Here is a 72089-nt window from a genome sequence, read left to right on the forward strand (position 1 = left end):
TTATTTATTGTGCAGTTAATATAGCGCGAATATAACAATACCTGCACTGTACTCGCGGGGGACCACTGAAAATTAAACACAAAAATATAACTTATTGCAGGGACCTCAAAATTTTCACAATTTGTTTTTTTTTCCTAAATTTATTAGTACCTACGTAATTTTCTCTTTCAAATGAGATCCATGATGATGTGCTTTCAGACTCGTCGTCGGGCAAGTATTTATAAATTGTCATATAAGTATTTATACCTATACTAGCAAGTATTTTTTACATATAGCACTGAAAACATTAATATCTAAGTATTGAAAGTACTAATATCTAATTATTGAGAGTACTTATACTTATACACTGAAGTATTTATACTTGTAAGGTCAACTATTTTTATTAGAGGAAGGTTGACGTGGGAATGATTGGAGAACTCGAAAAGGGATAATCAAAGTAGTAATATCTTATTTTTTAAGTGTTGATATCTTATCTTCTAAGTATTTATAACTACGAATGTATAAATATCTAAGTATTTTTTACATATGACACTGAAAGTATTAATACTTAAGTATTGAAAGTATTTATACCTATGCACTGAAGTATTTAGTTCTATGAGGTCAACTATTTTTGTTAGAGAAAGATTAACGTGGGGACGAGTGCAGAGAATGTAAAAGGTGAACTATATAACTAGTGGGGATCATAGAGAAATAGTGATGCTGAAATTTTAGAATAATAATTAGTGGAGACTGTATAATATATTTTTAAATAATAATTAGTGGAAACCATAATACATTATTTTTCTAAGTGCGAGTACTGTAGCGCGGGTACAATGCGGTACTGTAGCACATATACTATAATAATTATTCTATTAATTATCATGTAAATTTCAGTCATTTTTAGAAGCCCCTGCTCTCCAACAACATCGATTCTATTTTGAAGATTTTTTCTTTGTTGGCTTCAAAGGTCGAATTCGTACCTAGCGCGAGGAATGATTTTTTTTTTATTCGAGTAAAATTATATATGTAAATAAAAAAATATATATTTGATATAGTAAAAATCTCTTTAGTTGGGCTCTCGTTTTATTATACTTTAGAAGTCTAATAATTTAAAATTGACAACTTATGTCGCACAACAATCTCCTTTAAAAGTTTGTTCTAATTTTGCTGAATTTTTTTAGGCACGCTTGAAATGAAATTGTGTAATAGTATTATTAAATTCATAAACTTGCACGATAGTATGCGTGAATGAGGTTCGAACATCGTTTGTTTGATGCATTCAGAACTAATGATTTCTTGCAACTAAATTTGAAGTTAAAACCCGTATCACGTTTCATAATTTTTATACACATTTACTACGCATAATATAAATAATTTATGTAATGTTGGATTTTAAACTAAACTTTACTCTTGAATATATGAAAATTAAAATTGGTATAGAATTAAAATTACATAATGCTATATTAATTGGGAGGAGGGATCCAATTACACCATTTTTTGATGACACCGAATTACATTCTCTATGTTCAAAGTTTTTAAATCCAAAAAAGTCGATCTAAACCGTTCAACATAATGGATATGTTAAAATGTGCTTGTAGATTTAAGTTTACATTTTTTGGAATTTTTTTACTATTTATTAAGTATTTAACAAAATCGTTATATTCAGACCGTTGAATTTTTATACCCATCTTAATAAATAGTAAAAAAAATCAGAAAAATGTAAAATTTGATCTGCAAGCACATTTTAACATATCCATCAAGTTGAATGATTTGGATCAACTGTTTGAACTTTGCAAACATAGAGTGTAATCCGGTATCATCAAAAAATTGTGTAATTGGATCCCTCCTCATTAACTGGATTGAATAAAAGAGCCAGAGGTGCGGCCATTTTTATTAATATCCTTAAAAAAAAACTAAATTTTAAAAATAACCCTACATTTAATTTTTTATTAAAAATGCCCCAACCGCCAGGCCCACGGGCGGCCCAAAACACAAGCGGAGCGCATGTGGCTGGGGCGCTCCATGGTAACTAGCGGGGCGCCCCATGGCCCTTTTTTTTTTAGAGATTTTAGTATTTTGATTTGAATAATTTTGTGAAAAAAAAGTTTTCTTATTTAGAGTGTATGCCAAAAAATAAAATATTTGATATATTTACGAAGTGATGTCGTAAATTTTTATAATTTTTATTTTTTATTTTTATTTTTTTGGTGAACTTTGATTTTATTTGTCAGTTGGATATCACAAGTCTAAATATAATACTAATAAGAACTTGGCCTTTATTATGATTTTTGTAATATATGTATAATATACACATATACATATACATATACATATACATATACATATACATATACATATACATACACATACACATACACATACACATATACACATACACATATACACAGAGACATACACATAGACATACACACATACACACATACACACATACACACATACACACATACACATACACATACACATACACATACACATACACATACACATATATACATACACATACACATATACATATACATATACATATACTAATAAGGACTTGACCTTTATTATGATTTTTATAATATATGTATAATATACACATATACACATACACACATACACACATACACACATACACACATACACACATACACACATACACACATACACACATATACATATACTAGTATTTTGATTTAAATAATTTTGTGAAGAAAAAGTTTTCTTGTTTAGAGTGTATGCCAAAAAATAAAACATTTGGATATATTTATGAAGTGATGTCGTAAATTCATATAATATGCAATTAAATTTTTTTTACGAAATTGATTTTCAGTGGTTCGTATAAAAGTTATATAGATTCAATTAATTTTATGTATAGATATTTTCTTATAATTTTGAACGAAAATTTTAATTGAGAATTTTTATTTTTTATTATGTATGCACATATATGTTGATGAATGTCATTTGGAGATGCAATATGTTGGAGATCTTTAACCAAGAGACATCATGTCATGGATCACATGCATACTCTTTTTTTGATATGTTGGATCTAATGCGCCTTAGTTTGTATGAAATTTCGGTCCAAACTAGATCATAACGAAGCATTTTGGCAATTTGAGCCCAACTTGATCACATGGTCCCAACTTACTGAATTTTGGGCCAAACCTTGATCACATGGTTACTAAGTGGTAAGGACATAACTTTTATACAAACATTGTATTGGATCCAGAGGAGTATATGTTATGTTTTATCACATGGGATTGCATGTGTACAAAAGGCAATATGTATATATGTTGCATGAATTGAAATCTTCTACCTTTTTTTATTACTAACTAATATCAAATTATAATTGTAGTATGGACCAAAGCAAAAATGTATGTGTATATGTATACTAATATTATTTTTTAGTTGGATATCACAAGTCTAAATATAACACTAATTAAGGACTTGGCCTTTATTCAAAATAGTAGTCTAGAGCTACTAAAATAGTATGTGTATATATGTAGCTTTGTATATGTATATGTATATGTATATGTATATATGTATATGTGTACATGTATATGTACGTGTATATGTGTACGTGTATATGTGTATGTACATGTATATGTATATGTCTATGTATATGTGTATATGTGTATGTCTATGTATATGTGTCTGTGTATATGTGTATGTATATGTGTATGTGTATGTATATGTATATGTATATGTGTATGTGTATGTATATGTATATGTATATGTATATGTGTATATTATACATATATTATAAAAATCATAATAAAGGCCAAGTTCTTATTAGTATTATATTTAGACTTGTGATATCCAATTGACAAATAAAATCAAAGTTCACCAAAAAAAAAAAAAAAAAAATCAAAGTTATAAAAATTTACGACATCACTTCGTAAATATATCAAATATTTTATTTTTTGGCATACACTCTAAATAAGAAAAAAAAAATTTCACAAAATTATTCAAATCAAAATACTAAATTCTCTAAAAAAAAAAAAAAAAAAAAAAGGGCCATGGGGCGCCCCAGCCACGGGCGCTCCGCTTGTGTTTTGGGCCGCCCGTGGGCCTGTCAGTTGGGACATTTTTAATAAAAAATTAAATGTAGGGTTATTTTTAAAATTTAGTTTTTTTTAAGGATATTAATAAAAATGGCCGCCAGAGGTGTGTTATAGTTGAATATCATCAAATTAATATACTTTCTGTGGGCCTGCACATAATTATGCCATGAATAAATGGATTAATCGTACGGAAGGCAGTGGGGTATCTCCCCTCGCTTTCTTTGAAAGAAACCCAACATATTGAGTCAAAAAAGAAAAAAAAAACAACAGCGACGCTCATTTTTCCTCTCATGTTCCCACCCAGTGCAACTAAAAGTGAACCGGGTAATCACTAATCAATTAAAGGCTTTTAATTTCACGGAAACTGACCCGCCACGGGTTTAATTGACGAACAGAGAAACAGGATATCTGAAGCAGTCATTATCGGATCCTAATCCACGTGACGTGGCGCCTCGATATCCCGCGCCAGTTATTATATTCCCGTGGCGGTTCACCCCACTCCTCTCCAGTCTCCACCATGTGTCGAGCTTCTCTTCAGTGCAGCCTAACTGGAGTCGGAATTCGTCGAAAGAAAATAAGAAAATAAAAATTGAAGTTCATGTTCAATTTTTACGATTAATTCCGCAACTTTGTACATTCTGATTTTAATTTTCGGTGTGTTATACATATGAAGATAAATATTGTATCTAATATAATACTAATATTATACAGAGTAGAAATATTAAGAACAAGCAGGTCAACCGACTCTTATTTTAATTTTTTAATTTTGTTATTTATATCTAATTTTCTATATAATTTTGATATAAAATGCTATGGGTACTATGTAAAATTTATTTCTATTCACAACATAAAAAGAATTACTTTATTAATTCTCGTTCACATTTGCCTCTATTATTTGAAGGTTTGGTTCCGCCCTTAAATATTACAATATGTAAGTTTTGAAAAGTATTATGTACAATACATTCCTTAATTTATACGTGCTTTATTTTTTCGTAATAAATTTATCGCATATATGTTTCGCTTAGAATAGTAATATAAATATGAAACCTAATCTTGAATACAACCTAAATACCGTCTTTGTATTAGTTGTATTGTAGTTGCTTAATTACAAGTTGTTATCGTATCATTATCAAATTTTAAAAAAAAAATTTTATAAGATTTTGTTCACACGTATCATACGACAATCACACATACATTTGAAAGCTAACTTCGTACTATAATTATCAAAATAATATAGCTTTTGATAATTCGGTAACACATGCATCTGTATTTTCTAATATTTTTTATTTCATTATATCTCATAGTAATAATTTTTAATCGTTCTCTCTCCTTTGGTTTCAATACATTATTTGCATAATAAATCTGTATTAATTTTTTCTTCATCGTCCAACAGTTTACAATTATTGATCATGTTCTGAGTTTAATGGTCCTACATTACAAGGATCACATTATCTAAAACATAATTATAATTATTAATACATCTTTCAACAATTAGCTCTCAAATTATATATAATTAACCTTTTCTTTAAAATACCATCTTATTTATTTTAGCACTAATCACCGGTTGGGAGAAAAAAAAGATGAAAAAAAAAGAAAAAACAATAAAAGAAGGTACTTACCGGTAGGGGTGGCAACGAACCGAACTGAACTTACCTTAGGTTTGAGTTTGGTTTGAATTAATTTCGAACCGAACCTGGTTTGATTCGTTTCGAACCGAACCCATTTCGAATCGAATTAATTGCAAACTACACATTTTTCGAATCGAACCCGAATCGAATCACGAACTAAATTATTTTTTAGCAGCCCTAGTTATACCGGTAGTTTATACATTATTTTTTTCTCGCAGGACAAAATTCACATGGCTTCCTTTTACTGGTATGAACTATGAAATAAGTGTTTTTAAGTTGAAAAATTGTTCATGAAAAATTACATCAGAGACGACTTTTCTGGTATGAACTATGAGAGACGACCGAAGAGAGAGGAGAGACAGTCGTCTAGGCCGGAGAGAGGAGTGACAGCCAGTCGCCGAGAGCGTCGGCTAGATTTTAGAGCTAGAGGGAGAGTGAGTTAGAGAGAGGTGGAGAGAGAACTAGGTTATTGAGATTTGAGAGCGAGAGAGTGTCGGCTAAGTTAAATTATGACTCTCTATCTTGAATTTTAATTTCATCAGGTAAATGGATGGCCGGTGATTTTATGAGATTCGAACCACAAAAAAATCACGAACCTATTTCGATCGAACCAGGCTAGGTTTGAGTTTGGTTTGAATTAATTCCGAACTGAACCTGGTTTGGTTCATTTCAATTCGAACTCATTTTGAATCGAATTAAACTCGAATCAAACACTAATCGAATCACGAACCTCGAATATTTTTGGCAGCCCTACTTACCGGCATCGTAATATATACGCGATAAATTCGTGAATAATTAAAATATTATTAGTTTTTTTTATGTTTTCGAATGGAACTCCGAATAAAACGCAAAAAAATGTATAATACGTTTTATTCGCGAATAAAACTCGAGTCACGATTTATTCGAGAAAAAAATGCGAAATTTTTTCCCTTCTTTTGGGCTTTTTGTGTGTTATTTTATTACTTCCTTGTTACACCAATCATTCCTTAATTATATTCGAATTATGAATTTTAACTTTGCTGAACTGAACTCGAACTATTTGTTTATTTTGGAAAAATAGGCATAAGCCCTTCCATTAGAATAATATGCAAAATACAAATATTCAAAAACATACAAGAGTTTGCAAGTAAAAAGGAAAGTCTAGCCCAAACAAACTCCAGGAACTAACTAAGTGCGTCTATCCTTAGACATTAACAGAGGGCCACTCACAGAAGGGAAGACCCCATTTATTACATAGAATAGCGCATGCTCAAAAAACAAAGGTAAAATGCATAACAGCCAAGAACAGGGGCAGTGATTCATGTATTCATCAGAATGGGTACCGGTGGTACATGTGGCATAGGTGGCATAAGAGCAAGCACAGGGGAGAGGGATTGTAGCGGCACCATATCCAAGTCTTCGGGAATCCACTCATCAGTAAATGGCCTCATAGTCCGTTTTTTGTATCTTGTCCAATAATCCAGCAAAGAGCATATAAGCAAAAGCATATTTCTAATTGTAGGTACATGAGTATTATCAAAACAGATAGCATTTCGTGTTCGCCAAACACCCCAACATATGGCACTAAGCACCATCAACATAGCTTCTTTTTTGTTAGAGTTTAAAGTGTGAGCTAAATGAAGGATTTGTTCTAAAGAAGTCCAATCTCCATAGAAGTTTTGGAATTTGCCCATCCAGAACCAAATTTGTGCGACACATGGACATTTCAGAAAAATGTACAAAGTGGATTCTATTGCACAGTTACAAAAGAGGCATGTGGTATCTCATTGCCATTTTTTTCTAGTACGGACCTCTTTGGTAAAAAATTTATTTTAAAACAGTAACCACATAAAAATTTGTATTTTCAAGGGAACGAACTATTTGTTTATCACTATACTTACCAGCACACAGTGGGAGATCCCATTGAGTAAACAATGGACGGTCTGTTGATTAAATAAATGGAGATGAATTGGCGCCAGCATGTTCACGCGTTAGGAGCACTCGCCCATCAGGCAATCACTACTTTTTTTTTTTTTTTTGAGGAAAAGCCCGTAGGCAGGCAATCACTACTTCACTAGCGCACAGTAGCACCGTAGCCGTAGCCCGTAGGCGTAGCACGGCTCTGGTTAGTGAATGAGACCAATCCTAAGACCATCCAAGATCCAACCCAGCCATACATAAGCAACCATCTAACCCAACCGAAGTACCTAATAATTAAAGACCACGTGTCGAACATTTCTATAAGTCGTATGAATTCATATATCCTAAGATAATAGTTTAGATCCGGAGTATTCGATTAGAATACACACGACACGAATGTTAAAGTTCTGCATTTCATTTTAGATGAATTAGTCCAAATTTTGATCGGACAATCTCGATCTAACAAGATATGGATTTGTAGTGGTATCTCCTGTTGATGTGCTTCGTGACATGTCTAGCTGTTATTAGTTATTACTATGGAACGGATTTGTTTTGGATCAGTGAAAGGGAGCAGAGACATTTTCACGGTATCATATCAAGTTAAAGTTTGATACTCGATCAGTATTAAGATTCGTGTTGATTTAATCCGTCAAAATCTTAATACGGATCAAAAGACTAGAATATAACACTGAACCGAATTTGATCCGATATTTAGTTAACCGACACCAATTTCCAGTGAAAGATTATTTACTGTATAATATATATTACTAGAAGTACACGTACATGACACTTCAGTACTTCACCATTGCTAAATTGCTTTGACCATGGCACGGATATATACAAAATAAAGCCAAACAAGTTGTTACTAGAAAATATCAAATTGGTCTTGAAAGAAACAAAATGTAATATGGCGCAATCATAAGCGGAAGGGACATAACATAAGTAGAGGAACAAGAGGCCATAACTACCTGTCATCATAGTAGGCGTAGCCCCTTGTGCTTGTGACGCGAACATCAAAGCCCCATCCATACCTCCTCTCTTTCTCCTATGCGTGCAGCGTGCATTCGCACAGAACTATAACTGTTTTCTTTTCTGTCTCTTTTCCTTCTTTTTCAAGATCACGCAACCTTTGCATTCAATGGAACTATTATCTGCTGTGATTCTTCAGGAATCACAGGACCCTGCCATTCCAAATTCAACCCTTTATGAAATGTGCAAATTTTAAAATCAGTAGTTTTCTGTGCACGAATCTCGAAAAAGTGGTGCATACGGTCTTTGTCTTTGTTTCCTCGGTACGTACGTATGCATTCAATGGAAGAGGTGGGATTCGCAATGAATTCAGATACTAGGGCAATTCAAACTTTTAACTTTGGATCCGGACCGTCCGATTAGAATCTGTACGGATATTAGAGAGATTTCGTAAGTTCTAACTGGGCTAGATTGGTCCGGTTTTTAGTCGTAAGGTTCGAATTCAAACTCAAAGTTTGAGTTACCTTATCCGGACACATCCGAAATTATTTTACAAGTGTCATTTTTTTGATAAAGATATTACCAATATTATTTTAGCTTTATGTAGTGAATAAATAATAATGTTAAAAAATTCATATAATTCTATTGAACATTTTGTACGGTGAAATGCAAGGCATCCATGCATTCGTACACCTGTCTAGCTTAATTTTTCTATTTGTGTTTTTCATTGTCAGTAAAATATTATTTTAATTTCATGCGCCATACAAACAATAATAATATCAAAATAAATAAAAAACACGTAACTTATAATAGACAGAGCTGTCACTATCTTTAATTGTCTTAAAATAAGAAAAAAAAATATAATTTTTAAGTAGCATGTCGTCATAGCTAGCTAGCCGCTGCATCAATTTTACAAAATTGGAAAAAAAGGTAAACTTTTATTTGACGGTACATAAATTTTACCATGCTGAAAAAGGCTAAATCATTATTAGACGGTACATCCGTACATGACATACTATGGCAATGGGCCAATGAACAATAGCGACAATTCAAATAGCAGTGTTATTCAATTTTTGGTTCCAGAGATAATTGGAGAAAAACTGTCAAGCGGGCCCTAAAGGTTTTGATTTTCTGACCTAATAAGACTTCTTATTTTGTTTTGAAAAAAAAGACTGAATAAATTATTTTGTTTTATTTTAAAATAGCAGGAGGATTCTTGAAAAAAAGAAAACATATACATGTTTAGAGACAGTCAAAAATTAAAGTTGAAAATAGTTATCTCATGTTGAGAATTTTAATTGGAAGTAGAAACAAATTATTTATATTGATAAAAGTTGTATATCTTCATAATTGCAAAATACGGACTTTAGCAATCTTGTTTTTAAAAAAATGTCAAAACCATCTCAATTCTATAAAGAGAAATGTTCTGGTACCTGAGCCATCAAATTCGAGCTCGTCCCCGAATTTGTTTAACTGGGTTTAACTGTCCGCTAATAACGAAAATTTGTTAATTTGCCATTAATTAACGCATCGATGTTTTAACGCATTGCTATTTTACATTGATTGCTTTAATTGTTAGCTTTGCACGGTTTTGTCTTGCGCTTTAATTTCGTGGACAGTCTGTTAGGAGGAGTTGTAATCACTAATCCCCAAGCTAGCCCCCCAGCTTATTAATAGTCATGTAATCATTAATTAACTACTTACTTGAACGTACTTTAAACTACTTTAAAGTATAATTTAAGCCCAGTTAGCTCGGGGACGCGATGGGGATTGTTATAATTTTAATTATGCAAATTAACAGCTTTTGATATTTAATAACTAAAAATGCAGTCTTCATTTTAAACAAGTAATTCATTAAATGAAGATTTTTCAATGTTTGTAAACACATGTTTATATACTTTAAAATGTGTTTGAAGAATAAGCTTTAAAATGTGTTTGTAAACACAGGTTTATATGTTTGTAACACAGATTTTTTATTTTTTGTAAACACAGGTTTATATGGTTTAAAATATGTTTGTAAATGTTAAACTAAGTGCACCTCTAATTGCTCAAAAACTGAAATTAAATTGCAATTGAAAGTAAATAAATGAGTTTAGAGAAATTTGACATGCGGGATATTAACGGAATTCGGCAAAACAAAGGCCTACGTCTCCGGGGCTTCGCAACCTCAAGTGGTGCGCCTTTCTATTACCCAATACGAAAGGATTATAAATTGTGAACCGTTGAGCCCTTACACACCAAGCGGGAAGTCAAACGGCCAACTCAAAGAGATGAGAACAAAGTCTCTTAGTTCAAGCTACTCAAGAGAAACACTTAATAGTTCACTCTATCCTAATCTAATTTGAGATTAGTGAAGTGGGTTTGAGGTTGTTTGAGGGATTTTGAAGTTTTAAGCTCTCACAACAATGGAGTAAGCTAAGCTCTCAGAAAAATGATTTTTAGAAGATTAGGGTCGGCTGAGATGATTAGGGAAGAAAGCCCAATCCCCTATTTATAGAGTCAGCTAAAAAATGAGCTAATTGAGCTAAAACGTTACAACGTTTTTCCTTTGCGATTTTTAGGTTTTCAAATTGTCTGACAGCTCAGCTTAAACGATCCAAAACGTTACATAACATTTTGCTCTGTAAAATCTTGATAAAAAACAGGAATTATTTGAAGCTCAGATATAATTAAAATGTTACAACATTTTGTGAAAATGTTACAACGTTTATAATCTGAATTTTAGCTTTGATACAGCTGTACTTATCATTCTGACAATTTCTAAATCGTTACAACGTTTTAAGTTGTTTCTGTACAGCTGTGCTTCGTTAATTCTGACAATCCTTAAAACGTTATAACGTTTTAGGGTGTTTCCGAGTTTGATCAAGCTGTTACTTTAGCGTTTCTGACAGGTTCAAAACGTTACAACATTTTACAAACGTTACTAATGTTTTACCTCTGTTAAAACAACCTCAAACTTACTTTACCAAGTATCTGATATTACAATTTGTATTCTTGATAAAGGTCTTCATGATTTCTTCATTCCAAGCACTCCATAATGTAATTCCATTTGACTTGAACCTACATATCTTTCAAGAAAATAGAAGAAATCGTAAAATTCAATAATTGTATATTTTTGCAAATTAGTCAGATGGACTAAAAAGATTATTGCTCAAACAACAGTAAACACAGGTTTAAATGTTTGTAACAAATTTTTCAATGTTTGTAAACACAGGTTTATATGCACAAATTTTCATTGCTTTGTTTATATTGTTTTCTTGCCAGTATATATTGGTTTACTTGCTTTACACACATGTTTATATGGTTTAAAATGTGTTTGAATAATAAGCTTTAAAATGTGTTTGTAAACACAGCTTTATATGTTTGTAACAGATATTTTTTAATTTTTGTAAACATAGGTTTATATGCTTTGAAATGTGTTTGTAAACACAGGTTTATATGTTTGTAACAAATTTTTCAATGTTTGTAAACACATGTTTATATGCTTTAAAATGTGTTTGTAAACACAGGTTTATATGCACAAATTTTCATTGCTTTGTTTATGTTGTTTTCTTGCTAGTATATATTGGTTTACTTGCTTTACACATAGGTTTATATGCTTTAAAATGTGTTTGTAAACACAGGTTTATATGTTTGTAACAAATTTTTCAATGTTTGTAAATACATGTTTATATGCTTTAAAATGTGTTTGTAAACACAGGTTTATATGCACAAATTTTCAATGCTTTGTTTATGTTGTTTGCTTGCTAGTACATATTGGTTTACATGCTTTACTTGTTCACATGTACTGTTCCTGGCACATTCTGCACAAATGAAGAAAATTTGTGCTGGGGGACGCCCTCGGGGATTAGTACAAATTTAGAGGTATAAATTTTGTGCTCAGGAACGCGCTTAGGGATTGGTTCCAGTTTAGATCTGTAAATTTTGCTCGGGGACGAATTCGGGGATTCGTTTTTGTTTTTAAAAATGAAAATTTAACTCATTTACAATGAAAGTTAAACACTTGAACGCAGTAGATTAAACGCTTTTCTTTATATGTTTAAATTATACGATTGTTTCGCTGCATTTGGTGGTGTTTTTGTTAAATTTGTTTAACAGAGCGTTTTTCTCTTCATGCAGCGAAATTCTATACAATAAAGAAAGATTGATACTGTTATTGTGCTGTATGAAGTAAAACTTGATATTTTTGTCGCCGATATTCTAAAAGGTTGGGGGACGCACACAGATACTTTGTTTGAGGTACAATTATCAACTTCCTTCTATAAATTCATCTCTAGATTCAATTTATGAGGCCTATTCAATATTTAATATCAATAGTTGCATGGTAATTTTAGTAAGAATGCTAAACAAGCAAACTTATTTACGACCAAATCGATTTACAGTCCTGTAATAGATTTTTGTATCTGCCAAATCATCGTTTGTAATTAGTTTGCAAATATGATGTACAAGGTTTTATACATCTAAAATTAGTTCAAAGATAACAAAAATTATCATATTTTTAGTCGAATTTTAGAAACTTAGATGTCAAACATAGAAGTGATGTGGTCACAAATTTCTTATCTATATTTAATATTTCATAAACAAAGAAACAATAACATATTAATAAAAAAAAATAAGGGGATAATAAAAGCAAAAAGTGAAGAGAATATTTTGAATAAATAAACGACAAGAGTAGATATTAAAATTATGAAATATAAATAACATTAATCATAGATGAAATACGCTAATTATAAATTAACCTGCTTACGTTAACAAAGGTAATAAAATAATATAAAAGTATAGGGTAGGAATGAAAAATAGCCGAAGTGTACTTGTAAATAAAATATCCATCCTGCCTTACGTATCTCCTGCTACATCTGTCTGATAAATCTCGGCAATAAAACCCTAGATTATAACCAATCGCACCCGTCCATTTCCTAATCCAACGATTCTGATCTCCTGTCTCGGTGTGCATATCAAGCCCCCATTCACTTTCTGTGCACTTGCACAATTCTCATTCTCTCTTTCCTTTCTTAGAAATCTCTCCGTATCCTTCGTTAAAGAAAAGAAATCTTTGCATTTAGTTTTTGAACTAGGAAGCCTGAGAAGTTTTGGTTTTTTCTTCGTCTCCAAGCAAAAAAAGTTTCTATCTTGAGCTCAAATTATCGAGCATGGCTATTTTGGCGGCTTTCGACGTCTTGATTATCTATTGCTAAATTTATTTCTACCCATATAGATACGTTGCAATCTCTTATTTTGGGAAAATTTTCCAAATTTAATTGAATCCTTGTTTTTTCTAAATATTCCTGTCTCGGTTTTCTCTCCTGTTTCCTTACTTTTATAAGCGGGACACATGGTAACAGAGTCTCCATTGGCAATGCTTTCTGAGATGGCAAGGAGAGACAGAGACCTTCATCCCTATCGAAGCGACTCGGCCCCTCCTTTGCTTGACAACAATGGTGCCGTTACCCAAAACGGGTCCTACTTGTCAGATGAACTCCGGTCTGACCTGGCATACCATTCCTACTATGCCAATGTGAATCTAAACCCAAGGTTGCCACTGCCACTTCTGTCGAGAGAGGATCGGAGGTCGGCGTACCGGCTTAGTAATGGAGGGAGCTTGAGGGATGTAGGTGGGGGCAGAGAAGGTAGGAGGCTGAACCAGGATTGGCAGGAGGGCAACGGATCGGGTTTTCGTGCTGGTCACGGGTTTGCCGGGGTGCCAGATCGGGATATTGGAATGCATAATGGCTTAGGTGAAATCTTTCAGGTGAGCTTCTTTATTGCATGTATAAACTATTAACACCATGTTTCTGTGTTTTCAAAGTTTTGGGTCTCTTTGCTTTCAGTCGCCTCAAATCATGAGATGATGGGTACTATTAGAGCTAGTTAAGGACAAATTATGATATTGAGGTGTTCAAACAAACCAATATTTAATATTTGGGGATCATGGATAGGGACTATTTGATTGTGACAGTGCATATTAGTTTTAGTTACATGTTGACCGGTATTTAAAAACTTGGATTGACAATTTGACATACTTTTTTTAAGGTTATTGGCAATATGCTGCTAACAAATATATTGATAAGAAAATTATTTACAAAAAAATTGACATACTTTTAGTGTGTAAAAGTCTATTGTTAATTAATATACCATGATAGTGATTTGTTATAGATGGTGGTTAGGATATTTACTGTTTGTTGGAGAAGAGCATGATAGTGATTTGTTAGAGATGGTGTTTAGGGTTTTTTGTGGAGAGAAGCAAAAGAGATTAATTTTCAAAAGTTAGCAACCCTTTTTTAATTTACAATACTGAGTTTGTAATATTGCATAAGGCTCTTTAGGGGACCGAAACCGAGTTGGACCTAAATTCTGAGTAATTCCAGGTCTCAATTTCTTGTTCTCTATAACAATTGTTGCTTCTTATTTCAAGAAAAAAATTAAAGCTATTGAGTTTTTAACTTGCCTATTCTTCCTTTATTAACATAATCAATTATTCAATTGCGAAACAAAATGTGCCTTTAGCAACTTAATTCATATAACCAATCTGTGGAAATTGTTGTTGTGAAAAGCTATTTTGATTAAAGATTTTACTCATCATTATGTAAAAAAGTACTACCTTTATAAGCTTTTTAACGACAATTTTAAATGTAAACAATTGCATTCATTGGTGTACCGTTCCGGCCTATGTATAGCGCTATTCGTTCTTATGTTTACATAAAAACTTTTTGTTTATTTATCTAAATGATTTGTTTGTATCTTTTAGGATGCCTGGTCCTATCCCAACCCTAACCCATCCCCTGCTGCTGGCCTGAATTCAAACATAATTGATGCTAATCATTCGGCAAGCTCTAATGCATCGGGTTCAAGTGCATCAAATAACTATGGGTCCATATTGGGTTCACCTCTATCCAAAAATGGATCTCCCGACCCGGAAATATCAATGCGGGTCACGAGCCCGGGTCTCCCTCCTATTGGTGTGAAACTAAACTCAACTGACAGGAGAATGACCATTAATGGATCCTCTCCTTTTAGTAATGGATCAACAGGCATGGATAGAGCTGACCAACTCATATCAGCTCTATCTTCTTTGAATCTCCAATCAGGCGCAGACACCTGTCACAACTCTTATCAAAATAACCTCATGCACTACCTGGAATTGCAGAGAGAGAATACTGCCCATTCACCGGCTTCAAGGAACTTCACTCATTTGCTCGAGAACCCCTACGCTGGGTTCAATGTTAATAACATACCGGGCTTGCTTAACCGTACAGTAAATGGTAGCCCGCAGATGCCAGTAGACATGCAGTATTTAGAGTATATGAGAATGGCACAGTACGCCGGTCACACTGACGGCCCATTGATGGATTTACCGAGGCTACAGCAAAAGAAGCAACAACAGTATGGTTACTATGATGATCACGGGTTTTTATCAGGTTTCACAGCCGACTCGGCATTTCCTTTGTCGCCAACAGGCGATCTAATTGGGCCCGCTGACTTTGGCCTGATGCCGTGCCCGTCAGGCTTGAGAAAATTGAGCAGTTTTTCCAATGTAAGCAGCCATATCCCTACTCTTCTCGAAGAGTTCAAGAGCAACAAGGCCAGATGCTACGAGCTGTCAGAAATCGCAGGACATGTTGTTGAATTCAGGTATGCCTTAATCTTTTACTTAAATTTAGTATTGTCCGATGATGAGGGTTCAAATTGTCTCCACTTTCTGTGCCTCCATCACGCCTCCACGTTTTAATTTTCTAATTACAATTTTTTTTAAACTTGTATGTCAAAATAAATCGTTAGATGTGATCTATATTATGTTCTCTACATGCACACAATTTTTTTTTTTTATCACTTTTCAGTTTTATTTTTATATAAATCAATACGTTGAAAAATCAACGTCCAAAATTTATCCATATCAATATCTTTTTGCAAGATCTTGATACGATTTTATTTTTATATTTAAGTTTTAAAATTTGAGTTATTAACTTTAAAAAATGGAGGTATGATGGAGGCATCAGGGTAGTGTTTTCATAACCCTAAAAATTAATCAACAAAGGATATTGCTATATGCTGCAGTTCGGATCAATATGGGAGCAGGTTCATACAACAAAAGTTGGAAACGGCAACAACAGCAGAGAAAGATATGGTGTTTAATGAGATAATGCCACATGCTCTCAATCTGATGACCGATGTTTTCGGCAATTATGTAGTCCAAAAGGTGCTCGGAATACCTGCTTAACTTTGTCTACTTCTTTATTAACAGCTTCTTAGTCTCCTCAGTCTCTTGATTCCTTTTTTTGTTGCATTTCCAAAGTTTTTCGAGCATGGTAGTCCATCTCAAATAAAGGACTTGGCCGAAGAGCTGAACGGTCGTGTGCTCGGACTCAGCCTTCAGATGTATGGTTGTCGTGTTATCCAGAAGGTACCTCTATTTTATTTTCTATCATAGTTTAGTACATTTCCTTGTATAGTGTAGAACTAGGGTGTTCTTAAGGTCACCAATCATTTGGTGAGCTTAACTTCAAAACCTATCAAAATGATTTCAAATGATAAATCCAAACCATTGAAACCGATCTACTTTGCAAGTGATGCTTTGACATGCCAAATTTATAAATTTCGAATTAATTTAGTATAATGTCAAGTGGATGGACAATAAAAGAAGGTTTATAAGTTAATTTAGAAAAAAAATTCTGTTTGAGCTTCTACCAACAATTTCAAAAAATAAGTTAATTTTATTATGTTCATTTTTCACTGTGAAAAAGATGCTTGACTTCATATTAAATTACTTCAAAAATTTATAGATTTGACAGGTAAACACATCACTCGTTAAGTAGATCAGTTTCAAGGGTTTAAATTTGTCGTTTGAAGTAAATCCAACAGGTGTTGGAGTTAAGCTCACCAAAGCTCTTGGTGAGCTTAAGAACACTCTAGTTCTACTCTTCTTTATAAACTATTAGTATGATTTTTATTAACAATTTGATGACGGATGTGTAGGCTATAGAAGTAGTGGGTCTGGAACAGCAAACACAGATGGTTGCTGAGCTGGATGGTCAAGTGATGCGGTGTGTGCGTGATCAGAACGGCAACCATGTCATTCAAAAGTGCATTGAGTGTGTGCCACAAGATATTATACACTTCATCATCTCTACTTTCTATGGCCAGGTTCTTGTGCTATCTACTCATGCCTATGGCTGTCGCGTCATTCAGGTATCGATCGTACTCTCCACTTGATTTTTTCTGAAATCGGTTCGTACCAGTCCCGACCAGATTACTTTGTAATTTAAGAAATAAGTGTTTAATGTCTTATTGTATTAAAAATAGGGATGAGATTAGAAAATGTTTCTGATTAGATATGTTTCACTTAATTCTGATATTTTTTTTACATAGCTGTTGGCGAGCTACATTTTTCCCCAAAATTTAATCCAGCAATTACCTGTCTGGTTTGAACTTCATATTGTACTGATTACTAATAAATTGACCTGTGCGAAATGAAAAATTGGTGTGATAAAAATTAACTTTTGCTGGACATCACTGAAAATATTACCTGTTGGTTTCATTGCAAGTAAACACCAGTCAATATATGATGGTTTTTTATTTTTTGGAATTTGCAAATGAAGTAAACACTGGGCATATTGCAAATGATAAAATTAACTAAACATACAAAACCTTCGAGCTATAATATTTGACCGATTGACTGTGCGATGCAGAGGGTGTTGGAGCACTGTGATAATCCCAGGACGCAACAAGCCATGATGGATGAGATACTCGAGAATGTTCTTTTGTTGTCGCAAGACCAGTATGGCAATTATGTTGTTCAGGTTTGATTTTGTAACTTATTTTTAGGAGTAGGGTTAAAATAAATTGTTTTTGTGCCCCAATCATGCCTCACATCCTTATCTCTGTTTTCAAAGTCCGAACAGTTGATCCGAACGTCTCAATAAGATCTCCATATTAAAATGTACTTGGATACCAAATTTTAAATATTTTTTGGAAGTTTTTTACTATTTTTTGATAGGGGTACAAAATTACTGTTTCTCAAAATATTCTGGACCATCCAAAAACAGTGTTTTTGTCCCCATCTAAGAAGTTAGTAAAAAAATTCTGAAAATATAAAATTTGGTCCCCAAGCACATTTTAGTATGGAGATCATGTTGAGCAGTTCAGTCTCTTGTAGAGATGATAATGAAAATTCTTTGTTTAATTATTCAGCACGTGCTCGAACACGGGAAACCAAATGAGAAGTCGGCAATTATTGAAATGCTGGTGGGACAGATAGTGAAAATGAGTAGGCAAAAGTACGCTTCGAATGTTGTTGAAAAGTGTCTTGCTTTTGGTACCCCAGTTCAGCGCCAGCTTCTCATTGCCGAAATGCTGGGCCCCACTGAAGAAAATGAAGCCCTCCAGGTCTCAAATTTCTTTAATGTTCAATCTTACACCTTTTTTTCTTTTCAGAAAGTAGGTTATAACCCACCAATTTCATATTGAAACCACTACAATGTCTACTTGTACCTAACAAACTGGTACCAATTACAAGCAAATATAGAGTTTTCACAAGAATTACCAACGAACCATCAAATTGTTCTTTTACATTCTTTTTTGTGATTTTAGCCAATAACAACCACAGTTTGTTATTTGAAGCTATCTTTTTTGTGATGTTTGGAAGTAAAACACAATGGCTACTTAACTAGCATTTGTGTGTCTTTTACCTGTGTGCTATACAGCATAGGTGTTTTCAATATTAACAAATTTGCCCCCAACTCTATTCCCCTAACTTCTTTTAGTATTGTTTACCAAGCACATTTAAATTCATTAACATGAGTTATAAATAAATTCTATCGACTCAGAGGATTATGGGCAATTAGTTAGTCTGGTCGCATCCTAGGTTTTACCACATTTGGGTGGGTGTTATTTGTAAATAACCAAATTTTGATCCGTGTTAATTGCAAACTTAGAGAAACTATTAGGTGCAACATAATTGTTTATTTCATTTATATATACTTGTCTGTTCAGGAAATGATGAAGGACCAGTATGGGAATTACGTGGTCCAGAAGGTACTGGAGACGTGCAGCGATCAACAAAGGGAGATGATTATGACCCGCATCAAGATCCACTTGACTGCTCTTAAGAAGTACACTTATGGCAAGCATATCGTTGCTCGTGTGGAGAAGCTTGTTGCGGCAGGAGGTACTCTGCTTTTGCCTTCACTTAGTGTTCTTTTTGCAAATTTCACCTTTCTTTTGCTTTATTTGCAAATGATTTTTTTACGTGTTGAAGAAGTTATTTGGTAGGCCTTTCTGTATCAGATCGGAATAGTTGCACAAGGTAAGGCTAACGAATAAAAATTGCCATTTGTAATTAGCAATATATCTCTTGCTACAATTGTTGTTACTTCCCATTTTTTCTGACTAGTAAAATTCTACACCTAAAAGTTGAAATCCAATTAAGATTTGTTGCATGTTCTTAATTGACATGGCAGTTTACTGGATAGGAACAATAATTTGTTGCTCAAAATATTACAGTTCCATCTCAGATTACAGTGGGGTGCCAATGGGTACAGTATGGGTCACGTAAATGTGTTTTTGTACCCATAACTGTACTCATCTAAAATCAGCCTTGGTACCCTAAGCTTATCATGTAATGCTAACGGGTAACAAATGTATTAATTAAATTGATAACTTGTATAATCTAATAAAAAAAATTTAGCAAACAAACAAATGTATTAATTTAAATATTTCATGTACGCAATATCATAAAATATAAAAAAATTGTAATCGTTGGTCCCAATATTTTTAAAAGAATATAAGTTATTAACTATGTAAAGCTATAAATTCTATATATCTATATCATTATAATAATAGATGTTATATAGTCAAGTGTACAAATAAAAAATTACCATATATAATTTTGCAATTTTCAATTATGCTATAGAGTAACAGGCACGAAATAACTCCTACCTATACCCTTACCCGGTAAGCAAACATAAACTTTTTCTTACATGTACCCCTATCTGATAAGATAACTAGAAAAATTTCTGATCCATACCTGCCTAACCAAATAGGTTGGGTTTAGTTTTAAAAAATCTGCAAAAGTACTGGCCTAAAAGTTATAAAGTTGACTTATCATGGCTCTGCTTATTATAACTACCATAAATGCTCGTGTTTGCAAAAGAACCCTACCAAATCATTATTATGTGTATAAATTTTGTTTGTTGTTTTGTGTAAATACAGAAAGGAGAATTGCGATTCAGTCTGGTGGGGCCTCTGCACCTACAGCCTGAAGAGTGAGTGAAGAATGTTTTTGTATAGGTAATGCAAATTGTAGACTTCCCTCTTTTTATAAGTATGATTATTATATATAGAGAGGTGTAAGTTATAAAAGAGGCTAGTTTGTAAGCTGTAAATTGTAGCTGCTGTGAGATGTTCATGTTAGCTTACCTTTTCTAAATTCTGTACAAGGCTTCAGTAGTTGTATAAAGAGAGGGATATACAACCAACTGTAATAGACTTTTGATGTGTAGAGAGAGATTAGGGAGAGATCTGCCTGTTGTTTTGTTAAGACAGATCTGTATTAGGTTCTCATGTATGTTTTGACAATTTGCTTTTGTTTCTGGTAAATGAATATTTTGATCTTAACTGTTTAGTTGCTGCGTTTTTCTCTGTTGGGAATTTTTGTGTGATTGTGTGATGTTCAAAAGTTTTGACATAGCTAGGAATGTTTTGTATCTTGTTTTGGTTATTTTTATATTTCACATCCAAAGATTGTTTTCAAACAGCAGTTATGAAGACCATTTGTCTTAAAAAAAAATTCAAGTGTAGGCATTAGACAGTGTTCTTTAAAATTGAGGTTTCTCTCTGTTTCTTGTTTCCGACTTTTTCTTGTTGTTTGTTGAACTGACAGTTCCAGTGCTCAATTCAATATAACAGATAAGGAAATGATTTGGAATCCACTAATGCTTTGATCGGAAGTAAAATATACTGAGGAGAATTTATTAGAGAACATTAAAGATCGTATTATATTTTTCTTCTAATTACCAAGTAGGTTTTGAAACAGATTGTTTTCGAACAACAGTTATGAAGACCATTTGGCTTAAAAAAATTCAACTGTATAGGGTTTTAGAACCCTCGTATTATTTCAAATTGAGTTTTCTCTCTGTTTCTTTGTTTTCCGGTCAATTCATTTGATGATTGCAAATTCAACTACATAAGACGTTTTCTTGTTCTTTGGAATCAACAAATGCCTTGATCCGAAATAAAGATGCCGAGTAGAATTTATTAGAGAACAAGAGGAGAGCGAATAAATAAAGTCGGGATATATACAGCTAATAAGTCAAAAGTATAATCTGTGTAAATTTAAATTTGGATTGAGCTCATTATTATCAGGATATGGTTCGTATATAATTTTTTATATCATTTGAATCGGTGATAGGCAAATCAAAATATTTACCTGTAAAAAAAGAGAAAAGGTTTTTGTCCACCATCTGTCCACTACACTATCCATTTCCGATTTAACTGTCTTCAACTGTCTCCGCTATCCACTTTATAACGGCCTATTTAAACACTGACGGACGATAGAACCTTTCTTTTTTTGAATTTCATTTCCGATATTTCCAAATCCGATCTGATTTTCTCCGCATTTGGTTATTGCCTTCCTCTTTCGCGCGATTGACTTCCAGATCTCTTCGACAGCCATCGTTTTGTTAAAGAGGGAAGAGATTTTCGAATAAAGGCATCGTCTTCGATAAAAAGCCATCGTTAACTAACGAATTTTGTCTGGGAAGAGAAATGAATCTCATAAAAAGGTTCATTTGTTGAGAAATGAATCTCCCACAGCCATTGTCTCTTTTTCATTTACGAAATCAAAACTTTTTTGATCTGATTCGTGACTCTGATTAATTTCTCAAATCTCCTTTCTCAAAGCCACAGCTTCTATAAAACCTAATAAGTTTTATTAAAAATTTCTCTCCTCTCAAAAGCAGCACGAAATCGTAATTGTTATTTTTTTGTATTTACCTTCTCTGATTCATTTTTCCTTTGCAATGTCGATTTTAATTGAGATTACTGACTCGATCTCGTTTTTTATACATGATCGCAATAGAACCTTCAATCGTGGAGCGCGATCGAATAGAAGTTGTTTTTGTTGAAGAGCAGGGCAAAATTCAAATATAGTAAGTTATTTATGTTGAATTTATTGTTTTCGTTGTATGCAGTAACAGATCTAGCATTTCAAATGAAATCTGGAGGAAAGAGATGATAGAGATGCGATATGGAGTATTGATCTATTAATTTTACTATATTGCCCCGTTAATTTTACAGTATTCATCTTGTGGAAATCTGGAGGAAATAGATGATAGAGAGGCGATATGGAGTATTGATCTGTTAATTTTACAGTATTGCCCTGTTAATTTTACAGTATTCATCTTGTCATTTTTACAGTTTTTCTGTTGAATTTGTTTTTTTTCATTGTATGCAGTAACAGATTTATCATTTTGACTGAATTTTTATTTGAATATTAGTCGTATGTTGTAATTTCGTATGATTTTGTATTATCTGTTTTTACAGTACATATATATATGAATTACAATATATATGTCTCATTTTACAGGATATTGAACTGTTATGAAAGTTTCTGGATGTTTGAAAATGTGAAGTACGTTTTTTGTAGGATTTGTTATTTATGTTACAGCATTGAATGATGAATTTTACAGTATTGGTGTATATTGAAATGTTTCATATTACATGCACTCCTATGAACATATGTTGTTTTGTGGTAAACAAATTTTTTGTGTGATAATGGATGTATGTATAGATTTAGCAATTTTAGAGTATACATGGTATTATTTTATTGTTTATATTTTGCAATTTTACAGTATACATGATTCTTTGTAGGTTGTAGTTTAAACTGAAATGTAGCATTTGTTACATTTTATCTTACAGTATAGATGGTATTATTTTATGGTTTAGTTTTAGAAATTTTACAGTATACAAGATTCAATTGAAAATTCTACTGTATACAAGATTCAATTTTACAGTATACAAGATTTAATTGAAAATTCTACTGTATACAAGATTCAATTTTACAATTCTGCTAATTTAATTTTACAGTATACAAGATTCAATTGTAAATTTTACTGTGTAGAAGATTCAATTTTACAGTATACAAGATTCAATTGAAAATTTTACTGTATACAAGATTTAATTTTGCAGTATACAATATTCAATTTTACAGTATACAAGATTTAATTTTACAATATACAAGATTCAACCCAGTGCGGACGCTAATAATTGACTCTAACTGCCAATAACCGCTAATAATTGCTAATAACTAACTCTAACTGCTAATAACTTCCTATAACTGTAATTTCCGAAAGTACAGTTTGAAAGTGCATTTATTTTGTCATGTTGTGCAAGTTGCAATCTTTTTCTAACTATCATGGGACCACTTCAAATAGTTGCTGGTTGTTTTGTGATTAATTGATATATTTTATGTGATATATTGTATAATTATACAGCATGTAGAAGTAATTTTACAGTATTCGCGCAAGTCAAAGCTGTGGACAAATGGTGGACAAAAGGCCGTGCACAATTAGACGCTTCCTTAAAAAAAAGTGACTAATAAATACTCTTCCCAACCTCGGCCGCTTAGCCTGTTTGGACTTTGGTATGGTGCAATTGGGGGGTAATTAGAGATCTACATCAGTATTAAGAAGAAAATAAAAATAGCTGTCAAGCATTAATGTACACCAAGTATTAAAAGATGTTATTTTAAAGAGTTAAATATATGTCCTCTTGAAAGTGAGACAGTACTTGTGCCACTACACTAAATCCGCAGTTCTAAATTAAGTTAATAATAATTTGTAAATCTCTACACTCATACAATTAACTCTTAATTATTTTAAGTGACTATGTTAGCAATTATTACAACGGAAATGAGAGTGACACGAACCAAAGCTGATGGAAACAACTAGAAACAATTTCCTTAAAAAACTTTTTATAAATTAGAAATTACGTTACAAGTAAAATTGAAAATACCAGCATACTTTGTAAGATTACACTTACGGCCACTAAATCCTTCTGTTATATAAAAAAAAGACAATTGGTGAAACGAACTAATTATCAGCTAGCTTGATAATTTTTTAAGTGGTCAAGTTAATCCAATGCACACAAATTTGGTGTACCAAAACAAGGAATTCAAGGTTTCAATTCATGCTATTTTACTATTATTTACTCTATTCAGCGAAGAAGTTGCAGTGGACAAAATCACCAATAATTAACTCTGTTGTTTGGGCAACAAAGTATTCTCTACTGTGACAAGTTCAAGGTTCAATGCTCCAATCAAATGAATATTAGAAGACTAGGCAGACATTTTTTTAGCATAGCAAATTTGATTTAGAGTAGTGGTAAAATTGATTAGAAAGTAAATAAATATTACGTTCGGATGTTTACAACCAAGCGATATATTTAATTATGTTTGGATCAGTTTAACATTCACAGAATATTTAAAAAAAAAAACACGCCAAAGAAATCAAATTTGTCTATGTTTTTCTTTTTATGTTAAGTGGTGTTAATTTACTATTATGGTGGCGGTTAAACTTTGTATAAAACATTTTTTGTTAAAGTGAAAAAAAAAACAGAATCACGGAAGTCTCAAAACCTTTGTTTTCTTCAAAAACCCAAAATAAAAAAAAAATTCGCAATATATGGAATATTCTCTTATCTTGGGTTCACAAAAAAGTTTGAAACTCTACTAAATATTTCTCAAAAAAAAGAAAACAGAATTGAAACTAAATGATGAAAACCAATTAAAACTAATACCATTGAAATGAATCTACCACATAAAACGCTGCGTGCCATGCTCGTGTGCCCAATGAAACGGCCGAAACAAAAACAAAGCCATCGTCAATGCATTGACTACAGCATAAACAAAACTCAACAGCAGCAAATTCCTTTCGCTCATAATCGACGAATGAATAATTAAGAGAACCAGTGGAATTGTAAAGTATCTGAACTCAATTAGCGGTGCCGGGACAAGTACTAGAGCAACTGAGATAAAATATGACAGAACCCATATGCTTTTTTGCTCTTTCCCTGAAAAATACGAGGTCACATGTTTAAACCAGGCTTCTAAATAGCTAGCTATAGCAGCGCTATAGCTACGCTATAGCTTTTCCGGACCATAAACGCTAAGCTATGAGATAAAATTGCGCTAACTCAGCTACGACCGCTATAGCTATAATAGCTGACCGCTATTACCGCTATATGAGACCCGCTATAGCTACCGCTATGCTACATGATTTTTTTTTTTGCAATTTATATGAACTTCTGTACTTCTATTCTTATTTCTAATGCTACATGGTCTTCTACGATAAGTATACTAAACCAAACTATATGCTTCTATTTTTATTTGTGATTTATTCTATCATTCTATATCGAGAAATATTCAAATACTAATTATTCATTTTGATTACTCTTTTTATAGTATTCGTTTGTAAAATTATTATCGTTCGTTTCAATTGAAAGCTGATTTTGAATATTATTATAATTATAAAATGTTTAAATATGTATATTGACTTCATTTACCTTATAAAATTAATTGCTCTTTGTCTATTATAATATGTAATACCATGAAGTATAAACTATTAAATAATGTTACTTTTTAGATTTTTTTCATTCTTATTTGCGTCATTGATAAAAAGTATAGACTTAGATTAGTTGTCATTTAATTGTTACATCAATTCTCTAATATTGATTATGTTGATAATTAGTAGAAATATAGAATATAAAGTTTGAAAAGGGCAAATCGCTTTGTGTGATAGCTTCCGCTATAGCTACGCTATTCGCAATAGCTTTTTTTTTTGGTCTCCCCGCTATGCCGCTATAATCGCTATTTAGAACCTTGGTTTAAACTGATCATTCACAAAAGGTTGCAAGGACATTTTAGTTTTGGTAGATTTGCAAAATAGAAAAGACTGAGGCTATGGTACTATACATAGCGTGAATTGGTCCGTATCAATATCATAGTTTTTAAAGTTCAAATAGTCTATTTGTTCAACGTGGTCTCCGAATAAAAATATACATGCAGACTAAATTTTACATTTTTTTGAATTATTTTACTGTTTTTTTTAGATAGATAATCACTAGTTTTGAATGGTTTAGAATTTCAGGATCAAGTGATTAACCTATCTAAAAAATAGTAAAAAATTTACAAATGTAAAATTGGATCTACAAGTACATTTTTATATGGAGATTATGTTAAACAGTTCAAATCGATTCTTTGGATTAAGAAAATGGAGATATTGATACATAGTACGGACCAATCCGCGCTATGCATAGTACCATAGCCTCACTCAACATAAAATTATCCTTCTGAAAAATGGGAAATACGCCCCCAGTTAGTTAAAAGTGTTTGCAAGAGATTCTCCAGTGTTAAATGATTATTTTTAGAAAGATCCTTTCGCAAATAAAGCAATCAACACTTCCATTGGTGTGCTTTAGAAGTTTGTCAATTAGGAAATGACAAAAATTAATTTTGATAATAGTAACTAAATTTTCTTTATGAAAACTGCTGAGGCAACATTAAAGCCTGAACAAATAATAATGGGATGGTCATTCTCAGTTTTTTTTTTCTAAGGGAATTGAATTTAAGGTTGGCATGACATATCATATTGACTAACAAAGAAGGGGTCTCTTTCTGATTTAGATAATTAAGGGAATTTCTTTTACTCAAATTTTTCCTTCACTGAAAATATAAGATAACAGAGTATTTAATAAAGAACGATGACTGATAATGAAGAAAAAAAGAGAGAGACTGACCTAGAGTAGTCAAAATGGATAACCACGAATAAACATAAAGCGGTACAAGAGCATATTTGATAGACCAGTGAGCTTGTATAAGCCTTCGCCAGATATAAAACGTGTAGTGTCTGTTGTCAGCTAGTAGATACGGATGTGCTATGCTGGAAAATTCAAATACAACTTAAAAAAATTTAACCATAAAAAAAAAAAAAAAATTGGTTTCTCTAGTGAACAAACCTTACCTGAAATACTTAACCCATATGGTGCTTACGCAAATCGCCGCAAAAAAGAGAACAATATTACGACTTCTATTTTTAGCAAATAGATGGAACAACTGAACAGCATGGTTAGGCGAGAAATGGAGAGGAAATGCAGCGGCTGTTGAAACTAGACCAAAATATAAAATTTGAGAAAAATGGGGAGATACAACATGAGCCTCCTTAGCACCTGTCATACATAATCGAGAGAGGTCATTAGTTCGGATTTTTTTTTTTTCTAAAAACCAAAAAGTAAATAAGAAGTATCATTTAAAAGTTACCAAGAACAATGCCGCCATTCAAGAAGACAAAGGCCCCAAAAGCGGCAAGAACAAATGCGAAGGGAGTGAATGCAACCAGCACTCGCCACTTTACATACCAAAATGTTTTACAGATGGCAATGATATCACCAATTAGACCTGACAAATAATTCGCATACAAAATAAAGAAATTGCCTGAGCACATAACATTTGAAATACACATTGAAATTATATATCGATCTAGTAGAAATAATCATGTTTCCTTGTCCCTTTCTACTCTGATATTTCGAAACAAGTACACATTGAAATATTTAAGAACAGACAATATAATTCAAGTTTACAAACCGGGGGCATGATCAAGCGGCTTTTCACTTGAGTCAGAGCACAGAACTTCACTCGTAGTTGTGCCATATTTTTGTCGTTTTCTCAAGTTTGAAGAAAAGGCCTTTGTTTCCTTCTCAGTTGGGACCCGCTCATGTTTCCCTATTTGCATGTCATAATTCTCCCTTAAAGGATGCTCTTTAGCAGAGAGATCCTCAACATAACTAATTGCACCATTTGCAGTGATAAAAATGACCCAAATTACATTTGTCTGCCGGCATAGCACCGCCACAGCTCCAAACTATATAAAAAAGAAAAATGATAAGGTTTAAGATGACTTCCGATTAATACATGAAACAAGACAACATTTTACAAACATATGATAAAATACTGAAAGGAAATATTACTTCTATAAGATTAACCTAACAGTTGTGCGTATTTACAAACGTAAGATAAAACATTGAACTTTGCAAAGAACCATATTTTTTTCCACTAAGATTAAAAAAGGTTATCACTTACCCTCTTCAACAGTACCAAGATGAACCAAGTTGTGGTACGTTATATACCATGAATAGTAAGTAAGAGGATTGTGGAACAAGCTCTCTACAGAACCAGTCACAATTGGTACCAGTCCATTTGTCTCATACCGATTTATCCCAACAGCACTTACCATAGCACTAAACCAGAAATTCTTCTTCAAGCAAGTTAAGTACATTGCAAGAACAGCAGCAAGAGAAGCCACGTCAGTATAATAAAGAAAAGTGAAGAACCAGTGCACCGGTAATAGACCAACACAAATAGCATAAAGGGACGCCTTCCTTTCTGTCGTACCGGGTTTCAGATGCATAACGATACCTCGAACTAAGATACTACATATAATTGCCAAAACAACATTTGTGGACCGTAGGATCGGGGTGGTACATAGATCAGATTGAGACAGGTTCAAGATCCATTTGCCTGGAAACAAAGAAGCAATGTATGCAAGTGAAAGACCATACCTGCACGGTTTTCAAGACGAATAAAAATCAAGTAGAGGATGCAATTGGCCAGGGATTCGACCAATCAGAGTAGTGGCAAATAAAATAATCTTATGTCAAATTGTCATTGACTATAAGCTAAAAAAAAAACTTTTTTTAACATCAAAATGCTCTTGATTACAACTCAGATTAATTTTAAATGGGTGTAATTGGGTGAAGTCCTAATAAAACCCTGAACTTTTGGTAGACACAATAACAGTAAAAAGAGAGTGAGTCAACGGTGAGTTGCAAAGTTTGGAACTTGTTTTACTTCATGTCCATACTTCCATTTTCAAAGTCCAAACAGTCGATCTAAACCGTTCAACATGATCTCCATATTAAAATGTACCAAGGGACCAAATTTACATTTTTTTTTTATAATTTTCTTTTACTCTCTTTTAGATAGGTAGAAAATCATTGTTTTTGGATGGATTTTAGACCATCCAAAAAAGCAATTTTCTACCTATCTAAAAAGAATAATTAACAAGTTCCAGAAAAATGTAAAATTTGGTACCCGAGGACATTTTCATACGGAGATCATGTTAAGTGGTTCTAATTGACCGTTTGACTTTCAAATGTAGAAAATAGCGTGAAGTAAAGCCCTTACTTCGAAACTCACAATTGCCCAACTCGTTAAAAAACTGATGCAAATAGAAGGGATTATAACAAATGCCTAGCAAACATGAGAATTATAAACAGTATAACAGATACTGACAAGCCAGGAGGCGTAGTGATCATAGGATCCCAAGATCGGAAATTGCCTTGGCAGTACTGCTGCGCCTGAGGGATGTGAAATATCTCATCCTGTTAAATAAACTGCATCCTTAGGTACACAATCATCATAAAAAAAATTAAGAAAAGAGGAAAAGTAATCGAAGAGAGAGAACAAACAAACCATGTAGGGTTGGGGAACGGTGCGATTGAGGAGCATAGAAACGGGGATGGCCCATAGGCTCACCGCCACCGCCACCGCCGTCGTTACCCTCTTCATTTCTCTCCAGAGGTCGTAAAATCAAGGTCTGATCGGAATGAGATGTTTCTTGCTCAAACTAGAAATGGAATCAGAATTCTAGCTCGTTGGTTGATCGGAACGAAAGCTTAGAAGAGAGATGATTTCATTTGACGGTATTTGAGAGGGGATATTTTCTCTAACGAAATCACTGGAAAAGTGAAGGTATTTGGCGAGAAATGATTTCGCCAATCTAAAATTACGTGGTTACCCTTATCGCTGATGGAAAAGTGGCGGCTGAAGAGGAAGAAGAGGCGGAGGGATACCCGAAATGGGCCGAGTCGCCGAGTCCCTGTGAGTTTCAGAGATGCTTTCGTTTTTGCTTTGCTTTCTCTTCTCTTCGTCGCTGTGAGAGCATTTACATCCGATTTCTAAATAGGAAGCAGCGACTCCAGTCCCCAAAAATCCCCGCAGATTTTCAACTAAACATCAATAATATCAATACTAAATCAATAATATCAATACTAAATCATGTAAACTAATTCAACAAATCCTGTAAACATAAAAATACGTGAAAGCAGTTAAAAACGTGTGACAGCTGTTGGGAACCACATCCTATAAACATACACATATTATCCTGTAAACATACACATATTATCCTATAAACATACACATATAATTCTGTAAACATACATAGTGTACTTAAAATTATAGCAGTTGAAATTATGACAGTTAAAAACGCATCATAACTAAGCTAACAAGGAAAGACTTTTATACACGGAGATTTTTGGGGGACTGTAACCCGGAGGACATTACCTTTTCTCTTCTAAATAACCGTTAACTACGTGTTAACATGTCATTTTAACTTTTACATTTCTAAGACTCATTTTAGAATTTCTATTAAGTCACATTAGCAACAAATTAAAAAAAAAAAATTTGAGCCAATTATTTGACCAACATATAATTTATAAACAACTTCTTAATAAAAAAATTTTATGCATAATTTCTAAATAAGAAACTCTCTCACATCTCTAAAACTGAATTAAAAACTATTACGTTAAATTAAAAACTCTAATAATTTCGGGAATACAGATACTGAGTTTCCGAGCCAACTCTTTGTTTTTCCACCTTTCTCGGGAGCGATAGAATCTTAGATCCAGTGACCGAGTACAAATGACATCTGAGTCGTCAATTCTAATCTGTCACGAATCTCTCAAAACGCTCCTATCTAAATGTATACCGTGTTACTTTTTGATGTTTAGATCTCGTAAAGTAACTCAATTTTTTTTTAGATTCGGACCGACGGATTAAAGGACACCGTCCGCTCCATCTCGGGCCGGATTTGAATCGGACGGTCTGGATCAAAACAAAAAAATTGGATTACTTTAGGAGATTATCGGATGCTAATTGGACAAGTTTCCATGGACAAACAGGCCGGTAACTGGACAGATATTTGACGAATATTATATACAAGTAGGTTCCTAAAGGCCCGTTATTTGAATTACATTTGTACGAACGGGTTGATTTTGATTGAGTTTTGAAAGGCCCATTAAGCAGCTTGAATTAGGGGTGATTAATGAGCGAGCATGAACGAGTTAGGGTATGCTCATGCTCGCTCATTAAGTAAATGAGCGAGTTGTTAATGAGCGAGTTTAAATGAGCGGATAAATGAGCGAGTTGTAAATGAGCGAGTTTTTAATGAGCGAGTTATGAGCGGCTCACGAGTTATGACTTATGACTCATAACAAAATTATATAGTGTGTCCACGCATAACAAAATTTGTTAAAAGTCATCGTAATAAAATCCAACAAATTGTTATAATTCATTTAAATGAGTGAGTTGTTATGACTATTACTTGTTTTGGGCTTTTGGCGGAGGTTTTGATTCTGCCGATTTACAAAAAAAATGAATATGAAACTATGAATATTAGTATATTACACAGGATTAAATGTTACATTGTACTCATTATATTACACATAATTAAATATGAAACTATGCTCACTATCTATCAATTTTAATGAGTCAAGGTTGATGTTATACAGAATTACATAGGATTAAATGTGGCAGGGATTAGGTGTGGCAAATTCTTAATGAGCGAGTTATGAGCGAGTTGGGTCATGCTCATGCTCGCTCATTAAATAAATGAGCGAGTTGTTAATGAGCGAGTTTAAATGAGCGGATAAATGAGCGAGTTTAGATGAGCTTTTAATGAGCGAGTTATGAGCGGCTCACGAGTTATGAGTGATTTACTCACCCCTAGCTTGAATTGAGTCTAGATTGATCCGATCCATCTCATTCCCTCTCTCTTGCCTTCATGCTCGAACAAATCGATCTGATTCATCTCACCATCTCATTCCATCTCTCTCGCCTCCCCGGCTCGAATGGTCTCAAAACAGACATTTGCGGGTAATGATATTCGAGTTGGATAATTATTTACAACAATTCTTATCAGAATTTGACGAAGATTTTTTTTGATATTTTGCAATGGTGAAGAAAAAAAATCAGATGTGGTATACGATTTTAGCAAAGATAGTAAGATATTTTTTTACGGTTCAAGTCTCAAATGTTGAATCATAATCAACTTTTAGTATAACGGGTCGATTAACGGTTCATTTGAGCAACACTACGAGTCTACGACAAACTATCCAGATTCTCATTTGCTAAAAAATTTGGTTTGGCAACGATAATATATTAACGGTAGTTCTGACTTGAGAGCCAATTCGTTGTTAGTTTCAGACTGGAACCAACTTGCTGAATCAAGACAGGTATGAATGAATCGAATTGCTTCAAGTATTTAGGAAGTTGCATGAAAATAAACAAAACAATTTAATGTCGAATTTATTCATTTAGGGAAAATTTGTTTTCATTTTTCTTAACTTATAAAATATTACCTCTTATGCTCAAGAAATTACAGTTAATTGCGCACATTTGATGTGCATGTCTGTGCACCGAGTGATATTTTATTCTCAGATTTGTTCTTTAGATGCCATATTGCATTATTATTAGTAGAATATTTGTGTATTATAATATTGTAAAAATCTTATCTTTTGAAAGTTAGTGGCTTTAGATGCCAACTAACAATTTCATTGATAAAAAATATAATTACAAGAATTAAATTAGTTTAATTTCTAAATCTAAATTTTTTTATTCTCAATAATTTATCTAAACTACTTTTACCATCTAATTCTACTCAAGCGAATACATCATTCTCTAACTCTCTCCACGATTTAATTTATTTTCGTCCGATAGCCGTCACGCTCCGACGGTCCGAACTACTCACTGTCGCGCTTTGACACGCACCGTCACACTTTGACGGTCCGATCTACTCACCGTCGCACTCTGACGGCCGGATCTACTAACTGCCGCGCTCCACGGCCAGATCTACTTACCACTGCGCTCCGATGGCCGAATCTACTTATCGCCGCACTACGACGGTTGGATCAACTCACTGTCACACTCCAATTGTAATGGGTAGAGACTAGACACTCCAAGCTCCAACGATACTGTGTATACTAGTGTGTCGAATTGAGATCTACAAGAAAATGAGAGAGATGAAATGGTGAAAGTAGAGAAAAGAAACGGTTAGGTTTGGATCTCCTGTTTTTTTTTCCTCTCTTGTAAAAATCTTATCATCCAACTTTTAATTTACTAAATTTTTCCACAATTAAGTTCGCAATCGCTAAATCTGTACATGGATATGGTATTTGCTTTAAAGAAATAATTATTTAAAAAAAAAAAATTAAATTGCTAGCGATACAGTGTATTGTTAAACACAAATATTTCAAATTCACACGTGAAATTCATATATTATTCGTGAAATACATACATGAATCAAGTGTTTCAAACTCTTTCAATGATATCTTTGTTTCCGCCTTAAAATACCCTCACATAGTCATTTGTCAAAATTTGACTTCAACTCCTATATATTCAAGTCTTAACAATCTAATAACGTATTCTTAAAATTGGTTTTCAATGCTCGATTTTCATGTTTGTTTGCTTCAAGATTTGTACTGATTTAACTTGCATTGATCTCAAAGCAATTATGACATTAGAAAAGTCTTTTAGATTCAAATTGAAGTCAGATGGTTATTTTATGTTTTCAATAAAAGAATAAAATAAATATTATATAAATTTAGAATATGTTTTAATATAAAAGATAATAAAATGGATAAATAGTTGAGTTTTTGAAGTTTAGAGGGAAAATATGTAATTTTAAAATTTAGATGGTAAATACATAATTTTAGAGTTTTAAGGGGTATACGTGAAATTTCCCCCAACAAAAAAATGAATGACGTTCATTGGTTTGGTTCGGGCTCCCACGGATCGCAAACCAGCAAGAAAAATCCTACCGTCCACTGCCTCTCCATCTGACGTTCTCAATCTCCCCCATCCTTCCCAGACCCACGGATCAACATCAACATTTCTTTCCAACCGCTCACTATAAAAACCAATTACTTTAATCCTTTCTTCTCTCCAAACCTCAAACCTTACAAATTCACTCCCAACTCAAAACCAACTGTAACAGGCGACATGGATACCACTTCTCCAGAGATGAAGAAAGGAGCTGCTGGTCGCAATGGAGGTGTTGTGAAGAGCAAGCCAATTTCTAAATCTGTCAAGGCTGGTCTCCAATTTCCAGTTGGACGCCTCAGTCGGTACCTCAAGAAAGGCCGGTATGCTGATCGTGTTGGTGCTGGTGCCCCTGTCTTCGCTGCTGCTGTGCTCGAGTACCTTGCTGCTGAGGTGCATTACATTTTTCATATTCTCTTCCTTTTCATAAGGCCATAAAATTGAGGTAAAATTAAATATTGATTGAATCTTTGGTTTGTAGTTGTTGGAGTTGGCTGGGAATGCTGCACGGGATAACAAGAAGAAAACGATAATACCAAGACACGTGCTTCTAGCGATAAAAAATGACGACGAGCTCTGGAAACTTCTCAACGGAGTTACCATTTCATCAGCTGGAGTAATGCCGAATATTTGGTCGGAGCTTCTTCCAAAGAAGAAATCTGACAAGTCTCCAAAGGAATCAAGAGTTACTGTCTAAGAATACAAATAGAGAGGACTGATGTGCTAGTTTTTGTATTTAGTTTTAGTTATGGGATGTTTATGGTAGTCTAGGGATGATGGATGTGTTCTATGTTAGGCTGACTTGTGACAATTAGTAAATGAAGTGATCTATGATTTCTAGATTTGCTTGCACTTTATTTCAAAATTGCAAATTTTAATTTCTGTGAGTAGTCATTGCGCATAACCTAGAATTTGCCTAATTGAGAATGTTGCGGAAGAAATTTTAGATTTTGGACACTTTAACAATGTTAAATAAGTGTAATTGCTGACAGGTGTTTTTAAAAGCTAAAATTTGTAAAATTGTACTGTACATGTGCTTTTAATTGTTTAGATATGACATGTAGTAAATTTAAAATTTCTTTGATTGGTAATTTATTTTAGAGTTATTAAAACTATCAAAAAGATTAAAATTGATTTATTGTACTAAAAAATATTAAATCGATCCAAATTTAATACATGCACTATTAAATAAAAACAAAATAAAGTACTAAAAACATTTAAATTTTTAATTCTGACTTGAAATAATATAACTTGAGTAAAACTAGGGTGTGACATGCTCACCAAGAAAGTTTGGTGAGCATAACTCCAAAAGTATATCGGATCGACGTCAAATGCTGAATCCAAACTGTTGAAATCCATGTACTTCATGAGTGATGCATATATATACAAAATTTTGAAAGTTTCGAGTTTATTTGCTACACGGTCAAGTGGTCAAAGAAATAATAAAAATTGAATATATAAAATAATTTATAAATTAACTTATAAAATGTTCATTTCTTTGACCACTTGACCGTGTAGCAAATAAACTCGAAACTTTCAAAATTTTGAATGTATATGCATCACTCATGAAGTGCATGGATTTCAACGGTTTGGATTCGGCATTTGACGTCGATCCGATATATTTTTGGAGTTATGCTTACCAAACTTTCTTGGTGAGCATGTCACACCTTAGCTTTACTCATATAACTTTAGAAATTAAATATTTTTTTATACAAATTGAATGCAAGCTAGAATTATTCTTAATTAATTTCAAAGTTAACATTTGAAAATGTAGAAGTTCATATTTTAATAGAAATTTAAATATATGCACATTATGTAACTCTCTTTTAAATTTTTATAAATAAAGCAAGTTAATACATTCGATTACCTACCAACAAATGTAACCGGACAAATAATTAACGATACAAATAAGAGTAATACAAAAATAGAAATACTAACTACAAAAAGAACATAAACTAAAACTTAAAAAAAGAGGCATTAGCACTGCAGAAACAATATATTTCAACCAATAAAAAGAATGAAGTTTACAAAAAGTGGACCAAGGTAAATTGAAATTACACCTTCCGTATCAATAATATATTAATATCCAAGCCAACATATGGCAATATAAAATAGAAAAAATAGAATTGTTCAATGAGAAAATTTAATCTTTAGTCAATATAATTTTCGTCATCATCTCTTTCTAAGGTACTCTACTGCATTTTGTATACAATAGTAATTAAAAAGTAACAAATAATAAAGTGCATGTTCTGTATATTGTGTTGGGTGGTTTTATAATGAAATTCCTCTTCATTGAAGAATTCTTAGCAGCCTATCTCCTCAAACTCTCCACTATGTATGTTGCATACAGGTCCCTATAGAATAAAAAATCAAGTTCAAGCATGAGAACAAGTATCATTTATCATGTCAGTAAGATTATAAATAGAAAAATGCATAACAAAAACAATAGCGTTTTTCTTGACATACTAAAACCTGACGTTATACTACAAGAATAATCAGGATTGTAGTATTGTACTGTCAATATTGAATGGATTATAAAATACATTGTAATGTTTGGTTTTAACTTTTAAGATGTAAGCATAACTATTTGGTGCAAATATGTAATAGTTTTGGGGGCAATTTGCAAAAGTCCAAAATAGTGCTGATTTGAAATGAAATAATAAAAGAAAAATTACATGGAGTGCTGGATTGCTTCATAAGCAGAAGTTGCAGGTAAGAAGTCATTCACAGCCACTTCTTTGTTCTCATTCTTCTTATCTATATTTTAAATTTTGATAATTGTCAAATAATAATAAGCTAACAGATAAAACTGCAAACTCCATCATTCTCTCAATTTAAAAGAGATGTAATGTACAAGGATATTAATGGAGGTCAGATTTAAAGAAAAGAACTTTACTTTGTTACTAATCTATCGGGTATTATTCTTTGGCTTTTAGTTTGCTGTTCTTGTTTTCTTCTTTTTTCTGGTAAATAAATTTCAATACTTCTGACAATTTAAAATTAAACCTAACATTCCTCGTATTGAAATTAACATCCACAAGTTTAAAGAGTGTAAAACCCAGCCAAATTACAAGTATCATCACACCAACCTTCTTATTAACTATTAACAATAATTAATGTGCAACTTTATTTAAACTTAATTCAAGGAATTTCATATCATTTTACTTTATTTAAATTTGACAGAGTTAGGTGCAAAATTGTCAAAGTTCAACTGAACATGCCTAAAGCATGCTAACTAACAGTTGGTTCCTAATTAAAAATGCTTCACAAATGTTGATAAACCTCCGTCATTTTTAAATTTCATTGTGTAAGGTTGATAAACCTTCACCAACACCAGCATATGGACTGTGTTCATACTTACTTTCTGGTACCCAAAAAAAATGAGATACAAAAGTACTAGAGCAAAGAAATATACAGTCTTCAAAGAAGCGCCTGATTTCAGCCAAGCGATGCGGTGGTAGCTCCTTGATGTCAGTAAGGTGCTTGTACTCTGGGTCATCAGCACACACTGCTATTATCTTGTCATCTTTCTCTCCCTTTAAAATGAAAAATGCACATTACAAATTGACATCTACTTATTAAACCACACTACCCATATATATATACTGTGTTAAGAACATTTATGGCTTTTGCATGGAACAACATAGGTATTAACGTGGTCAACATGAATGTATATCTTTTGCAAAGGTATAGATACTTAAAACTTTTGCGAGGTTATTATAAGAAAAAAAAAATATAAGGTTATATATGCAAATATTTAATAGACAGGAGTAAATTACCTGATCAATCATAGGCATGAGACCAATGGCCTTTGCCCTGAGGAAGCAGCCTGGGAGGACTGGCTCCTGCAACAGTTAAACTATTTATAAGAAACAATTGGCAGTGTATTATAAAATTAACATGTTTGATTCATTTAATACCAATTCATTATATTATAGTCCTAGTACTGTGTATATTAATATACCTGCATTATGACCAAGACATCTATGGGATCACTGTCTTCACAGAGAGTGCGAGGTATGAACCCATAGTTGTGCGGATACACTACTGATGAGTACAAAACACGGTCAACCTGTAAAATATAATTACAAAAATTCAGAAATAAAAACTTCAGTTTTACTAAAGCATCCATAAAGAACGACAAATTCAAAAATTTGATCATTACCTTTATAAGGCCAGTTTTCTTGTCCAGCTCATACTTTACTTTGCTTCCTTTTCCAATCTCCACAACCTGTATTTAAAATAAATAAATTAGTGCATGCCAAATGCTGATAACACAATACAAATATGCAAGGGCACAAAGTGGCTGTATAATTTTAATTGCAAACAAAATGTATTAGTTTCAAGGCATGTTCAAGATTACTCAACTACAACCACAAGTGAAAATTTCAAAACTTAGAATCACGGTACCCTGTTTAAGAGAGAGAATGTTGACTTACACAATTGAATATAACAGGTGCACCCGGACCTGCATTAGAGAGAGAGAGTCAATTAATGCAAGCTTTTTAATTTGATGTATCTAGGTTATAGAGAGAGAGAGGGCAGCCCTGAGCCCTGCCAAGGTTTCGAGAGAGAGAGTACCAATTTCAAGGTCATGCCAAGGGTGAGCAGCAACAGATCGGTGCGACAAAGAAGAGAGTATTCTTTCATTCAAAGGTGCACTCTTCGGCTTGGATTCAGTATTTTTTTTCTTTGGTTCCGTGGCCGCCGGCGCTGACATGTCGATCTCAGCTTTCAAATCGCTAATTACTTCATTGGGCTCGTTAGTCTTGGTTACCGCTTCAATAGTTGGTGCCATTGTTTTCCTGTAATATTTAGTAATTTTAAGAGTTCTGATTATAAACCAAGGCCAGTAATTCTCTGAAAAATACCACTGTCATTTAATTCACATGGACAAAAACATACAGTTTGTGAAGTTAGATATCCTCCATAATAGATAGCAAACTTAAATAACAAAGAATATAAAAGAATTCTACAAATGTCAAAATTTCTTACAAATCTATGAGTAATCAAACATGTAATATAATGGTGCTGGCAATATTTAACAGAAGTCAGACAAAAATAATTACAGCACACAATTTCCACAAAAATTACGAGATTAATAAATTTCAACCATTGATCCGGAGAAAATTATTTCATTTACTTAAAATAATTTGAAATACTTAGGGTCAACAGCAAATATAATAGAAGCTATGCTGCACCTATAGTCCAGAAACCTAACTGTACCCATGGACATGTATTTGACACGGGACCCGTATGATAACTATCAGGTAAAACACCTGGTGTATACCTATTAAAATTATTTGACCACTTGGTTCGATCAATATACAACCTAATACAAACTCAGAACCAGTTTCTGATCACAGTATCAGACAGTGGGTTTCTTCACTATTAAATTGTGCTGGAACCCCTTTCGCTTTTTTTCCTTTACCACAGCGCTGTTAGCCTACTTATAGTAACCTAAGCGTGCACCAATTACTAGGATTTGTACCAGAACAGTTGCCGCAGGGGTGGGGGGGTTGGGGGAGCATGGCTGTCTCAGATTCACAATAATGCAGTAATTATTTTAGATTCCTATGCTTTCCCTAACAGAGGCATTAATAGTTCACGTAAATATGTAATGGCGGTCATGTGACTGATGCTAACAAACCCCCAAAATTACATATTATTGGGTATATTATGTGATATATTAATTTGTTATGAAATGCTTATAAACTTCAGTTAAGTTTTAAATGTGCATTTTCTATATATAACAAGTTAAAAAGTATTTGTAAATATTTTTTTATCAATGGAAATTGTGACATGGCTGTTGCCAACTTACCCTAAAAAAAAGTTAAAAAGTATCTTATGTTTTTTAATAAAAATGCTTTAAAGATGCTTTAATTTTAGGATTAAATATGCATTTTTATATATAATAGCTAGAACAAATGAAACGAGTGGAATAAATGAATTTTACTATTTATTGATAAAACTGCACAAGTATGTGAAAAAAAAAAAACGAATTTATGTGTATATTTTAATTCGACATAATAAAACATGAATAGATAATAGAACTGGTACAGAGATGAACAAAAAAGAAAATTGGGATCTATTTCTTGTGAACGGTAATTTTGGAGAATTTATTTTGATTAAAAAACAAAACAAAACATTACAGATCTATACTGATCATGCTAAAACAGAAATTAACAACCAGATCCTTGTTATTTTCTAATCTGTATCAACACTTTCTAAAGGCAAAAATGCAATTCATACAATTGAAAAGTATGAACAGCGCTACATACGAGAGATCACGAGAATAAAAGAAAACATCATTTGAAATGAATCGTTAATTAGAGATTCTACGATGACTAGCTTGAAATAAAGGTGGAAAAACCTAATCCGGGATAGTTGGAAACGCACCTGGGAATGTGAAATCAATGAACCTTGGGATTCTCTCTCTTAACTGTGGTCGAGAAGAAACAAAAGCTAAAATGGGTATGGACAAAATAGAAGCATAGAATGGAGATTTATAGTGAGAGCATCAGAGGAGGGAGAAGTTGGAGTCGCGTTCCCGCCTCTTTCTTCTCCTCTAATTTTCTTCACTGTTCACAAAAAAAAAGTAAAAGCCGGGTTCCTCCTTGAACCGCATCAAATTACGGACTACGCTTGTTCTTTCATTTAATTGCTGAACCCTTCTCAAATAACTATTTTGAAGCATTCTATGCATCGAGAATTTATAATATTATGAACAAATAATATGTTTCATAATTATTTTCATTCAAATAATATATATATGTAGATGTTAAGGTACATTGTTTATAGTGGATATGCCACATTTGAAATATTGAGTTTAAATTAAGTTATTAAAGTGATTGCTCAAATGATAATATACACGATTCTATCTTTTTTAATTAATGGCATCTTAATTAAAATAAATACTGAGAGACATTTTATGAGTCTTGTAATTAAATTATTTTAATCAAATATGGAAAGAGTACAATTTCATTACTATGTCGCTAATTCGATTGAGCTAATATATTTCATTTGAAAGTGATTTATCAATTGTATAAATGTTTTATAGAAGTTTTTTTTATACATAAATACTTATAAATAATGTATTGGTTTTCTGTTTCAATGAAAATCGATGGGAATTTTCCACTTTTATCAAAAGAATAATATAAATACTTATATTTGTTAAAGAAAATATTGATCTTCAATCATGTCATAGGCATATGCTAAGTGATTTTATATTTTAATTTTGTCCCTTGCAAATTAAAATGCTATAGTAAAAGTTCTTATTCTTAGTTGTACATTATGCACAGATAAATTTTTACAAAAAATTAAAGATTGACGTAACATGAATCCCGAAGTAATAAAAATTCAAAATCCGTGCAATACAAATGATGCACGACAAATAATTTGAAATCCATAAATCATATATTATCTTCCTTACTACAGGCTAATGGAACCATGAAACCCTGCGGTCTAAGCATTTAATGGTCGAGGAGGTTCACTTTATTTATCTTGGGAGGAAGGCATCGGGTACCGGAGACCCGGACGGTGAGATTCCCAGGTATCAGAAACGGCACATTCGTAATAAGTTCCTTTTCTGGAATAGACCCGTACACCATGATAGACCAAAACTGAAATGTGGGTCAATAACATGACTCAGATGTAAACCTTTTTAATAAACCATGTTCACAAAACTATTTCTCGGATTACGAGTCCAGCTCCGAGCAACGTGGCGCTTCACTCTTTGGAGTTTGGCCGATGTGGGGACCACAAAAAGAGAACAGAACAGTCGGACACCTTTAAAAACCCAGAGGGAGATCTTATCCATTAATATCAGATCCAACGGTACAAACTCTTGGAATCGAGTAAAGGATCTGAGTTGGCGTGGAAGTAACGTCACAGAAAAGACTTTATTCGTCGCGGGAAATCCTCTCCAGTTAAGAAAGATGCATTTAACAGCACGTTATATCATTCAACGGTTCAGATCTTATAAATAACTGGCGGTGTATATAAATAACTGGAGAGGATCAAATGGAGGGAATAAAGTGCGGGGTATTTCCCGCGTGACAAAACTCCCCGACAATTTTTATTTTTTTCCAAATAAGAATGAACGAATGAGTTTTCATTATTTTTTAGAAAAAAATAAATAAATAATCTTGACCTAATTAGGTACGTTGCCATGAATCATGAATGTTGGTTGACACGGTTCGATCAACGACAAGTAGTTAGAAATCTATGGCGGATCTGTTTGACAGCCATGGTCGTAAATTTAGCTTTGAATTCCATGGACCCAAAATTTTGAAACATGCTTAAAGACTTTTAAGTATAATAAATTTAGAAAATAAACTATTACAAAGGGGATGATTTTTCGTCTCTCTACAAAAAAAAATATATGTATGATTTCTGTAAAAATTTCATCAATGTAATCAATAAAAGAAGAGAAGCGAACACGTCTTCTGCTGGTTGGCTTGAATTGGTCTTTTTGGTTTACGCGAAATATCGGTGTCTCCAATTTATTTGATGTCTCATGCATTAATCATGGTTGATTAGTATAATGATAAAAACGCAGATTTTCTGAAACCCGTATAGACCTTCCAACGCGTGTGGCGGGTTACACCAAACGCGAATCAAGTAGAATGTAGAAATTTAAATTAAGATGGATGGGCCCCTATGTCATGACTCACGATATCAAGTAGTGCTGTAATAAATCCCATAAAAGTGGAAAAATTTAAATTCTTGAAGTTTTGTTTTTGCCCTCCACGTTGGGTTTATTAAATCACGTGAATGAGTCGTCGTACCAACTATTAAATAAAGTTGAACTGGCTATATCAAAGAAAGATCAATTCATTCAGCGTGTCATTTAATTGACAATTAATTGACGAGTTCCAGTTGATGAATTGCGACTTATTGTGACAATGGTATGCATGTCTGACTTGTAAGTTCTAATATCAGCTGTCAAATGCTGTAACAATTTTTATTTTATTCTGCAAGATTTGTAAAATTAAATGCTGCTTAATAGTCAATTAGTGCAACTACCTATAGTTGCAGCCTAGAACCGAGCAAACAAAAGACACTCCACCGACATAATTCATTGGAGTAATTGATACTAATGCTACCTATAACCTATTCATTCTTTTTTGTTAATTTTATAATTAAAATCAAATTAAGTTAACAATATAAAAAAAAGTACTAGGCTTGGAAGTTGGCACCAAACGGGGCGGTTAGTAATTATATTTACTTTATATTATACAGCATCAAATATCTTTGTAGAGATATGCCATGTATTAATTGATTCATTCTGTCTGAAAACTGAAAAGCACCATGGCGTCATGTCACATATGCAGTTTTTTTGAAGCATATGTTGTGCATGAAAATACAATGGTCCATAGGTTCATGGAGCCCATATTCTAGGAGTGTCAATGGTACGGTAATGATTGAGTATAAATTTTTTATACCCATATATGTATTTTACTCGAGGAGGGATCAAGTTACAATATTTTTTGAGTTACAACAAGTTACAACAAGGATTTTCTACATTTTGAAAGTCCAAATCGTCGATTCAAACCGTTAGATGTGGTCTCTACAATAAAATGTGCTCGGAGACCAAATTTTACATTTTTTGAAATTTTTTTACTATTTATTAAGATGGGTACAAAATTCCAAAAAAATTCCAAAAAATGTAAAATTTGGTCTCCGAGCACATTTTATTGTAGAGACCACATCTAACGGTTTGGATCGATGATTTGGACTTTCAAAATGTAGAAAATGCTTGTTGTAACTCAAAAAATGTTGTAACTTGATCCCTCCTCATTTTACTCTTACTCGTCACAAAATAATTTATCTGTATTATGCTCTTATCCATTATAATTATCTGATAATGAAACTGTAGTGGATAAATAAAGAGTAATACTAATATGATAACAATTTTTATTATTTATTAATAATTTATTAAAACACATACATTCATTTTACATATGTATAGTAAACTGGTATGTTGATACCTTATTTCATTCATAAAAGGCTAGAATTTTATGTGGATACAAATGAATTAGTTTCAACGCTTGCACAACATGCACGTCTTTTGTTCAAAATATATATAATTTTTTTTATAATTACTCAATTGGGTAACGGGTACGGAATAGGCTTACCCACACCCTTACTCGTTTAGATAACGAAAAAAAATCTTTACCCATACTCGTACTCCGATAAGTTTACGAAAAAAATAATCTTACCCATATCTGTCTTATTGGATACAATATGGGTTAGTGATAAGCCGAAATTGTATCTATTGAAACCTAGGGTTTGTTATGTAAATTAAGCCAAGTTTTGATTAAATTAGGTTTGATTAGGTTAGAAATGTCCAAATGTTCAAGTTACTTCCCTAGTTATATTTATTTTGCAGGTAATCAAGTGCTTGGAGCTTAACGAAGCAAAACGGGTGATCTATAGCAAGTCAACATGAAATTTGGAGCATCTTTCACATTTATTGTGGACCGAAATGAAGTTATTGCGGGTCGCAACATTATCAGACAGAGCCAGCTTCCAGACAACATTTTCCGAACTTTTATTGCGGCCTACAAGGACCTTTATTGCGGCCCGCAAGACTTTTATTGCTGCCCGCAATGACCTTTCCAGATTTTTCTGCGCAGTCTGTTAACTGCCTCCACTCATTGCGGCCCGCAATAAGGCGGTTCAGAGCCGAATTTGCTATTTTTAGTTAGTTATTTCTAGGTTTTACAAGGGGTTATAAAATGGGATCTGTAGAACAGATTAAGGACGATTTTTTAGGAAGAATTTCTAGTTTTGAACAAGGAAAAGCAAGGAAAAGCAAGGAAGAGAGAAGAAGGAAGAAGAGAACATCATTGATCAACCGGTTTTATTAATTTCTTTCCTTTGGAACTCTTTTACTCTTTTTAATTTCATTTGTGTCTTAGCCATGACTGGCTAAGGGCTTTTCTAGGGTTGATTGGGGTTGTACTTGAAACTTTTGTTATGATTTAGTTGGTTTTATTTTATATATTATTGTTCTTTGTTATGATATATTCTTTATTTTAATTGATTGTGAAGACTTAATCGAAATCACATGAAACCCTAGGATTTGGTATTTGCAATTGAGAAATTGAATATTAGGTCCAGACCATAAGGAATAGGGTATTTGATAGGCTAAGTACCAAGAGGTGACGCTTGTCTTATACAGGCTTCACCTAATAGTTTAGAAAATTGTGCCAAGTACCGAGAGGTGAAAGATAGTTTTCTAGATCAATTAGGACACTAAGAACTTAATGACTTTAGATTAGAGTAGCCAAGTACCGAGAGGTGACGTTTATTCTAATTGAAAGATGGTATTAATATAGAAATATCACTTTGTACCTACAACACCCAACTGTGCCATCATAAATATAAGAACAAAATTTACAAGCCAATTAGTCGTAACACTAGTGGATAGGAACCCTAAGAAACCCTAATTTCTCATACTTGTAAAAATTAGATTTTGCTTTAAGACTTTAGTTTAATTCATTTTAATTGAAACCAAACCTACCTTTGAACAAACAAAAACATTTTTACTTTCTTTCACTAAGTTAAATTGTTAGGTTAGAGTTAATATTCCAACTTGTCCCTGTGGAGACGATCCCTAAATACTACTTGACAAGGTTGTACACTTGCAACCAAATTGAGCGTAAATTAGGATTTATTACTTGTATTGTAATAACCACATCAGTTAGGTAAACAGATAAAAGGTGCCATTGACACCATATGTATTATGGAGTGCGTATCCCCTGACATATCTCATATTTTGCGTGACCGACGTGTTTGGTTTCTATTCGAGGACAACGCAGGGGCTAATGTTATTTGAACTTTGAGATTCGTGTATAGAATATTTGAACGGTTGATTTTTTTCAAAAAGTCACGAAAAATATGAGATATCTCAGAGGATGCGAATTCTGCATTATGTGGAGCAGAACGAATTTGCATCCTCTGAGATATCTCATACGTTGCGCGACTTTTTGGAAAATCTCAACCGTTTAAATAAGTTCTGCACGAATCTCAAAGCTTAAATAATACTAGCTCCCCGCTCCATCCCCGAATAGGCACTAGACACGCCAGTCACGCAAAATATGAGATATCTCAGAGGATACGCACTCGAGCAAAACTAGGGTGATTTTTAAGTTCATCAAATGTGAACTCAACTTTAAAATCTATCAGACTGATTTTAAATGGAAAATTCAAACTATTCAAACTCATCTACCTTATGAGTGGTGTATTTACATACAAATTTTTAAAAAAATTGAATTAATTTTGTATAAAATAAAGTGGTAAAGAAAGTACGTTAAAAAAATAAATGTATAAATTAATTTATAAACATTATAATTTTGATAAAGAATGAGGATCGAGTCTTAAGTTTTTATTTATTAAACACCAGTGTCAATTTTTATGTACAGAATAACAAAAGAGAAGGAAAAAGGAAAGAAATGAAATGATAGAGAAAACTAGTAAGCCATTCTACATCTGAATCATGCTATTTTTTCCTGCACAATCTCCGTCTTCAGTAGTTTAATGATCTTAATCTTTTCTAAAATAATTATACAACATAATATCAACTATATTAATAATTTACGTTAATTTTCTTTCTCCAAATGTCTTGTGAATTTGTATTTGGTACCAATTAGTAATTTATACAAGTCTTAAAGAACAAGTTTATCGTATGTGTACGACTGTATCGTTGGGATTTTGTAGGCTCAAATAGGCCTTGCTGCCTTGGCCCATTTCCCTTCTTATTATATTTTTTGGTGACCTAAATCTTTGATAGTGGTGGCTGCTCCTTTTTCTTGCGCCAACAACAGAAAAGAGAAATAAAGAGAGATATAAAATGATTGTTTATGCTAACAATTAGAATATTCTTGTAATATCTCGTTTAGTAGTGAAATTTGTTGATTATTTGTCTCTTAATGGAGTAGACTTGATCGAAACATCTAATTTCTATGTTTACTTCCTCTTATGTTCTTGTTGAATCAGATCTATCAGCTTGCGGTAAGATCTTTATTCTATTTTAGTTTTTTTTTATTATATGTAAGTGTGTATTTGTCTCTAACTTCTCAGTTCTTGTTGGTGTACTGATTATTAGATCTCTTACGGATTTTTTGTAGTTGATAATGATATTCCGTATTTCTAGATAACTCCAATATGTACGTAGGGTTGTAAATGAAACGAACCAAGTTAAGTTTGTCAGTTTCAAGTCGGTTCGGGACTATATATAACGAATCGAGTCAAACTCTGACCGCGAGTTGAAAATATTAGCTCGTTATTAGTTCGTAGTTCTCCGAGTCAACCCGAAATGGCTATTTAATAGCTTGGTTTTCAACAACTTTTACAGCGTCAAGTATTATAGTTGTTGTACATGAGATGAGGCAGTGTACGTAGTTTCTAATCCTAACATATTAAAAGTTCACATTACATTAAAATATAATTAATGGCTCATGTTTTTAAAGAAAAACAAAAAAAATTATGGCTCATGTCAATACATTATCGGATCGAGCCGAGTTAAACTCAAACTCATCATATAAGGGACCAAGCCGAAACGAGTCAGTTTGTTTTTAGCTCGGATCTGAATCTAACTAGCTATTTATTTGGAGCGGACATTGAGCGGTGACTTATAATTTTTTTTCGTTGGCCCGCACACGTAAAATTTATATGAATAATTTCTCTGGGAATCAGATCATCTGCTCCCTGTAGAACTCCTAAAGTCATTGACATGTAGGTCCAGTATATATTTTGACATTTAAATATTAAATATAATTTTGTTTCAAAGTCATTGACATGTAGAAATAAGAATTTCTTGCCTATTCAAGGATGTTGACCCGATGCCTATTCAAACTGCTCTTAGAAACTGAATCTTTTCTTCCTCTGTAGGCAAGAAATTCTTATTTCTAAAGTCACTGATACGTTGATCTGGATTCGTGAGTGAGTACAAGGATATAGATATATCCGATTCGTGATGGAATACAAGGAGTTCCTTTAATATTCATATTCATGTAATTCTGATCTAAATAAAAATATTATTTTACCTTAGATGATATCTATTTTATTTATTTATATATTAATTTTGGACGACCCAGTGAACAGTAACTGCAATCGTCTCTAACTATTGAGTCCTACTGTTCAGTGACAAATTTCTATCCCCAGTTTTTGATTCTCCTTCCCCATCTATCTGATCTCGAATTCAAAAAAAGAAAAATAATAGAAGACAGATCTCTTGAGGCCCAGTTCTCTGAAAACTGATTGTCTTTTATATAAAGACAGTTCTTATGGCCCAAGGAGAAGCCCATCGATTGTTGGGCCAGCTCTTGTAAGTTAAATTAACCATCCAATCTAAACAAAATGGAGGCCCCTAATGCCGATAGTTTGGGCTTACACTGAAGTAAGCACTGCAATTAACAGGGGAACGAGTAGATTTAGATTTTGAAGTGCAAGTGATGTTGGATGTAAGGGCAGTTTGATGGGAATCGTGTCAAATTCTGTCTGATATCTGGTCAGTGTTATTTGATCCGTATCAAAATTTGTGCATACTTGAGAACGAATGTCAAAGATTTTCACGCAAATCTTAATGCTGATAGAGCTGTTATGGCCAGACATTGGATCGAATCTGGTTCGATACCATCGGACCACCCCGATTCATTTGGTGTTTTGTAAATTAGCTTATCAAAACATGTCGAACATGAACTTAATTAATCTTATTGATGAATCAACGTTAGTTTCTAACAACATTCACTATCGCGTTGAACATAGAGATCAAGAAAAGACGCATGAAAAACACTAAGTTTGTTGTACGGAGTAGGTTGACATCCGATCTACTTTTAGGTTTGATGGGCTCCAAGACCGTCTCATCCACTTTACAATCCATACACACGAAATTGAAGCGGACACGCAAGAATATTAAAAAAGAGTGCACAACTCATCAAGCGGATTGGAAGGTTTTAGATGTTTCGATCGAGTAGGTCCGATTTCCATGGGACCTACTTTGAAGTTTGACATAATTATATAATGCAGTAAACAGATAATGAAATAACAAAAGGCATTATTTATTTGTATATATACTTTAGTCCTCGAAACTTTTTCTGAAAAGAACAAAAAGAGTGCCAAAAAAAGCTGCCAATAACACTGCTCAAAATGCGCCCCTTAAATCTGTCAGAAACATGAAACTACATTCCCTCTTGAACAATCATAGCTAAAGCATACATTCTCTCCAGTCAATAATTAGCCTCGTGTGTGTATATATAGAGTGTGCACACACTCACTCACTCACACTCTTCTCAAAAACGAATCTTCTCATTTTTCTGCACCCACTTCTCCATTGCTGCCAAGTGCTCAAGTCCAACAAAGCATGCGCCGTTCTTTGTTATTTTCTCCATTTATTACAGAACATGAAGCCTCCATTTCTTCAATATACTGAGTAGATTCTAATTGACATTGCTATGACACTGGAGAGCAAGAGCAACTGAGAGTTTGTTTCTCTTGCTTTTTAACTGGGAAATGCTTCACTTGTGGGGGACAAAGACCTTGATTATTGGACATCCTTCTCCTATTCCCTTTTTGTTAGTTAAAGAATATGTAAAATTGAAGGACTAAAAAGAATAAGTCAGCTTTCTAGGGTTTAGATAATAATAGAAGCTTAGAATCTCGAGGCCTGAATGCAGCTTTGTGTCCTTGATACCAGCAGCATTTTCTCGAGTTGCACCTTCTCCTTTGATGCATTGATGCCATTACTGTTACTATTGTTTTCGGTTTTGGACATGATTTTTGGTGCCGGGTTGATATTTGGTTTATGGCGATAGTTGTCATGGTCATCGAGCTGAACTGAGAAAAGAGAGTGTACAGGCCGGTGGTCGGAAAACCGGGATTCGCCTCGCACATACCACATTTGATTAATCCCGTTCCCTCTCCACAGAATGCGATCGCACCTAAAAGTAAACATGGTGTATTATCAGTACAATTCTGGTTAATTTGAGATAAAAAAAGTTGAACATATAAAACAAATTGAGTGAGGCTACGGTACTATGCATTGTGCATATTAATTGGTGTATACTACGAATCAATATCTTTATTTTCAAAGTTCAAACAATCGATCTGAACCATTCAACATGATCTCCATTTTTAAATGTACTTCTATATCAAATTTTACATTTTTTAGAATTTGTTTATTATGTTTTAATATAGATAGAAAATCACTTAATCTAAATATTAATCTGTAGTACGGACCAATCTGCCCTATAAATATGTAGTTTGCAACCTCACTCAAACAAATTAACTATGTTATCATTGAGTAATAAAATAAAAGGAAAGAGTAAATTAAACATTGGTTGCAACTAGAGTTTGTTTATTTGTCTTTAAAATGAACTTTCTAATGGTCAACTGTAACATTGCGGAAATGCAAAGCGAAACTACTGAGAAGGTCAGAACCAAGAAATGATGCGAAAAGCATGTCATGTCATGTGCGAAAACCTTTTATATATTTCTCACATGATGGCACGACCCATGCATTATGTGTATTATGGCCTCATGGCAAAGATACATGGGACCAACTCTCTGTACTTTATTTGTTTTTTGTTTTGTTTCTACAAACTATAATCTCAAATCATGAAAGCACCTCAGATTTTCATAATTGCTCTGTACTTGCTTGCTGTATATTTCGGATGCTCTCTTTTCATTTTAATTGGAACTATGGACATAATTGATAAATATCATGAAATTAGGCCATTTGTTATTTGGTACTTATAAATAGAATGAACACCAAGTATTATTTTAAGCAAGATGGATTGAGATTTTACCAAGCAGGAGTACGCCGTTTTCCTTTGGATTTACCAGAATTGGCCGCATAAGTATCAGAATCTTCTATATACTTATATGTGGGGGGAAAATATATTGCGCCTTCTTTCCACCCGGTAAAAATGCGACCCGCACTCTGCTCAATCCTTAGCTATAAACACCAAAAAAAGAAGAGAGAATTAGTTGTGTATTTTGTTAACTTTACTGTCAAAATGTTTTGTATTTCTTTTATTTTTTATTTTTACTGAATTTGTACCTGATCTTTCTCCAACAATGCTTTCCAGTCGTTCTTCTCCAATAGCTCGTTTGTGTCGGTGCAGTTGGGTGCTAGTCTATAGTTCAGATCGCCTAGCCATATGATTTTGCTACAAATATAACTATAAATGATCAGAAATCTAATTCTTGAGCACTTAATACTAATTCAAATTTCTTTCTGAAAAACATTCTCTCTTTTCTTTTTTGGAAATAAATTTTCAAGGGGTTTTTAGTCCTTACTCATGTTCTAAGATTGTTTCCGGGGATAATGAGGCTATCTGAGAAAGGCGGCGGGACTGAAGAAATTTAGTTTTCTTCAAGATCTCTACCACATCAGAGTTTCTTCGAACTTCATCTCCATCCTTTTCGCCAGACGCCAAGTGAGTACACACAAAACAGAATGACGTTCCTTGTAACGTCATACTGATGGAGATCGAACCCTGCGTCAATTGCACAAGTTTAATTAAACTGATAACAACTATATCATGAATTTGATGCAATAAATGTTTTCAAATTAAAGTTTTTAGAGAATGTTATTGTTTCTCAGATCGTTAAATTTACGGTGCATGAATTGTTTTCCCTTCTTCTGCCCTCCAAAGCAAAAAAAGATAACCGATCTCGAGAATTTTTTATTTTAAGAAACTTAATAAAAAGATTATTGGGAAATGGATGAAGTGTTTTGATTTTTCAATTTTATGGTTCCTTTAGACATTTCTAAAGTCACATTTCGGATTTTTGTGGCCAAGATACACTTCAATATACATTTTTTAAGGAATCAAATCATTGCTGATTCAGCTCCTCTAAATATGCTTCAAGGAACCAAATCATTGATTCAGTTCCCTATGTTATCATTAATGAATTTCTAATACTACAAACTTCTGATCGATCTCAGAAATAATAACAGGAAAAAAAGATGGCTTGAAATGAGATACCTTATTACCCATGTAGCCCATAATACCCCGACTGACACAAGAAACCTTCACGCTCGTTATATGCCGCATCAGTTCTTCTCGCACCCAAACACACAAAAATACACCAATCATTTGTTTACTAGCAACAAATACATATCTCCCACCTTGGCATGTAGATCCAGCCAATTCTTCCTCACTGCTGCAACTGCTACTGGAAATGCTGTTGTTAGTACTCGTGCTCCATCTAACAGGCTCGATCTCACTTCCCATTGCTAGCAGGTCCGAGAAACTGACACGAGGCTTGTCATGAGCGTTTGTGTTATTAGGTGTAACTCGAGGGTTGTTTGGCGAAGATGAGGCATTTAGACACTGGCCAATAAGGTGTAGCCACTTGTTAGCGGGGCCCTTGTTTTCGGTTCCAAGAACATTTCCTGCATTTAATGGCACGATCTCCTGGAACCTGGAAATTAAATAGTAATATTTAGTTGCTTTGCATTTGAAGTCTAATTAAAACAATTCTTATAATTTACAATAATTAATTCTACTTAACGTGTTAAACAGATCAGGTTGGGTGCAAAGTAAAACTTTTGAAGATATGAAATCTTTAGTTAGGTATAGATTCACTTTGACAACTTAAATAAACTACTTTTTTTTTCAGGCATGTTTTCAAATTGTTAGTTTAATTCAAAAGCTGGCTTCAATGAAAGCTTCATCTCTTCATCATAAATTTACAGAGTATATGATTATGATCAGATTTTTTTTATAAGAAGATAAGATCAGAGAGGAGGTAAAGTGATTATTTTTGAAGACATGTATTTAATTTGATGATAACTTCACTAATAATAAAGCCGAATCAACAATCAACTTTTGTCACATCAATTCAATTTCAATTATTTAATAAAATGCAAAATCCTACTAGTGCCATGATCATTGCAAATTAATTACTATAATACCACCCCCATTATACTAAGCAAATGTCTTTATAACTGTGGTCTAGTGCCATATTTAAGAAAACAGTGTCAGGCAATGTTGCATGAAATGCAAGCATAGGAAACAGAAAGGTATGGTGAAAAATCTGATATATATATAATTAACTAGCTCTAGCTAGGCAAGAGGAATAATAATGATTAGCATACATCATATATAGCATGCTAACTATTATAAGTAATTGTAGAGATAGATGAGTTTGCTATGAAAAGAAAGAAAAGTGAGGCTACGGTACTGTGTATAGCGCGAATTGGTCCGTATTATAGATTAATATTTTCATTTTCAAATTTCAAATAGTTGATTTGAACTGTTCAAATAATTTGTATATAAAAATATACTTGCAAACCAACTTTACATTTTTTTAGATTTTTTTACTATTTTTTTAAGATAGTAGAAAATCACCCCTTTTGAATGGTCTATAATAATTTAGATATCTAAAAGTGATTATCTAACTATCTAGAAAAATAGTAAAAATATTCTATAAAATGTAAAATTTGATTCACAGGTAGATTCTCATATGGAGATTATGTTGAATGGTTCAAAACGATTGTTTGGATTTTAAATATGGAGACATTAATCCACAGTACCATAGCCTCACTCAAATAAATAATAACAGAAGGGGATGCATTCATGATTTTTGCAAGAGATTTAAATTCAAAATACAAACCCTAGTACATAGAGATCAGCTGGAGAAGGGGTGTTAAGGAGCCAATCGTTTAATTTGAGACCCTCATGTGGGGCCCTCCCTCCAACGTTCCAGGTTCCCACAAAAACCCTACCAAGAGAATAATAACATTAATAAAAATTGATGAATCATTTGGATGATATATGATCAAGGGAAAAATAGTTCCTGAAGAGATAATTTAATTTACCGAAGAGATTTTGGAGCTGGTATGCAAGAGCCAGTTGGTGAAATGTATTCATAATTTAGTGATTTTAGGTTTTCAGTGCTCTCAATTGACCATCCACCTGCAAATGAAAACTATTTTATACTTAAAATACACTAAATAACTCACCAGTATACCTTTTCACAGCATTTAAGCTTATTAATTCAATAGGGTACACATAACATATTACATTGACCAAATATTTGTAAACAATTTAAGTTATTTAAAAAAATATATATTCAGACAGTCTAACTGTGAAATATGAAAATTCCTTTTTTTAATATATGAGGAGTAGAACTAGGGTGTTCTTAAGTTCACAAAGTTCTTTGCTGAACTCAAGTCAAAAATCCGTCAAATTGGTTTTAAATAACGAATTCGAACTGTTGACACCCGCCTACCTTACGAGTTATGCGTCTACATGCGAAAATTTTAAACATTCAAATTAATTTAATATAAAGTCAAGCGGTCAAAAAACGTTCAAAAAATTAATGAATTAAAATTAATTTATTAACCTTCTAATTTTGACCTATTGACTTTATACTAAATTAATTCGAATGTTTAAAATTTTCACATGTAGACGCATCACTCATAAAGTAGACGAGTTTCAATGTTCGAATTTGTTATTTAAAACCGATTTAATGAATTTTAGATTTGAGTTCACCAAGAGACTTGATGAACTTAAGAACAACCTAGTTCTACTCATATATAAGCACTAACAAATTATACATGCAAAATTAGGATTACAGAAGTAACACTGTAGATAACCAATCATATATAAATATAAAACTATTTGAGGTACGCTTATGAACTTTTTCTCGACAAAAAATAAAAAACAAATGAACAAAGGATAGGTTTTTGCTTTTTTGAAAATTCAAAAACGAGTAGTTGAAAATTCTTCTCAGTTGTCACAAAGCTGCCACGTTCCTCCTATCTTTGTCAAAACAAGAAATAAAACAAGCCAACAATGTGCTTGAAAGAGAATAGAGTAGTTGGAGGGATTAAAGCAAAAAGGTAAAATTCGTACCCGACGAATCTCTTCTTGTAAAGCTGCCATCTTTGTCCGAGCAGCTCTTTCTCCTTTCTAATTCACCTCTTAACATCTCCCCTTTTCAGTTTCAATTCAAAAGAAGAAAACAATTAGAGAAGCTTAATTATCTCTTAATTAAGTATCTGCTGGTCAATATTAGCATCCGTTCTAAATTCTAGTTCTTTCACTTCAATGAAAAACAGAGCAGTAATTTTTCTTACTGGTAAAGTCAGAATGAAACTCTGCATTCTTTATGTTGAGCCATTTCTTCACCAAATTTTTTGGCCAAGATGAGGGCTGCAAAATAATACACATTTTATGGTAAATAAGTTGAATAAAATCGAACATGAATTCATGAAAGGTAGAATAACAGTAGAAATTGGCTGTCACCTTGGGTATTCTTGGGTGCTCTGTTTTCATAATGTTTTGGGTTGACCTTGCAAGAAGAAGTTGTAACGAGAGAGTGAGAGAATGGAGAGAGAAAGCGTTGGGAGAGAAGATGAGATGGAGATTTATAGGATGAAAAAGGCACACAGAAGGTCACATCATGAGCAAGTGGGGATGAACAACCAAAAAGTTAAAGAAGAAGAATAAGCAAGTGCGATGAGTATGCGAATATTTTATTTTAATATAAAAAAAAGGAGAGACGATGTGGCCCAGTAATGCGGGCCCCTTTTCTAACTCTATAATCTAAACTGATCTGATCTTCTTTGGCGAGTAAACCGTTTCAACTTGTATAGCGGGTAAGAATATTCGGAGTACAGATTCTCTGAAGTAACTCAAATTTTGAGGTCCGAGATGAAATGCATAAAGCTACTTTAATATTCATGCCAAATCAAATTTGACAATTCGGATCTAATTCAGATTTAATTTTGAGTATACCATTGGATTATACGCTGCATTAGAAATTTCATTATAATTTTCAAATTTTCGATGACAATTTCAAGGATGTATGATAATTTCATAAATGACTTCTCATTTAATAAAATTGCTTTTAAAATGTTATATGGTAAAAATATACTTTTTTTTTTTGTACTCATCAATATCAGAAATAAATTTCTGAATTTTTTTTTCTCAATTTCTGAATACTAAAAACTATAAAATTAATTGTGTGAGTGCAGTGTTTTTGAAACTAACTCTAAATTCATTTTAATTGTTTTTATTCTAATTTTGGCCTAATGAATTTAAATGCTCTTAGAAGTTAATATGCAATGAAACAAAAATCATTATAGATATGATACTATATTAAAATTAATAAATGTTTATATAAGTAATGAGAAATTGCAGAGACGGAGACAAGGGGGGCTAAGATGGGGAGGACCCCTGTGATTCTAGAATTTTCCAGTATATATATATCTCTGTGTGGGTGGGTGGGGGAGGCTGCAAATAAATCGAACCAAATCAAATTTATTTTATTTTGAGTTTGAGTTTGAATTTGAATAAGATTCAAATTGAAATGGTTTAATTTGTTTCAGAATGAACTTCAATCGAACAAATTAATCATATTTTTTTTTCGAATTAAATTGAATTAAATTGAATCATGAACTACATATTTTTTGGGCAACCACTGGTAGTTTATGCATTAGTTTTCTTCACGTGAAACAAAATTCACGATGTTTCCTTTTAACTTTTACTTTTCACGAATTGACACTGATGAATTATGGGCCAGTCCAAAATTCTCTTATCTTTTAAGCTGCTGAATTGATTAAAATCAGAGCATGGACCTAGTCAAATGAAACTTATTTTCATTGTTAATTTGTTACATTGTTGAATCATTTTTCTATTATAAGTTACCATTATATTAATAATTTTGAACTCTAATATAAGTTTGGTTATTGCATTATTAAAGATTGATGGTTGAAGTCATTAGTTGCATTATTTGAGATTCAAATTTAAATAGTTCACGAACTAATTTCAAACGAACTATACTCAGTTTGAGTTTGAATAAGATTGGAACCGAACTGGTTGGATTTGTTTCAGAACGAACTAATTTCAAATCTAATTAAATTACGATTATTTCCAAATCAAACTCAAATCGAATCACAAACTACTAAATTTTTGTGCAGCCATATATGTGTATATTTATTCAACCAATTCCAACACGTGTTTAATTAATAGAACACCATCCTATATCATTTAATCACAACTTGGCATCTTTTTAACAATTTTTTTTCTTTAAAGCGATATTCTTTTGTGTTTGGATTGGACTGGTAACTATGCTGTTATCTTTTAAATTTTCATGATATATGTTTGCTGTATAGTAAAATAAACTTCCAATTCCTTTAAAAAAATAGAGTATGTAATTCAAACGCATTTAATATCTAACAATATGAATGCAAATAAACCTTCAATTCCTTTACGCAATATGGATAAAAACCTTTGCTATCAAACAAATAAAACTACTAAAAAGTGAACATGACATTGAAATTAAAATACAATTAATGATTTTGTTGTCACATTATCATAAAGGCAGTGGTTCATAGGTGCATCAAATTTTCCAAAATTAACAGTCAGCTCTCATTATCACTCTTTATTTATATGTATGTATGTACGTATGTCTTGACTTTTTTTTTTTAAAGGTTAGCATTATCTCACAATTGTATTAAGTAAAAGGAAATTTTTTTTACAACTCACACACCCTGGCCCTTATACAAAATCTAAGTTAAATTGAAAACATTATTTGTCTTGACTTTGAATGAGAATATGGTAACTGGTAAGCAGTGAAGATAGGAAAGTGCAGTTACCATTTCTTATAAAATGTATTGCAATATATGAGATGTCGCATATTCTAAGTTCAGATTAAAAAAATTAGAACGACGAAAACGATATCATATAGAAACAGTTAGATATAGGGGTGTAAACGGTCGGATAATCGGATAGTGGTCTTACTATATTCGTATCCATTATAATTTTTTCGGATATGAATACGGATACAGATAGTCTCGGATACGGATCGGATATTGAATGTTACAGATATAGATCGGATATCGGACGGATATGAATATTTTTTACAATTAGCTTGTTGGTTACAAAACATCTATTATATTATTAAAGTATTAGTCACTAATTATGTTATAGTGTTATATTGTTCATCAAAATATATATATATATATATACACAATTTAATAAATCAATTTAAGAACATATAACACATTTGTTGTGATTTAAAAATGTAAACGGTCGAATACGGATAATTAAAAGTTTTACCGTATCCTTATCCATTATAATTTTTTGAATACGGATACGGATACGGATACGGATCGGATAATTTAGATAATTTTTCGGATTCAGATCCGGATGAAATCGAATAATATCCCATCCGTTTACACCCTAGTTAGAAATCAATTTATTTAAAATATCTTTTTAAATTAAAAATTACGTGACATTTTAAAAATAGAATAAAAATGCCAGCGTGCTTTTAGAAAGAGAAAAAAACACACTCTAAGATAATGACACGGTGTTTTCAGCTGCACCTAATTTACCAGTGGCTTTAAATATATTGTCCACATATATTGGAAAAACATCCGAAGAGGTCAGCACTTAGAGCATACTCACCTAGTAACATAAAAATACATTATGTTGCTATTATTTTAGGATTTGATAATTATCACCGCACTTCTATCTCTTCATTTATCTTCGCACTTAATTTTCATAAATGTTATGGAGACCACAAAAGCTCAAACACTAATTTTTTTTTCTAAAGTATTAATCTCTATACACAAAAGTATTTATACTTATAAGATGAACAATTTTTTACATAAATAATTATTTCTAATAAAATCTCAAACTACATGGGGAGGGCATACACGTTTTTAGGGGTGGTTTTTTTTTTCTTCATTCAATCTCGTTCACATTTCTGACGATCTATGAAGAATTTTGCAAATCTAAAACCACGAATGTTTTCTATACAATTTTTTTTTTTCAAATGAGATACATGATGACATATTTTTAGACTCGTCGTCACACAAGTATTTATACCTTGTCGTGCAAGTATTTATACTTATACTTGCAAGTACACACTGGCTAACATATGTATTAATATCAAGTATTACAAGTATTTACACCTATGCACTGAAATACTTATACCTATGTGGTCAACTATTTTTATTAGAGAAATATAACTCACCTGTATGAGAGTGTCCATAATGGCCGCGGTGCGAGGCATGGGTAAGTCTTTAAGACTCTCATGAAAAATCCAAAACTTGCGTAAGGCCATTAATGCGCGTACTGCGGCGAGAAACTCCATATTGTGTGCGTGGTGGTTGAATTTTGGATAAAATGAACGAGTTCAAGACATAGTTCACTATGTTTCCTCCAAATTAAAACTATCTATACTAAATGAAGTCCAAAGTTTCTAAACTACTTCACTGATGCACAATATTAATAGTTTGGTTGTGGACTAAATAGTGGAATAACGGGTTTAGGCCTCACTTATTTCACCAAATATGATTTAATTGAGCCGGACTAAGACGAAATAAGCTGATCTTTAAGATAGAATTATAGAATAAGCCGAATCTTAAATTTATACCAATCTAGATATAAACTAAAAAAATAGAATCTATTATTAAATATTCGATGAACACTTTTGTACTTAAATTTTCTTACTTAGCAAGCATATGATATAGGGACATCATTTAAAAAACCGAAGAGGACAAACTGTTCTCCTTATTTTGCCCCTGCTTTAATCGCCCTCATGATGTTTAATTCTGTTAGATTTTTATCTTGACCACCAAATGCTAAATGTACCGCTCATTATATGTCCATTTTTTTAATTTATTTCTTGCTAAGGTAATTTTTTTTTTCTTCCATTTGAAACTTCTTGTAATTTTATTTTATTATGGACCCATAACAACTAAATCTTGAAAACCTTAACGAGTACTTAACAAAATTACACATTGCAAAATATAACGGGCGAAATAAACATTAGTAAAATTAAGAAAAAGTCTAAAACAATTGTCAAGTATCGAATAGATATTAAGTTAATTTAAATTTCTAAATTTTTACGCTCGTGTAAATAACTTTTAATTATCTTTTAATGATACGACAGGGGCATGAGCTCTATGGCAAAAAAAGAACAGAAGTTTTTTTTTTTGCAATTTCAGAAGGTTCTTCTCTAATAACCAAAAACACGTGGTATTATTAATTAATGATACGATATTGGATGTTCTTTTATGAATGTAAAACTGAGGCTACATGCTAACATGCGGGGAAGCGTATCCTCTGTGGAGCTTTTAATATGGTCCGTTCGTTTTGGATCGAACGCATCAGATCTGATCTTTTTCGAATTGAAAAAAAAAGAATAAAATATTCTCAAAATTTGCAAGATCTGATCTGGTCCGTCCGATCCGAAACAAACGGACCAAATTAAAAGCTACGCACAATTTTACAGGAATTGGCTCCGCAGAGAATACGCTTCCAACATGCAGGGCAGTCTGATAGACCATAGTGGGTCCTTTTGCTTTACTAAAGGACAATATATACAAGATAGATAGCTTATTTCTTGTTAAAGTGAGAGGGTAGATTTTAGAGTCTGAGTTTCTGACTATTTTTTTTTCTTTTTATGAGGGCGGCCGCCTGATTGTCAATCTTCTTTTCGTAAATAATTTTTTTCATATATATCAATTCAACTGTTGTTGGTGGTATTTGGCCGCCAATCATAAAAAAAAAAAATTAAATTAACGCCCACATCTGTTGTTATATTAAAAAAAATTAGAACGACTAAAACGATATCACATAAAAACAATTAGAAATCAATTTCTTTAAAATATATTTTTAAATTAAAAATTACGTTACATTTTAAAAATAGAATAGAAGTGCCAGCATGTTTTTAGAAAAGAGAAAAAGTACACTATAAGATGATGACACATTGACACGGTGTCCACATATATTGGAGGAAAATCCGAAGTGGTCAGCAATTTTAGAGCATACTCACCGAGTAACATAAAAATACATCATGTTGGTATTATTTTATGGGGTCTGTCTAAATTGCTGCTGACAGCATTTCAATAGAGGTGCGGCCGGGGCTATATTTAGCTGTGTGATGTCCAAATAACAAATCCAAACCGTTAGATGTTTAATCTATATTATAATCTACTTGGAGACCAAATTTTACATTTTTTGGAATTTTTTTACTATATATTAAGCTGGTTTGAAAACCGCTGATTTCAGTAAATTTCTGCAGCATTGAAATCAGCGGTTTTCAAACCAGCTTAATATATAGTAAAAAAATTTCAAAAAATATAAAATTTGGTCTCCAAGAAGATTATAATATAGATTAAACATCTAACGGTTTGGATTTATTATTTGTACATCACAAAATAAAAAAAACAGCGACAGCAAATTAGCCACAGCCTTATTTTATGAGCGTGCCTTAGCTCATTAGCTGGAGATAAGCCAAGTCGGTTACTTTTTATAAGCGAGGTATATATACGGTCAAAATTGCCATCCGTAGAAGCTTATTTTACTATAATAAATCGTACAAGTCGGTCCAATAAACTTGTAACCGTGTTGATAAAGTTCTCTAAAGTGCTCTGTCTCCATTTAAGGCGTCAACAAAGCTTTTGCTCAATCTGCATCATATTTGCGAGGGATACTGTGGTATGTCGGTATACCGTTGTGAATGCTCTTGTTGTTAATAGAAAAAAATATTTTTTTTGACGGTATACTTTTGCGGATAGTCACTTTTTATTCTCCCAGATAAGAATGTTTATTGGTTCAGTTCAATTGAAATCAAACCGAATTAGGCAAAACAAAGTTATAATTTGGTTTTAATAATATAACTGCACTGAACCGATTAGCATTGTAACTGAACCGAACTGAACCAGAGTTTTATTTCGATTTGTTTGATTTGTTCGGTTCAAACTGAAATATATTAATTTTTTTATTTAAAGCAATTGATTTATAATAAACTAAAGTATATTAAGAAATAAATCGAGGTATTAAGAAAGAAACCGGAGTATTAAGTAATAAACCGGGATCCAATGAACACTCCTACTCATTTGGTTCAGTTTAAAACCGATTAAACCGGATCCAATGAACACTCCTACTCATATATACTATTCCATTCTTGCAGGAGATCTCCTACTTCAGCACTAATTAACTTGTGCTTTAACTATTTTTTGAAATAAATGTATTGGAACTGCAAAAATTGGCCACCGGACCGTTTATAATGGGATTAATAAAGGCAAATAGTTGGAGCGGTTAGATGAGCATCATATATCGGTCTGAGCCGTCCCACATTCGCATGCACTTGATTCGTACAAATTTTAATGCTGATAGAATGACTCCGATTTTATATCGGACCAAAATCCTGATTCCTTAATGCTTAACGATACCCCCATGATATTGGTTACTTGATACATAAACTCGAGAAGAACAAGGGTGTTTCTAAGTCCACTAAGTCTATGTGTGAACTCAACTCTAAAACTTTCGAATTAGCTTAATTAAACGAATAATTTAAACTGTTGAAATCCTTCTAACTTACAAGTGATGTGTCTACTTGTGAAAAGTTTAAACTTTTGAATTAATTTAATATAAAGTCAAAGTGATCAAAATTAGAAGGTTTATAAATTAATTTTAATGCATTCATTTGTTCGACGCCTTTTGATCACTTGACTCTATACAAAATTAATTCAAAATTTTAAAATTTTCACATGTAGATGCATCACTCGTAAAATAGAAGAATTTCAACGATTTTTATTCGTCATTTAAAATTAATTCGATAGATTTCAGAGTTGAGTTCAAAAAAAAAACTTAGTGAACTTAGAAACATCTAAGTTGTAATTCATAAACTTAATTTATATTGATGTTTTAATAGTAACCAGGTCAGTACTGCACTTTGCAGTAGGTATATTGACTCTTGTTGATAATATTTTATCAAGGGACTTTTTTTTGCAGTATTTTTGAAAAACAAGTCGATGGATCAATCCATAGTCATCAAATTATTAACAAAAATCATTAACAGAAGTCAAGAAGACAATTTTTTTCGTTTTCTGAAAGTTGGAATCGAATCTTCTTACTTCATCTTTGAGGTAAAGATTGATACATAGTTATCAAATTATTCTTTTTAAGATAAAGACGAAAAACATTTCATTTGAATTTTGAAAAAAAAAAAATTACATATTTGGTAGATCAAAAATCCCAATTTTTTTATTAATATCCAAAATTAATAAATAATTTCAAAATCTATATCCCATGCGGAGGAATTTCAAAATCTGTCTAAACCGGAGATTAAATTCTCGGTTTTAGGCCAAATTACCTGAAATTTATTTCCCGATTCCAGACAGTCTGAAACCGGAGATCAAATTTCCGGTTCTTAGAACTGGAAATTTAATCTCCGGTTCTAAGTTTTTTTTTTTACTTATAAACAATGGAAAGTGAAAGGAGAATAAAGCTGGGTGAAGAATCAATTCTGTGAATTTGACATGTAAGATCTTTCCGGTTCTTATCTACAAAAACATTGACACGCAAAGCAAATGCAAGACGGCAAAGTAACAAAATTTGACAAGTATTTAATCAATAAAAAAAAACTTAGAACATGAATTTTTTTTTTGCAGAAAGTTTGTATGAAACCGGAAATTTAATATCCGGTTTGGACAAATTTTGAAATTCATATGCATGAGGTGTAGATTTAAAAATTTAATATTTTTTTTAGATATTAATAAAAATTTCGGCCAAAAATAAATTCTCTTCCCCCCTCTTTTATTAGCAAAGACTTTATATATTTATTTAAAAAAACAAGCCATTTCTTTATAATATATGAATGATGTTTTTCTTCTTCTCAAATTGGCACGGGGGAAGGGGTTTGGGATATTTTTTGGGTCATATGATCAGAATAATAAAAGCAAGAGATGTAGAAAATCATTCTTCAATAGATGTATTCTAGAAAAAAAAAATTATAGTGTTATATTGATCGACAAGAATAATTACTCAACTTCGTTGCCAAAATTCTGAACCGACACACTTTTAACGAAGTTATTCCGATTTTTTTTTTTTTTTTTGGACAAAAAGGAGTGCCCAGTTTCATTAGAGATAATGAAACCAATACAAAAGGTCATAACTGTTTGTAAGATAATCCTAAGAGAGAAATAACATGAATTTCTCTCTCTGCTGCCAAGTAAACTAATCACAAAAAGCACCAACATACAGTCCACATACTCAAACTACTGAATAGTTAACTATAAGCATTGGGGTGTCACAAAAATTCTAGTTGTCCACCAAAGAACTAGATACGCTAATTGTGACAGTCAGAGTCATCTGGATGGAAGGAGATGCTCTCATCTTCTCCTGGTAAGATCACTCGCAGAGGGATGGCATCAATAACTTCTTCATCAGTAGTTAATTGTGGCTAATTGTGCACTAACGAACTAGATACACTAATTGTGGATGTCAGAGTCATCTGGATGGAAGGAGATGCTCTCGTCTTCTCCTGGTAAGATCACTCGCAGAGGGATGGCATCAATAACTTCTTCATCAGGGATCCATGTGCGAGCCTCCTCCTGCACTGCTGGCTTGGTTTTCTTGCCACCTGTCCAATATAATAGCAAAGAGATAATGAGATATAGTATACTTTTAGGAGCTTTAGGCTGTTTTAATTGAAAACAGATCTCATTTCTGTGTTTCAATAGAGTCCAGCAGGCAGCACTGAAAATGAGCAAAAAAACAATTTGTTTGTGTTTAGGAAGTGTTAAAGCAAAATTCATGACTTCTTGCAAGGAAGTCCATTGTGTGCAATATAGTTGTTTACAATCTAATCAAAACCATATTTGTTTAGCTACTGGACAGTGTAGGAACAAATGTTTAACAGTTTCTTCCTGAGCACATAATGCATAGGTGGTATCCCATTCCCACCCTTTTTTCCTCAAATTAGCTTTGGACAAAATTCTGTTTTGGAAAGTTAACCACATAAAGATTAATCTTTGAAGGAAGAGGCAAATTCCACCATATCATGGCATGTGGTTGCAATATGCCCCTATGATTTAGAAATGTATATAACGATTTCACACTAAAATGTCCTTTAGTCTCCCATCTCCAAGAGAGTTGGTCCACTGTATGAGTAAATGACACTTGGCTGAGCATATACAAAAGGTTGTTCCATTCTAACACCTCAATCCCGTCCAAAATGTCATTGAAAATGACAATATGCCCCTGTAAGTTGATCACATTTGAAAGTAAGACCTCCTGGTTAACACATTTCATATAAAGTTGGGGGAATTTAGATGCTATGACACAATTCTCCACCCAAATATCAGTCCAAAACTTGACGAAAGACACCTTGCCAGGATTATAAGTAACACTACAAGACCCTAGAGACTCCATCTTAACTAAATTAGCCCAAAAAGGAGAGGGAATAATATGATTATTTTCTATGTATATGTGAGTGAGTAATGTTTTTCATGTATTATGAAATGTATGATCTTTAAACTTAAACCACCATTTAGCTAACAATGATGTGTTCATCTCCCTAAGATCTAGTATACCTAAACCCCCAAATTCTTTAGCTAAACAAAATCTCCTCCAATTCACAAGTGCATATTTTCTCCTGGTAGTGTGAACCCCTTGCCACAGAAATCGACACCTTATTTGACCTATAGCCTTAATGACTGAGAGAGGCACTCGATATATGGATAGTGCGTAGAGAGGCACTGCTGAGATAACTGAATTAATGAGAGTATGTCTTCCCCCAATAGAGAGGAGTTGACCTTTCCAGTTTTGCAATTTTTTTCTATCTTGGCAATCAGGAATTGCCAATAAGCAATAGTTAGTTTTCTATCATGCAAAGGGAGTCCTAAGTATTTAATGGGGAAAGTGGATGTTTGGCAGTGAAAAATATCAGCTAAAGTATGTAGATTGGTAGCATTAATACCATACATATCTGTTTTTGCTAGGTTGATTATGATCCCTGAAGTTATTCCGAATCGTTTAAGCAAAAGATACAAACATATATACTTGTATACTCAAAGAGGCGGATTCAAAATTTTCATCAGGAACAAAAAAATATCGAATATAATTTAAATAACTAATTGAGTTTAAATCCATTAACTAATTAGATACACGATAAAAAATAATGCTTTAACTTATACTTTTAAATATTCTGACTCGTAATTTCTGATTCTTTAACCTATAATTCTAATTACCAATCATAATTCAAAAATTAAATTTATTTCAATTTTAACTCTAAATTTAACCCAAATTATAAATCAAACATTCAGAGGAGACAATTTTTTTTTTCAGAGAAGCAAAATCGATCGGAACATCCCGATCTTCACTAAAATTCCGGGACTATGTGGGTCTGCCCCTCTCCTTTAATCAGCTTGATTAGGAACCAAGAGATATATTAAAATAGGAGGACATGAACATTTCTTTCAATGATATGATTAGGAATCCTTTAATCAGTTCGAACGCATTTCCGGGCCCTCTAATCAACATCAGAAAATCATATAGCTGAAATAAAATATAATTTGTCGGCGCTTTATTGGAAACTTGAAACTAGGCCGTCTGATGAAGATCAGATGGAGAGCATCTTTAGACAATTGTAAAATTATGACAACACAAAGGGAACCACGGAAAGATCCACATAATATAACTGCATCATACGACACATGGCAACGTTTGAGAGGAGACATACTTTAGATCCAGTGCGGGCCCCCCTTCGTGTAGATGAGATCATCAACGTCCGTTTTACTCTGAACCGAATCTCAAAATAAGCAAGATGATCCGATCAGACGGCTAGTTGTTCCTCCATTCCTCCAGTGACCCTCCGTGGCATCTGGCATGTCAACAGTGTGACAGGCAGGCCCCATGGAGAGTGCGTATCCTCTGAGATATCTCATATTTTGCGTGACCGACGTGTCCTGCGCCTATTCGGGGTGACGTAGGGGCCAGTATTAAGCTTTGAGATTCGCGCAGAACGTATTGCAACGGTTGAAATTTTCCAAAAAGTCACGCAAAATATGAGATATCTCAGAGGATGCGAATTCCTCCATGAAGTGGGAAGCCGAGGTTTCTCTTCAAGATCTTCTGTGGTAGTTAGAAAAGCAAACTACCCCTGTATTTGGAACTTTTCATCCTATGAGCTATATGCCATAGTAACAAATGAATTATTTGAGTTCGGTTCAGCGAGATAAAATAATTGTGATTCGAGAATAATTTAGGTATAATTTAGAAATGATTCGGAATTATCCGGAGTCCTACAAGAAAGCAAAAAAAAAAAAAATCTGAGAAAAATTCACGAATCATTCGGAAAAAGTTCATAAAATTCACGTATATTTATTCGAGAATAATTCGGTCAAAGTTTGGTCAATCGAATAATTCGGCGTTCGGTTCGTCATTACAAAAAATAAATTATTCACAAATAATTCGCGAATCTTGTGACTATGTTGTATGCTATATATATCTCAATCTTTGTACAGTCGTAGTCGTTGCACAATTGCATGGATGATTTGGGCTGCAAGTTAATTTATTAGTGATAATAACGTGGTTAGTTTATTACTGATAAAAATATGGTTAATTTATTAGTGATAAAAACGTGCTTAGTTTATTACTGATAAAAATATGGTTAATTTATTCGTGATAAAAACGTGGTGGAATTTTATGTAAATGTTAACGAAAATCAACTATATAGAGAAAATTGCTGACAATTTTGTTCAAACCGCTTTCATGGTTAGAATGAGATTTAAGCTTTGAGAGTTTTGTTCAAACAACTTTCAGGTCTACTAAACGGACGATGACATCAGTATGTATTAATTTTCTATTTTTTTTTTCTAGTGCACACACATTCCATTCACACATTTTTTCAAACTACTTTTTTTTTTTAATTAAATTTTTAGTCCAATCCTAATTTCAGCTGAAATTTGATTTCTAGATGTCTTACAAATATTTGTTTTACATGAAAATAACAATTTTAAAATTGTCAGAGTATATTTTTGAGTAAAAATTGGAGATCAAATCACTTATTTAATATCTTACAAGAAAATTTCTATCTAAATTTCAAACTTGCGAAACTGGTGCGGAATATATCTAAATTTCTATCTAATATTTTACACATAAATCAATACTTTTGCTGGAGGTATGAGAAACTGGTGCAGTATATATATGTGGTGTGTTTGGATGAAGTGAGAATAGACTATTCTTACGATTAGACTATTCAGAATAGCTTGTTATTTGTTTGACTGGATTTGAATAGCTAATAGAAAATTCAAACATTTTGTTTTATTAGAATTAGCTATTCTTACAAAAAGTGAAATTTAACTATTCTAATAAGATAAATGAGAACTTGGTTATTCTAACTATTTGTACACAAATAGTGAATTGAGATATCTCTTGAATCTAGTTAAGTTGTTAAGGATAAGAAGGTGAATAGCTTGCTTTTGAATTCTGATCAAGATCAAACCACTCTTGGGTCTCCTCCTGCACATTCTTCTTGGTCTTCTTATGCCCTGTCCAATATACAACTAAGGAAATGATTAGATAAATTAAGTTTCTAGCTGTTTTTAGTTGTATATTTTGAAAACAAACTTTATTTCTGTATTTTCATGTAGTCCAACATGTAACACTAAAGACCATAAGAAAAGCTATTATTTCTATTTTTGACAATGTAACAGCAAATTGAAAAACATATGTCAGTGATCTCCACTGTTGACATGAAAACTGATTTTTGCCCAACCAGCATCATACTAGATTAACTAATTGACATTGAAAGAAAAAATGATTTACAGTTTCTTGTTGAGAACAAAATATACATTGGATATCTCCATCCCATTCTCTCTTTCTGAGATTAACTTTTGTCAGACTTCTACTTTCCACGTAAAGATTTTTATCTTAGAGGGTATAGATAAGGTCTACCATATCAAATGTTGTTCTATTAGTACACCCTTGTAGTGTTAAGCATTTGGTTTAATAATTTAATACTAATTTTCTCATAGATTTTCCATCTCTAGAGAAGCTTATCAAAAACATATGTAAAGAATAGTTGACTAAAAGTAGTCAACACTTGATTCCATAGACGCCTCTCAAATAAAATCAATACTGAACAATTATTTTCAAATTGCTATATTTTGTTTCAGTTATCATTAGTAGTACAGATAAGTAGCTAATGAGTTGTCATTAGATAAGTAGCTAATGAGTTTTGTTTTTGTTTTTTCTTTCATATTTTTTTTATCTCTTTTCGGTCAAAGAATTTAACACTTATCATCTTGCGGAAATTGAATCCCAAATTATCGGAAACAAATATGTTGGAATCCATGGGATTTCAGGGACTCTGAAATTCTCAATTCAACCATCTATATATTTCGTGATTTGTGCATAAAAATATGTCTGCTTTGAGATTCGTGTATAGAAAAAAACTTAGATAGTTGGATTTGAAATTTCAGATCCCTGAAATTCTCAAGGATTTCAGCAGATTTCATTCCCAAATTATCATTTAAATAATTACACCGAGTAGTATAGTCAACCGATGACGTGGGATATTGCAAATTTGATTTAATTTCTATAACGGTTGATCACATCCTATTCACAGACCATAGATAAATTTTAATCTAAGGTTGTATGAAAGTATCCAAGTACGCACCAAGCTGCTGGAATTTATAATCTAAGAATCAACCTCATAAAATTGTTATTTCAATAAACAATAAAGGTATAATTAAGGACTGTTGTACCAAATACCAATTAAGCTTTTGAGGAAAAAACAAGTTCTGCAGAGGATTCATAGGCCTCTGATTATCACATGAAAAATATTACACCATTTTTTTTTCATAGATTTTGCAATTATATTATTGATTCCGGGGTATTATGTCACCCGCTTCAAAATCTATCACATAGTCTTTCAATAGCGAATTTAAATTATTCAAAACGATCTATATTACGAGTGATGCATTTACATACCAAATTTATAATTTTTTAATGATATGTAGTATAAAGTCAAGAAGTCAATAAAATTACTTAATTTTTTTAATGTTTGATTTGATATTGATTGCCATCGGCTTGAACGGTTTGAATTCATTTTTTAAAACCTAGTTGATAGGTTTTGAAGTTCGTGACACTTAAGCTGAAATGCGACTAATAACATATATAATAGTCGGATTAAAATAATTGTACTATTAAAAATATATTTTAAATCTTTGGGATATTATATATAATCAAAGAATGTTCTGCCATTGTGTATTTGTAAAAATGTAGCTTAGTAAAATATTTTATAGGCGTGTTTAATTATTTCTATGAGTTATAACTTGAAATTATATCAAACTACTGGTTCTCATGTAACCAAAATTAAAAATAATCCTTTGAAGGCAACTTTTAACCAAATTTGGTTACATGATAAATTATAATCCTCTGAAAGTTCGGCGACATTAAATCAAATTTGTCCAAAACCCAATTCCATTGGTTCAACCAAGTTAGCTTTTAGCTCACTAGAAAACAAATTAATAATAATTTTTTTAGTTAGAAGAGCATGGTCGGCCGCTTCATCTCCATTCTCATGAAGTTTTGGTATTATTTAATTTTTTGATTGAAACTTTATTTGTTATCTTTAATGCAAATCATCATCATTATAGTTAATTTAATCAAAATTAGAGGTAGGTGACAAGTGTTGACAGAATGTTGGAGGAAAAAACACTAAAGAAAACTTGAATTTGGAGGTTTATGAGCCTCAAAACCCCATTTCTACCAAACCAATCTCAACTGCTTCAATGAAAACAAGGTTAGGTTAAATGAATCTCCATCTATTAATGTCTTTTATTTAATAGTTGATTTCTCTTCTCATTTTGCATAGATACATTCAATCATAAGATATACGTTTATAAATCAGATATAGTATTATCAAAATTACTGGAAACAAATCATTAATTTCTGGAAACATCATTATATGCCCTCTCATTTGATTGGTTGTTGGAATTGTGTAGTTAATTTTCTTTTCTTTTCTACCACGGCAATTTTGGAAGACAACAAAAGTAGGAGTTAATTATTTTCCTGAATGGACATACTTTCTATTTTCTTTGCAATGAATTAAAGATGCTTTAAATAATTTTCATTGGAATGACACCCGGGCCATGATATCTTTCCATTTTTTATTTTGAAAATGTCCCTTTAATATCCCTCCCCCTGGTGCCTCTCATTTTAATTTGCTTCTCTGCTTATAAAAAAATCCATCTAAAATCAATTTCACCACAGCATGGGGCCCTAAAAAGTTTTTAACATTGCTTCCTTTGGTTTCTCTGCCTAATAAAGAAAAAGGATATTGAGGTAATTCAGACTATAGAATTTTTTTTTCTGTCGTTTTTGCTAGCACATTTTGCAATCTCATAAACTCGGTTTTCATGTGTATTTTTTTACATTCTATGTTAAAACTATTTCTTTGCGGATTGTTTTTTGTGCTATTTGTTAAAAATAAATAATTTTAATTTATTGACCGAAGAAGACAAATAGAAAACTAACTATTTTTTTGTTTATGCATGTGCAGCTAGTGTTGCTTGTGGGGCTGCTTAATGAAGTTTTTAGTGGCATTTCGCAATTGACAAAGATTCACTCATCTGTTTGCAAATATCTTTTTTCAGTCAGGTATTTTATTTTTTCTCAAAAATATATAATTTGACATGATATGAGAATTTGACAAATGTCTTAATTTATTTATTGTTTTTCTTCTAATTTCAGATGACAGTATCACAAGCAAATACAGGAGCAATTGGTAGATATGTTGGGCGAAATAAATGCGAGAATGGTGGATCAGTTAAAGTTAGTTTATAGAAGTAAAATA

General features: G+C 32.6%; 5 protein-coding genes across 7 annotated transcripts; 2 read left to right on the top strand and 3 right to left on the bottom strand.

The window, feature by feature from the left end:
* Window positions 1-13514: 13514 nt before the first annotated feature.
* LOC144572861 (pumilio homolog 3-like) lies at window positions 13515-21151 on the top strand. Its single transcript, XM_078322538.1, has 9 exons — window positions 13515-14291; window positions 15288-16171; window positions 16595-16736; window positions 16833-16940; window positions 17513-17725; window positions 18226-18336; window positions 18728-18922; window positions 19529-19703; window positions 20747-21151. The coding sequence occupies exons 1-9, from the start codon at window positions 13875-13877 to the stop codon at window positions 20794-20796; spliced, it is 2295 nt and encodes a 764-aa protein (XP_078178664.1). The 5' UTR covers window positions 13515-13874; the 3' UTR covers window positions 20797-21151.
* A 4003-nt stretch (window positions 21152-25154) lies between these two features.
* On the bottom strand, window positions 25155-30507 carry ALG10 (DIE2/ALG10 family). 2 transcript variants are annotated; one of them, XM_078322088.1, is made up of 8 exons: window positions 30060-30507; window positions 29880-29968; window positions 28819-29146; window positions 28173-28449; window positions 27849-27986; window positions 27553-27757; window positions 27329-27471; window positions 25155-25603 (listed from the first exon to the last, which is right to left on the bottom strand). In XM_078322088.1, the coding sequence occupies exons 1-8, from the start codon at window positions 30153-30155 to the stop codon at window positions 25344-25346; spliced, it is 1536 nt and encodes a 511-aa protein (XP_078178214.1). In that variant the 5' UTR covers window positions 30156-30507; the 3' UTR covers window positions 25155-25343. The 2 variants fall into 2 exon arrangements, with proteins under 2 accessions (XP_078178214.1, XP_078178215.1); XM_078322089.1 differs by having other exon boundaries at window positions 29880-29980; window positions 30060-30147.
* A 4099-nt stretch (window positions 30508-34606) lies between these two features.
* LOC144572864 (putative histone H2A.5) lies at window positions 34607-35321 on the top strand. The gene is made up of 2 exons (XM_078322542.1): window positions 34607-34856; window positions 34945-35321. The coding sequence occupies exons 1-2, from the start codon at window positions 34644-34646 to the stop codon at window positions 35158-35160; spliced, it is 429 nt and encodes a 142-aa protein (XP_078178668.1). The 5' UTR covers window positions 34607-34643; the 3' UTR covers window positions 35161-35321.
* Window positions 35322-36440: 1119 nt separating this feature from the next.
* On the bottom strand, window positions 36441-41056 carry LOC144572863 (soluble inorganic pyrophosphatase 4-like). Of its 2 annotated transcripts, XM_078322540.1 has the most exons (9): window positions 40863-41056; window positions 39045-39268; window positions 38903-38931; window positions 38629-38694; window positions 38428-38535; window positions 38243-38308; window positions 37879-37999; window positions 37139-37220; window positions 36441-36817 (listed from the first exon to the last, which is right to left on the bottom strand). In XM_078322540.1, exons 2-9 carry the CDS (start codon window positions 39259-39261, stop codon window positions 36775-36777), a joined length of 732 nt encoding a protein of 243 aa, XP_078178666.1. In that variant the 5' UTR covers window positions 39262-39268; window positions 40863-41056; the 3' UTR covers window positions 36441-36774. The 2 variants fall into 2 exon arrangements, with proteins under 2 accessions (XP_078178666.1, XP_078178667.1); XM_078322541.1 differs by lacking the exons at window positions 36441-36817; window positions 37139-37220 and adding an exon at window positions 37244-37426 and having other exon boundaries at window positions 40863-41047.
* An 8459-nt stretch (window positions 41057-49515) lies between these two features.
* On the bottom strand, window positions 49516-55833 carry LOC144572862 (DNAse I-like superfamily protein). Its single transcript, XM_078322539.1, has 10 exons — window positions 55733-55833; window positions 55564-55639; window positions 55340-55420; window positions 54301-54397; window positions 54096-54203; window positions 52463-52901; window positions 51771-51970; window positions 51532-51640; window positions 51278-51426; window positions 49516-50410 (listed from the first exon to the last, which is right to left on the bottom strand). Exons 1-10 carry the CDS (start codon window positions 55760-55762, stop codon window positions 50122-50124), a joined length of 1578 nt encoding a protein of 525 aa, XP_078178665.1. The 5' UTR covers window positions 55763-55833; the 3' UTR covers window positions 49516-50121.
* Between the last annotated feature and the right edge of the window lie 16256 nt (window positions 55834-72089).

This window comes from Carex rostrata, chromosome 20 (assembly GCF_964058835.1).
Source record: "Carex rostrata chromosome 20, lpCarRost1.2, whole genome shotgun sequence".
NCBI classification, from domain to species: Eukaryota; Viridiplantae; Streptophyta; class Magnoliopsida; order Poales; family Cyperaceae; genus Carex; species Carex rostrata.

Excerpts from the sequence above, each read along its gene's own strand:
- LOC144572861 (XM_078322538.1), top strand. The coding sequence starts at position 13,875 with ATGGTAACAGAGTCTCCATTGGCAATGCTTTCTGAGATGGCAAGGAGA. Across the intron at positions 16,172-16,594 it reads GGACATGTTGTTGAATTCAG|TTCGGATCAATATGGGAGCA; the intron begins GTATGCCTTAAT and ends TATATGCTGCAG. Across the intron at positions 18,923-19,528 it reads AAGAAAATGAAGCCCTCCAG|GAAATGATGAAGGACCAGTA; the intron begins GTCTCAAATTTC and ends TTGTCTGTTCAG.
- ALG10 (XM_078322088.1), bottom strand. The coding sequence starts at position 30,155 with ATGAAGAGGGTAACGACGGCGGTGGCGGTGGCGGTGAGCCTATGGGCC. Across the intron at positions 28,450-28,818 it reads ATTTCTGGTTTAGTGCTATG|TTTGGAGCTGTGGCGGTGCT; the intron begins GTAAGTGCTGTT and ends TTTTTTATATAG. Across the intron at positions 27,758-27,848 it reads GAATGGCGGCATTGTTCTTG|GTGCTAAGGAGGCTCATGTT; the intron begins GTAACTTTTAAA and ends TATGTATGACAG.
- LOC144572864 (XM_078322542.1), top strand. The coding sequence starts at position 34,644 with ATGGATACCACTTCTCCAGAGATGAAGAAAGGAGCTGCTGGTCGCAAT. Across the intron at positions 34,857-34,944 it reads TCGAGTACCTTGCTGCTGAG|TTGTTGGAGTTGGCTGGGAA; the intron begins GTGCATTACATT and ends TTTGGTTTGTAG.
- LOC144572863 (XM_078322540.1), bottom strand. The coding sequence starts at position 39,261 with ATGGCACCAACTATTGAAGCGGTAACCAAGACTAACGAGCCCAATGAA. Across the intron at positions 38,536-38,628 it reads AGAAAACTGGCCTTATAAAG|GTTGACCGTGTTTTGTACTC; the intron begins GTAATGATCAAA and ends TATATTTTACAG. Across the intron at positions 38,000-38,242 it reads TCATGCCTATGATTGATCAG|GGAGAGAAAGATGACAAGAT; the intron begins GTAATTTACTCC and ends TTCATTTTAAAG.
- LOC144572862 (XM_078322539.1), bottom strand. The coding sequence starts at position 55,762 with ATGAAAACAGAGCACCCAAGAATACCCAAG. Across the intron at positions 54,398-55,339 it reads TACAAGAAGAGATTCGTCGG|GTGGATGGTCAATTGAGAGC; the intron begins GTACGAATTTTA and ends TTTCATTTGCAG. Across the intron at positions 51,427-51,531 it reads CATTGTTGGAGAAAGATCAG|CTAAGGATTGAGCAGAGTGC; the intron begins GTACAAATTCAG and ends TGGTGTTTATAG.